This window comes from Amblyomma maculatum, chromosome 10 (genome assembly GCF_055883805.1).
Source record: "Amblyomma maculatum isolate TAMU_Amacu chromosome 10, ASM5588380v1, whole genome shotgun sequence".
In the NCBI taxonomy this organism is placed as follows: Eukaryota; Metazoa; Arthropoda; class Arachnida; order Ixodida; family Ixodidae; genus Amblyomma; species Amblyomma maculatum.
In genome coordinates, this window is record NC_139353.1 from 33,275,227 (window position 1) to 33,347,315 (window position 72,089).

Consider the following 72,089-nt stretch of genomic DNA (forward strand, 5'->3'; position numbering starts at 1 on the left):
TTTCGTATTTGCCTTGACCTCCTAGTTATTTTCAAAAGGTGCGAAAGGCGTGGGGAATCGATGGGCTTCCCTCAGTGCATGCAAGAGGCGCCATGCAGTCGCAAAGACAAACGGCGTCCACGGTTACACTTCCGAAAACACACACATATCAACACACACGAAAAATTCAGGCCCAAACATTCCGATCGCTGCCCTTGGTCGGTTGCGCGCGGGTGGCGGATTTAAGGGGACGCCCAGGTGTCTTCCCGAGAAGACATGTCAACAGCGGCTCCCTCTGCAGCGCATTCTCCCAGGCCCGTGTTTCGCCGCGTTTCGGGATTTATGGCCTTCGCGCCCTCTCCACTCAAACCGAGAGACACAGCAGTTGGCGCCGAACCCACAACCACTGCGCTTATGCTGTGCTTTCTAACTGCTCTGTTTTGCCTCCTTCGCGGCATGGTCGAAGCGCGACTTTTCCGAGAATCGGGATGGACAGAACCGGTGGCGTCGTCCACTCCCATGTGTTTCTGGCACCACTTCCGAAAAGCGGCCGCCTGCGCGACCGTCATAAATCAGCCAGCGTCAAGCTGCCCCTTCACCTTGGTCGCCCCCATCGGAATCTCGCCCGCGACAGTGTACCCGCGATGAACACTTCGTTTCTGGGCGAAGCGAGCAAACTTAACTCTCCTAGGGCCATTCCCGGAGTCCTCGTCACGCAATGAATGGATCACTGTGGTCACTGATTACGCCAGGCGGTACGTGCTTACTCACGCTATTTCGACCAGATACGCACGTGACGTGGCTGACTTCCTTCTGCACGACGTCATACTCCACTATGACACTCACCGTCGAATACTTACCGACCGTGGCTGCTTCCTGTCCAGAGTTTTTGATGAAATACTTCCTTCGTGCCCTGTTCATCAAAAATTCACCACCGCCTATGACCCTCAGACGGACTGCATTACGGAAGGTCCTAACCGCACTCTCACCTACATGCTTACCAGGTATGTATTTGACTGTCAACGTTACTGTGACATTAGCTTGCTAGTTGTCACTTTAGCATAGAACCCTTCGCACCATGGTACTGCTGGACACTCTCCATTCTACCTGCTCTTTGGAAGAGACCCCTTACAGCCCTTCGAGACTTCGCTTCCCGAAACTGGCCCCATTACTACTTATGCCGCGATATCATCACCCGAGCCGCCGTCACCCGGCAGATTGTTCGTTACAAGCTCTCTGCCTCCAAAGAAGCTCAAAACGCCTCTATGACGCTCACCACCATGATGATCATTATCCTACCGGAACTTTGATATTGCTCTGGCTCCCGTCCCGCCCTTTGGGATTGTGCGAAAACTTCTGTCGCGCTACACAGGTCATTATCGCGTATTACACCCTGTGACCGACGAGTCATATGAGAATGCACTGCTCTGCCCAAAGTCACCGTCCGCTACACCCACTTCAGAAATAGGTTCATGTAGCCCGTCTCAAGCGACATTATTACCACTCCACATGGCACGCCTAACCCGCACCCGGACTTTGCCATTTGCCGAGGGGGATAGTATTACCGGGGAATGCTTGACCGACGCAGTGGTGTGCTCGCAGACGAACACGATCGAGGAGCGCGTAAAAGATGAAAGGCTGTTCTAGACGACGACGACGCAAACAGTGTGGATGCTCGACGGCCCTTGATCCCTTTGCGCTGAGGTTTGTCCATCGCAGCGGAAGTCTCAACGAATACTTCCCCGTAAAAATATTTTCAAAGATATCCCTTTTACTAAGGATTAAAATTCTTATTGTCACTAGCACATAGGCCATTTTGAGGCCAGCTCTGCTAATAGACGTCGACCGCAGAAGGGAAGGCCCACGGCGACGCGACAGCTTTCAAGCGATGTTCAGCTTGTTAGTGATTATGCAATAGAGTTGAGGAATGCCTATTGATTTCTCAAGAGTCTTCGACTGCAGCCGGTCACTAATGGTGGAAAAAACACGAAAGCTTAAAACAGTTAACTGACTTTTTTGTTATATTTACTAAATTTTGTTCTATATTACCAAGTTGGTAACAATTTTTACAATCATAATTGCACTTTCAACCCTGTTCAGTGTGCACCACCACATGCGAACAAATCTACGCAGCAGCGTTCGTCTTCTTTGTCTTAACATTTTCGCCATTTCCACCGCTTAATTCGACTTTTTACAACCGATATAATATACGCCACAAGAACTGCAAAAGTAGCCCTTACGGAGACAAAGCAGATGGTCGCTAATATATAGCGATTTCTCCAGCAAACACTGTATTCTTCCTAAACAATTCACGGCTGAAAAAGGTAATTCGAAATTTATATAAAAATTGGCATACTAGGATATCGTACAGGATGGACTGAAGCGATAGAGGGTGGTGTTACTATATAGAACCGCCCAGTAGGAATAGGCGGCCCTAATTTGTGGCAAAAAGGCAGACACCAGAAGAATAAAACATGAGAGCTGTAAAAAGCGGCTGCATTTGAAGAAGAGAGAACCTATCCCCCACCTAAATAAATCTTTTGGCCGGCTTCTTGTGCGAGATCACCCGAGTACCCTAACCAATACTGTGCACCAGCAAGAGTAAAATATATCATTATCTGATATTGCCCCCTACATAGCGTAGAGCTGCCGTTTTGTATTTTGTTTTTTTTCTTTTGAATGGAAATTGCGGTTGAGTTATCTAATTGCCCTTTAACCACACAAAAACTTTTGCTGGACGTCAGGCGGAGTAATCAATTTCACCGATTTTATTAGCAAAATCATTTTTGTTCATAGACGCAATTCGAAATATGGTATTTGCAAGTAAAGGCGGTGGTGTCATAGATTTTGAATGCATGCATTTCTTGCTCCAGTAGTTGCGCTGTTTTGCGTGTTAAGCTGTGTCATTCAGATTCACATATGCAGCCAGCGGAGCAGTGACGCCAGTAATTTTTCTTGCAGCCAACCTTTAACAGGCGTGAATATTGAAGTGAGAGCTAAGTAAACGAAAGCTTGGTTTTCATATTAAAAAAAGCAGTAAAAAACAAGTTTGCACAACAAGTTATGTTTCTTTTCATTTTTGTATTGCTTCTTCCTTCTGTTGCTTCTCTTGGCTTTCAGTGTTGTTTCCACGTGGCCGGTATTAAAAGATATAGTGTATGTGTCATAGCTGCGCTGTGTACTACGTCGCCGGAAAAAAAGCTGTCAAAGCATATTTCTTTCATCACTGACGCATTTCTGGTTTCCTCCAGTATACATTTTTGTTACTGTACAAAGAATGCGTTCTTACACTTTCACGTTGCCAAGCTTTTGCTTAGTAACTAGCATGGATGTGCGCCAATAGAAGAGACGACCTGCACGGCTGCGGCTAGTTATTTCCGCATACCCTGAGAGGAAGAACACTCAATAAACAATGAGATCAGCCTGCATGGTAGCTTAGGTGCACTTCGATGGCTTCACGACATATGAGGTATTTGTGGGGTGACGCACATAACCCCTAATGACTGTTTTCCCTTGGGCGCTGCCATATTGCCGCTCGGCTGCCGCTTCAAACAGAGAAAGGAGGAAAGAGCATGCCGCTGTTCTCCTTGCCCATCAATACAGTCTCCCCAAAAAAACCATACTGTGCAAATTCAAGTCGTCCAGAACAAGAGCCTCCACCTGATGCATCTTTCGGAACAGGACTGCTTTGTCCAATTTAGTTTTGAGCGGGAGAGGCCAGTGCAGTGTTATTTCACAGAGGACTAGTCTGCCGTGTTAGAGTAGTGCACTGGACGTAGAGGGTGAAATTTCAGATTCATGCTGAAAAGCTCTGTCGGGTTGAGGACTGAACAGGTGATAGTTTATCCGGTTTCGCCTATTTTCCGGGCTGGTTCATCTGGTTTTAGCACAATATTCGGTTTTGTCTGTGTGGGTAAAGTTCTATAGGAGAGCGGATAACAACTTTTTAGGGTTTATACAGGATGGATCACGTCGATATGAGATTGAAACCGGGAAAAGAATTCTGGTATAAATCTATTTGGTGCGATAGAGGATTTCCAAATAAAGAGTCTACGCATTGTGTGTTTTGACAAAGCAGGAATCATTTCAGTTAGTTTTTCAGAAGTAGGAATAATTTAAACCTTTTGTACAATAAGAAAGGCCTTGTCAAGATCAGGAAAAAGATTATTGGCGCTGTCTTGAGTGGCATCGCTATTGCTGCGTGTGGTTGTCCTGCCTGTACAGGGACCGTTCCTGCTGATGCATTTCGAGTCCGAGTACTCCAAATTAAGCCCTATCCTACATTTCGTAGAGTCACCGGATAGAAACGTAGATCCTGGAGCTCCGTAGCCACACTCTCCTCACTCCTGCATTCCCGCAGGACGTCCAAAGCCAAGACTTGCAAGCGAGCCCAGCGGTCATCTGCGCCGGCTCCCTTTGCCAGCTCGACTCGCCTTCCTTCAGCGGGACCGAATAGCATGATGTGAAAGGTTGGCTGCTTGCTATGAACGGATGAGCCTCTCAATATGTGTGAAATAGAGACGAAGCTAACCTCTGGTACCGCATGCATGAAGGCGACATACGTACTTGAGTTGCCTTCAATTCTCAGAAGTCTTGGTTGCCCGGCAGTCCGGAAGTTGTGCAGCGCTTACGTGACGGGCACAGCAGGTGGGTGAAAGGTTTAATAGCTATATAGAAGGCATTCACCTGTGCAAACGTGTGAACATCACCATGTAAGAGGCTGACAAGATCAAACACATTTTGAAGGGTATTGATGATGATGTCTTGCAGATATTGTTAGCGCGCAACTTATGTACCGTCAGTGGAATGTTCACGCCAAGCCAGAGCGTGACGAACTGCGCAAGCAGACGGTTTTGACGCATTGGCATCAAGCACAAGTCGAGTCGCTTGCAGGACTGTGCAGCCGGCACTTCATTGCTGCAGAAAATTAAAGCTTTCTTTTGTGAAGAGATTCCGCAAGAGCAGCCACCCCATTTAACCCTGACCTTGTGCCAGATTGATTATTCAAATGCAGAGTGCTGAGACGATATCATCTGTCCATCCGCCATCGTCTGTCACTGCTGGTCCTCTGACGGCGACGTCTTTCCAAGACCTGTCGCTGTTCCCATGACTTGTGTCATTTCAATTACCGACGCCGGTTTTTTTTAGTTTACGCAAATATCGTTGCACTACATCGGCCACCTACGTAAACCCTCCCATCAGTACATGCGCAAGTGCCCACCTCCTCGTTTCGACTGTCGAAGATCATGCAATCCCTAGCCCACAAGAGATAAACTGCTAATTTTCTATATGCACTGGCGGACTGGCTGGCCATATTGCCCGTTAATGCCGAAACCGTTTCACAGTGTAAAACCACCTGTCCAAGCTTCTAAGTGGTGGTCTTCAAGGCCGCAGTATTATGCTCCTGTTGAGCCTGCAGTAAGCAGTCACATCTCACCATACCGTTAAACCCTTCCCAAGGTCAATCTTGTATCTATTGGAAACCAGTGGATACCCGGCGGCACCGGAGATAGAACCTGGTAACTCTAGAATGCGAGACGATTACTCTTGCAAAAGCAAAATAGCCTTTCTTTTCTTACAAGTAAAAAAATAATTTCTTTAAATTCGAGAAAGATAGCGTAAATTGCATTGGCGAGCCACCAGTTCTCTGCAGAAGGGCACAGAAGAAACGAAAGGATGGACAAGGTATTCTTACAACACACCGGCGGAATGCAAGGTATACTGTGCTTGAGAATGTAGGTGGCGATAAAAACAGGCAGCAATTAACTATTTCCTTACCACAGCTCCTGCAAGCTTAACTGCGGGTGAGCTATTTTATATTTGAGGCTCCTTACCACAGCTCCCGCAAGCTTAACTGCGGGTGAGCTATTTTATATTTGAGGCTCTTTTACTTGTTGGAAACACCACTTTTCATGAAGCTGTACAAGATAAGCAAAGGCATAGTTACTCGAAAGCTGGAGTAATACTTGCGAGCTACCACATATCACCTTACAGTCAGACTAGTTCACATACAGACGCCTTGGCGGAACGCAATCCTGGTCTTTTAGTCCATAATCTCCGGCTTCCAACAGCAGGAAATTTTAAATGATGGAACCTTAGACGTCACGAAGTGTATGCCTCATGGCGTGCTCTAATAGTTTGTTCAGAGTACGTTTTTTGTTCCATCTAGCGAACACTTGTTTAAAAGAAAACTATTTCGGCTGGCCCGAGCTCGTCTTTATTATCCCTTCAGAGTGACTAATATCATGTTCCTTTGCAAACTCAGGGCGGTGGTTTCGATCGCTCATTAGAAAGCACATACAAAAATCACTGCTAAGCCTAATAACAGCCAGCCCACGCCGTAGTCTGCCACTGTCATTGCTAGAGCGCATCTTACTATCACGAACGCTGCGCGCTAATAGCGAGAACAGTCGGCTCCAGTTTGGAATCGTTTATAAAGACACTATATAATGCATAACGCATTCATAAAGAATTTGGCAGAAATAATTACGATAATTGTCAGTGTTAAAATTGAACCCTTTAGGCTGTACTTTCGAATTTAATTTCTACATTGTTTGGTCCTGTGTTATACACTGCCCCGTTAAGTCGTAGGTGAATAATAAGGTAGGCCACTGAGAATTACGTCGCACTGGTTAGAGTCCAAACATGCCAATTGATGCCAAAACCAATTTCAAGCACTCACTCATCTAGTGATAAAGAAGTCTTCGAATTACGGAGCCTGATGAAGCATGTTACATGATCTACGTACACTAACTACATAGGCGTTACTTGTATGAAAACCTCTTATGTGGTTATGCGAAACTTTTGAGCAGCATGATCGCTGTGACATGGCCGTGCTGGGAGTGATTGCAGTGGGCACATCCATCCACGACACTGCGTACAGACCAACCTTAAATTACTTGGCTTGCTTACATACAGGTGTTTCATTACAATTCGTATTATTACAAAATAAAAGGCTTAGGATACAAAACGTAACAAACAATGACCCTTGAATTTTATTCCACAAGTATTAATTATAAAATTTTACTTCCATTTGTCGTGATAGCACATCAGCGCGGCGGCAGAATCAGGCAAAAGAAGCAAGAGGCTAATCATAGAAATCAAAACAAGGCAAACTTCATGTCTAAAGTGACCTTCACGACTGACTGCACGTAATGTCTCACCATAGTGGCTGCTATATGAACAGAATAGTGTGGTTTGGAGGGCACTTAAGCTCTACCTTTCAAGGTATACGGTGACAGCATGAATGGGCACCATATACCAAATTCCTTTATCGATCCTTGCTCGCGTGCGTACAATTTTCTGCACGCTTCATCAGACATGCTTTATTATGTGCCTTTATTATATAACACCAACTCAATAACGAACAGTCACCAGATAATGTGAATGACAAGTCGAAATAGATATAAAAGTCTACTTTAACCACAGCTTAAAGTCTAGCTCATTCGCAGGAGTGCATCAAACGATTCGAGCCCAAGTGGATAGAAAAGTAATAGCGGAAGGGAGAAAGCATCTAACGGCCTGTTTTACCTATAGTTTTCAGACCAGAAACATTTTTTGAATGTGAGTTTGACAGACACACATTCGAAAAAAAAAGTGATTCATATGCTTTTACAGTGTCATCGAAGGGTGTTCGACGTAAAACATCTCACAATGAAACAAAGCATCGTCGCTGGGAACATATGTTATACTTTCGCGAGGCCACTGTTTTATTTTGCCATCGAGGATAGGTAGCGCGAGCTTCTGATGTTGAAGTACATATACAAACTAAGGCCTTTTCTAGGACCTTAAACATTACTTTCTTTTTCCACAGTTTAGTTTTCGAGCCTGACATATTGCTTTTGGTTCACGCGGACGTTCAGTTATTAAACAGGAACTTCTCATCAGAAAAAGATGCATTACAAATGCGTTATGCCCTTACTCTGGTAGAAAGCATTTCGAAACCCAAACCTCTAATTTACCACTTGTAAGCACCAGTAAATAGCAGCGGAGTGCGATAACCGAGGTTGGTGCTGGTGACGGTGAAAACTTTTTAATGATCAAAGAAGTGTTCGGCGGTCGGAAGAATCTGCTGCATTGTCGGTATACTCCTTTGCACGCGACACAACACGACGAGGTCCGAGACTCGGGCCCGCTTTACTAGAGTCATGTTTTGCCTCCAGTGTGGAGCGCTTGAGGATTGAAGTCTCCCTGCCTCTGGGATAGTGGCATAAGAAGGGGGAAGGTGAAAGTTCTGATCAGTTGCAGCTTGTTACGGATATCGCAGGTCTCTCAACAGTGCGGGCAGCTCCAATTGATATTGGATAAAATTGCTTAGCAAAACAAAATAGAGGTGATTCGTGTCTGCAGGTGCCGCATAGTTCGCGCCTATGCCATATTCAGCCCGTTGGCATAAACTAGGTAGAGGAGGTGGCTGTCACAGTAATGATTTATTATTCATCGTTTATTATTAATGAGCCTTTGAGCCAGGATAGCTATAGGATCAGGAACCTAGCGTGTTAATGCTTGGTCTTCAGCATCAATGGCCTCATTGCCTCGTAGGCCCTAGTGGCAAGGAGCCAAAATAATGCTTGACTGAGTTTAATAGGCAGCACCTCGTCTTCCTCTGCCAGGTAATGTTTTAAGGCCCGGCAAGAGCCTGCGATAATCATTCGGGATTCTGTATTCGCGACAGCGAGATGTATTGCGACTTTTACCACACGCCTTGAATCTGGGGCATGAAAGGAGAGCAGAAGTCGTGTAGCATCCCGCAGACAACGGCATTGTGATGTCCAGATTGTAGACACCCTTACTAGATTCTTATTGCTCATCAAGTGCGCAAGCCCGTGCTTTTCATCTGCCTTCGTGCGAAATTGTGTCTATGTTACGCGGGAGCGGAGCGACCTAGAAAATATGGAGCCACAGCTCTCGCATCTTATCCGTGTCCTCTGGTGTGAATGTAAGCAGTATAGCAGGTGGTGCCTCGGAGTCGTCTGTAAGAGCCGCGTGTATTGATATATTGGTGGTACGCGGTAATTCAGTGGCTTGTAGGCACACAACGCCCTCCTTTTTACTTTACGATTCCTGCGGACAATACATGGTTGTATGTTATGAATTATCAACGATACTCCCCTCATGCGCAGGAGGCTTCAAAGTTGCTCTCATGTACATGGCCACCAGATCTACATACACAGGCAAGTCCTCGACTGATGAAGCCGACTGGAGTGTGCCGCTTGCAGCCGCGCGGAAAGCCGACGAAGCAGACTACGTTAGATGATGGCACTTCACTTGGCACACTGCTACACTCCCGCGGCGAAGGAACTTCGCTAGCCGAGCCGCTGGTTTTATGTGCTGGCTTTACAGGAGGAGTGTCCAGCTGTTCTTTAGCAGGATGTTCCTTTGCAGGGGCAGCAGGACAGAGCTGCGAGAGCAAGCTTAGCCGGTGCGGAGTTCGATGACTTTGGCTGCAGAGACGCTGAGCCCAGGAAGCGATATGCTGGAGGTTGTCCGTCACTGATATTCGGCGAAGACATCGTGCCTTTATCTTTTGGAGCTCGAGACTCAGCTTATTAGTGGCACTGGGTCCCGACGCCACATTATCGTGCGTGTCTTGGCCCTGAGGCAACCTGACAGTACTGCTAAGAACGTTGCTCTGCACAATATGCCCAAAGCTTCGGCACACACCGCTGCGAGATGTGCGGCGTGGACCCAGAATGTGGCCAGCATGGCTGCACGACTGCAGGCCTTCCTGGGATTACAATTAAAACATATGCTCCAAAGACGTTAATGGTATAATGACTGCGCTTGCGGAAAGCCTGTTCGTATGTGTCAACAATATTTCTCGGTATGCTGTTTCCTTATGCTCCAGCCAGGGTACCGCATCTTTCCGCACTCCGCAGTTAGAACAATTTCAAAAGCCTCGAAAGACTCTATAATCCTCCTGTGCTTAATATAAAGCGGAAGCCAAAGCAGCTTCTCCGTAATAGTTTTGTTTTACGGGTAAAACACCGCCCAATTATGTCATTTGACAATGAACTCCCACTTTCTAGAACCGATTGTTACAGCGCATGTACGCATTGAGCGAGTTTGTGGTCTTGCCGCAGTGGTCCCTTGACATTACCGGTACAGCAGGTGTTTACTGCAGCGCTGAGACATAGTTCCCACCACAGGACGTCATTCATACAATATGATCGCAACATTGTGAAAATAGAAAGATGAAAACAATTTCAAGCCGCCGAATTTCCGCAGCAATGCTACGATCGAGGAGTGCTCTGAATGGCGGTGTCACATGAACTAATACTTGATTCAATGGTCGGCAGCATCGAACAGCTCCAATTCATGCTGGGAGGAGAGTTTTCAGGAAAACAATTACTATAAACATTAATATCAAACACAAAATATATTTGTCGTCTATATCAAAAAGATGGCAATTTAATATATTAGTCACGAAGTTCAAATAGACCAAAAAGAAACTTTTGGCCCTTATTGGCCTAAAATTTAATGAATATGTACCACACGCCTGCAGTCATATAACTCCTATATACCTTGATAGAACGAAAATTTCTTTTTCACTTTTATACATAGAGATCTCAGCTGTGCAACAGACTGAATAATTACGATATCATCAAATGTCATTTCCTAAGGACTTAATTGCCAAGAACAAAGGCTTCCAAAAGGAACAGTTTTTAAAACAAATACAACTATGATAATAGTTGTCGTAATGTTCAATATTTACGATTAATGCACACCCAATTATATGAAGGATGCGTGTAGACAGTTTCATTAAAATTCTTATTCATAGAAAAAGGGCACGAAGTGTCAGCCGAAATGGTAGAAATCTTTGTTAACAGAAGAGCAAATAAATCTCACATAGCTACGCATGCCATTCAGCACTGTCCAGGAGGGTTAAAACTGGCTACAATTAAAGCTGAGGTCTACCTTAGTCTTCGGTTTACTTCGGTTTCCCGTGAATCTGTTCGCTTTTTGTTTCTTTCATTTCTTTGATAGGATTTCCTGATGAACTGTTGGTAACTTGTCAAGCCAGCTTCCAAACAAGCTTTTTATCTTTCCTATGTCGAGGTGAAATCATAGAGGTGAAATAGCGAGTTGAAATCGTAGAAGTACAGTCTCCGAACAGGTAACATGTGGGTGCTTCAATTAAAGCAGGAGCGCTCCAGTGTACACGTAGTCTAAATATCTTGCGTTTCTCTCGTTAATATTTTTGTTGTTAAATACTAACAAAAAAAGCCGCACATTCATCGAACAAGTGTAATTATAAAACTGGAGAATAAAAAACAAGACAACCAAGGCTGCTAAAGCAAGGAAATAATTTTCGATGGGTGGAAATTGAAACCCAGTTTTGGTTCATCAAAATAAACACTGTGTCGCAAATTGAGCAATGTTCGAAACGACTTCAGTTCAAAGTATAATTTTTTTCAGTTGTTTATTAATGCTTGTATAAGGTGATGAAATAACATTTAGAAAGAAAATCTGTCCGCATGCCTTTAATAGCCAAGAAACGCTTGACCGTGCGCGACCTATTTGGTCAAATATCATTTGTCCCTTGTGTGAGCGTTTTTGATGTTAAATACAAACAGAAATAGATATTTATGTTTATCAATAAATAATTCTATTGGAAATTGAAATATAAAGAAGCAAAAAAGCAAGACCATGAAAACAGAATTATATTTCGGTATGTGGAAACCGCAACTCTTACTCTCGATTTCGAGAATGGACAGGCAGTTACGAATTTGGCTGTATCTTTGAAAAAATTTCGTTTTAAGGATTCATTTTCGCCAATAGTTCAGAAACAGTTGCGATATTTATTAACATAAAGTCAAAAAAGCTCTTTTTTCTACTAAAAATAAGTTTTCAAAGCGGCTTCCTATTTTCAAATGTTTTTAAACACGCTTCTGCTTAGACGCGCTGTTGTCACAGGTAGCCATACAAAGATGGCTCATTTGGCTCAGGGCAATGCAAGCAATTCAACGGAAATGCATCTGGGCGAGTGCGTCGCGGAAGTCGAGTGCGGTACAGCCGACCGTTGTAGGCGACTGCAAAACTAATGTTAAGTTTAGTCAGATTACTTGTAGGACAACGAGGAACAACTTTGTACGTGTCCGTCGTAGTAGTTCCAGTTGTGGAAAGACCTCAGTCTATGGCTGATGCGCTGTTTACAGCTTGTGGGAGCCTAACATGCAGCAGTTCGGAACATTTTCTTCATCGCCGGAGCAGCAGCAACTCACGCCTCGTGTAAAACTTCAACACACTCTCGCGCTGTGTGGTGGGCATTGTCGAATTGATCAACTTTCTTCTACAGCATACTGTCACATTGCGCAGTAAACGCCGTCGTCTTGGTGGTGTTCAGCCTGTGCTACACCTTCATTTAACCGGGCTAATGATGGAGATGAAAAATTTCAATCCACTTTAGTCGGTTTGCTAGGCGGAAATGGTCCTTTAACCTGGGTAAAAAGGCTCCGTCACCAGACGGTAAAATTTTTGTGAAATAACGGAGATACAGTAACAGTGATAGCGGAGATAGTAGAAATGCTCTCACATTATTGCCACTAAGAAGGTTTAAGTGCACCGCGGGAAGTTATAGAATTGAAAGTGCGCTTACTTCGCGTGTAACAATTAAACCAGAGGTGTGTTAGTGCCAGGATTCTAGTGCATCTGCATGCAGCCCTCTGGCAGGGAATCATATTGCAAACAGGATTTTGCAAACGGTCCAAGCACCACATGCCATTTTCCCAATATTGGTACTCTATTAGCAAGGTATTCGTCCTATATTGGGCCGCACAATGTGAACACAGCTGCAATATAGGGCCAATGAATTTTGCTGCTTGTTGAATAGAATCTTGAAGAAGAAGGCAATTGTTTCGACAAAATATTTAGCACCTATTGAGCTATGTAGTTCTTATTGGAATAAAGGAGGTATCTTTACGCATTCGGATAGGCTCAAATGCAAGTACACAAAATACATTTATGATATACTCGGTACCGTACACATTGCTGTCTGAGGAGGCAGGAAAGAATGCCCCATCGTTCATGCATTTCTTCGGACAGGCTCTTGGCCTTTAGAATAAACATCGTCAAAATGTCAGAGTGCGCCTTTCCTTTCAATAAGTGACAATACACTCGTGTATCGTGGATAGAGAACCTCTGTCCAACAACTTGACTCCAAGCTTGAGCTTGCGTTCACACTATACACTTAGAATAATTACGTGCACAGTTTTAACGCGCCACCCCGCCGGGGTGGCGCAGTGGTTACGGCGCTCGACTACTGTTCCCAAAGATGCGGGATCGAATCCCGGCCTCGGCGGCCGCTTTTCGATGGAGGCGAAAAGCAAGGCGCCCGTGTGTTGTGCGATATCAGTGCACGTTAAAGAACCCCAGGTGGTCGGAATTTCCGGAGTCCTACACTACGGCGTCTCTCATAGCCTGAGTCGCTTTGGGACGTTAAACCCCACAAACCAACCAACCAAGTTTTAACGCGATATGACTCAAGGTCCAATTTTGCCGCGAAAATCAAGGCATGGCTGAGGCAGAGCATAGCTAGAAATTGACATAGCTGGGCACTGACTGGTCGTAGGTGTTCGTGACATCACGCAACCACATGATGTCAAATTGGCAGGAGCTGCAGATGGTGTGACGGGAATTCGGCTTCCAGGAACCTTGGTTCCCGAGTTAGACACACTGTCCCCAGGCCACGTAGACACGTTCATCTGGCTTAGTTAAAGCGGGGATTTAAGTCGGGTTGCCTTTCACAATGTGGTATTTTACGTGTCTATGGTAACGCGCATGTGTGTATGGGGGAATAAAAGACGCAGAAATAGCACGTGGGCTCCGAGTTTATGATCGCTGTGTTTTGGAATACTATGTTCATTTAAACGAAGGCAGTTTACCTTCTTTGCAATAGTTTAGTGGTGGTGCAAATATGCCACTTCCCCGTTGACTTCTTCGATTGTAGTCAGGCAACGCTTCTAAACCAAACCAACCTTCTTCGTATATTTAGGCCGCCAGCAGCAGAGCTTTAATTCTCCGAAACACCAATGTTTTCCGTCTTCATCTGAAGCCGGCTTTTGGCAGGAGCTGCCAACATAGGCAGCACATCTTACATGGGAATCACATTCAACCGGATGCTTGAAACCCGAGTCAGAGACTTTATCCTCAGGTCATCACACCCACCCCGATCCTTGAAACCCGAGCCCTAGACCCTAACTCTAGGCAATCCAGGCGCACATTCACGACTTGATTGAAGCGTGGCTTTAAGTATGTTTTAAATAGCCTTTCACGTAATTTAGAAGATGAACACAACATAGTAATTAGTACGCGTGAGCTGAAACTGGAATTATAACCTTGGTGTTAGAGCATATATATCCCATTTCATCGAAGCACGCTAAATCAGCGAGCATTTTGAGGAGGCCGAAGAATGCGTACTCAAGCGTTAGCAAACGATCACACAAAACAGCCGATACCTTTGAAGTCCTGGTCGCAATGGCACGCGACAGACTGTTCTAGTGTTTGGAGATACTGTAGCACAGAAGAAATGTGAAGAAGATATCAAAAGCATTGCAACAGCGGTTTATGGGTTAACCCATAAATTCATATGGATGGCCGAGGTGCCGGCCTAAATCTGCGGCAAGCACAGCTGTTCAGTTTGTACCACCATGGTTATAAATATCACTAGGTGTCATGACTATGGCATTTTCTTTTCTTCTCATTTCTCGCAGACTGGTTAACGACAAGTGGCCACCCCCAGGCTTTCGCCTGAACATGCGTTCTTTTGCTAACGCATGAACGACGATTGACAATTTACATGCCGTGCGGTATGAACGTAGCAGGCACCCTGACTCATTAAAATATAAAAATGTGCGTTAGGTTGCCACACAAATATGAAACACACCAAACTCTCCGGAGAGCCGTGAAACAAAAATGTTTTTAGCAGCACCTAACATGATAGAGTAGGCTTCATTACTCCGGCTGCGTACACTGAACGTCTGTGGAGTCGACAGGCAAACATATTGTTACGTACTTTGTACGCACGGGGGGTTTATTTACAGGGATCGGTACAAAGAGGACTACGGCGAAGAGTACAAACGTTCCTCTGCCCTTGCTCTTTCTTCTTCTTCACCGATCTACCCGACCGCTCTTCTTCATCTTCCGTCGACGTTCTACGGAGCCGCGTGACAATATTGTCGTAGTCAACTGTGATTGAGACTTTTGCGTTTTGCGTGGAAGAGCAGCACCCACGTCGTCGTCGAAGGCTCTGCATCGTACATTTATCTTCAGCTGGTTCTAAATGTATGCATTGGGAGATCAAAGCGATTCGACCACATTTGATTATCTTATGTGAATATCATCCCAGCAGATAGGCACTTGTCCATTTGGCCCCCAATGCAGCCTCATCTTAAAACCTGGCATCTTTAATACGACTTTAACTTAATACCCTGAAATTTAGATGTACTGTGCTGCGCAAAAGTGGAGAGAGCACGCGATTCGCTGCGATCGCTGATTTTCTATATTTAAATGTATCTCGGCAAAAGTGCTCGGGAAAGCGGGCAAGCATACTAAGGGGGTTACCATATGCAAATCGTGAAAACGGCCGCTGCGTCTTCAAGGAACTCTGCAATTTTTTGCGCAGCACTTTACATGTATGTCAGAAATCACGCCTGGTGCTCCATTCTATACTTCAGGTAATGTTATCTCAACATAGCACCAGCCTTCATTAGAATTATATTTCACATTTATGCGTGGAACACCTACCGAATGGCAGTACTCGTGAAATCAATCGGTGCTAAATATTGCACCAGGAGCAATTTTCACGCCATGTATGATTCTAGAGTTGGAAAAACCTTTATTGATTATAGTTTCCCCGTTTTTCCAAGTGGAGACCTTACACTAGGGTTCCATGAGCAACCGAGATTCTCCAAGGAGAAGCTGTCAATAGTTTTGCAAATTGGTGCTGGTGATGGCATTCTCGGGAAGAAGCCTCAGCGCTCTCAATCCATAGTCCCGTTGGGAACCCATACCTTCTCGCCCCGCTCTATAAGCCGGAGTTCATCATTCGGTTTTATCATAGCCAATGCATCTTACCGAGCGGAGGGAGGACGAGAGATATGGTTGGAACACCGGCCGGAGGAGTTGTGCAGACCCAAAGGCAAATGTACGTCTGTTTTTGGCTGCTGAGTCAATTCTCTGGGTTGCGGGTGGGGAAGAACAAGTGTGAGTCGGAAATCGACGCCTTACCACAGCTTGCGCCTTGTCGAGTATTGGATCATTGTTTATGTGTTATAATATTGTGTGACGGGAATCTAGGAGTGCAGAGCAGCGAGTCGATCTTCGCTTCCGTCGACAGCGTCCGGTAGATTATCGCTTACTCGAACACATGCGGACTCTTGCCGCGAAGGGAGACGTGTCGAAAGTCCAAACGATGTGCACGGTAGGTAATGTATCAGTATATATTGATGACAGTGCGCATGCAGACGGCAAGAATGACGTATTCTTTGCTAAGGCCTGGTACGTAGTGACTGAACGTATAGATATTGTATATCTGGGACTGGTGTGTTGTCCGTAATGTATTCATGGGGTGCATAAAAAACAGCGATATCGCTATGGCAGTCCTCAGCCATCGTGCTGAAGATCACCCCCAAAATGAAACCTGTAATCTTCATTCAGCCATTGGTTTTCGAAAACGCTAGTTAGAGTGTTAATGCCTGACGGTCATTTCGCCAAGTCTACATACAAGGATTTTGGTCTAGCTGTATTGGCACAGGAGTACCTTGACTGAAAGGTGTTAGGCAAAGGGACACGATCTTCCCAGTACTGAGCAAAGCTTGCTTAGAGGAAGTATTCAGAGGCTTGGAATGGGAGCAGTTAGTGATAAGGGTTCATCAAGAATACTTCAGTAATCTGCGATTGACTGATGACATTACTATGCTAAGTAATTCAGGGGATGAACTGCAAAGAATGATTGGTTGGTTTGGTTTGTGGGGTTTAACGTCCCCAAGCAACTCTGGCTATGAGAGACGCCGTAGTGGAGGAATCTGGAAATTTCTACTACCTGGGGTTCTTTAACGTGCACTGACATCACACAGCACACGGGCGCTTTGCTTTTCACCTCCATCGAAAAGCTGCCACATACAAGCGAGCCTCTATTGCCTTAGAATAGACACCTTATTCTAAAGCAATAGAGGCTCGCTTGTATGAATTGGTTCAAGCGTGGCTTGATTTCAAATTTGGATGGCTTTTTAGGTAATGTGGCAGATTAGGACTATATGATATTACAAGGCGCGACCTAAAACTTAAGTTAAAACGTTAACATAATTCCTATTTGGCGAAAGCACGCTAAATCAGCCAATATGTTCTGTACGTCCAAGTGCCTGCTTGCCCAAGAGTTCACAAGCTGTTGTACAACAGAGCCCAGTGTATGAACTTGGGTTCGTAAGGTCACGTGGCATCTTACTCTAACGTTTAGGAATGCTGCAGCACAGATAAAATGTGATGAATGTATCAAAAGCATAGCGTGAGCGGCTTAAAGCTTAACGCAAAATGCTATGTTGATAAATGTTTTGCCTGTCTAAAAGCTGCGACAAACGAAGCTGTTTGATTTGGGCCGCTAAGGGTTTGAATCTCGCTTTATGTCATGAGTATGGCGTGATTTTCGTCCTCATTTCTTTGAGGCTGGTTACAGAAATGCGCTCGGGCTTTCATTGGAAGAAGCCTTGTTTCGTTAATGCATAAACGCGAAAAGACAATTAACGTACGTGTCCTGTAGGAGCTTGTACCCGAAAAGCTAAAAAGATAAAAAAGGTTCTTCAAGTCGTCATAAAAAGACGAAACTCACGAAAGGTTTCCGAAGAGTCGGGAAGCGAATATGTTTTCAGCAGTATGGAACATGATGGAGTAGGTGTGATTATTCTGGCAGAGCAGCCTGAACATCTGTGGAGTCGACAGGCAAATATATTATCGTACTAAACTGTGATTGAGAGATGTTCTTGTTACAAGCGACAGCAGCACTCACGCCGTAGCTGAAGGTTCAGCATTGTAAAAACATATCTCCAAGTAGTCCTAAAACTACGTTTCTGGAAACCGAAATGATTGAGATTAAATTTGATTATCTGATAGCAATTGACTGCCAGAACAGAGGTGTTTATTCATTTTTTATTCCAATGCAGCCGCCATCTGCACATGATAATATGATAATGAATTCGCTTATTATAGTGATTGGCGGCAATTATAAGTGTCTTGGTGTGAGTTTGGGTAGAACGAGACAAAGAGGATGGTTACACAGTATGAAAGAACAGTGAACAAGGGTAGAGGGGGAGCCTCTGTTCGCAAGCCGAGTCAGCGTTTCAACAGTGCACTTCTATTCGTGTGATTTTCTCATTTGATAGGACTTGGGAACAACATAGCCTCTGTATAACCAAACAACTTGCGCAAATAATTAATATGGTAGATAGAACCAGATATCTTCTTTCGATAAATTTAAAGATTATGTTATTTAACCGCCTTTCTGCTCGAACCTCAATTACTGCCATCTAGTTTGGGGAACAGCGCCTTTCTCTGACCTACAATATACTCACTTCCTACAGAAGTATGTCCGGCACATATACAGTCATATAGATCTCCTACTAAAAACATTTTCTGCAAATCTCGTATAAAGAGATCTTTCGCCTATATAATTGCCTTGTCAGAGTGATATTTAAATTTGAGGTGCGGATCTCTGTAATCTTCAGACTCCGGCACTACTGCACCGAGAAACTGTATTATCTATAGGGGTCACCACAAGAATAGGTTGTTCCTATGACTGGACTAATTTCCCGGAAAACCACAGTTGTGTTATATGCTGCCTTCAGTTTTAAATGAATATTTAATTAATGCCATAAATATATACGCACTTTCTTTTCGTGAAGTTCAATATTTGCACTGTTTGATGAGGAATATGTAGCTGTATATTTTCTTTCTGTTGTGTTTCCGTAAACCTTTTTTTCTCACCGCACTGGTTCGTGTAATTCTTGCAACGTGTGCTGCTTTTTGTGCAATATTTTTTTACAACTTTATTCCGCTGCTGAACAGCCAAATTATTAATTATTAACTAATTATTTAAAATAATAGTAACTGGGTTAACGGGAAAATCAAGAACACAAAGGGCAGCTTTTTTCCACAGCCTATTCATGCGTTTACATATACATTGTGTTGTATTTTAATGCACATGTTTTAATGTATTTACAAATATAAGAAAAAGATTTGATTTGATTTAATTCAAAATCTGGAATTCTTAATACCATAACCGCATGTCGCTTTATAATTTGCGGGTACATGTACAGTGGTCTGCAACTACCGGATCAGTTTTGAAAAATTATCCCGCCTCACCAGGAGGTTCATTCGCGATGAAACCGCGCGCAAAGTTTGCGCGTGTTCAGACCTTTTTTATGTAGTAAGTTTGAAATAGTACTTACCTGGTTCGGCTGCTCAATATAAGAAATCAAAACCGTCTGCGACAAAACTGGGAGAGCTAAAGACGCCAACACCGAGCTTCTGGCAAAAGGTAGTCTTGCTACCATCTGGTGCTGGTGGAGATATTGCCGCCACTCTTAACCGAGGCAAGCACGACATGTTTCCATATGGTGCTAGATGGCGCCACCACTGCCTATTGCCGAGACATCGGTGTAGGCATGCTTCCTCAATATCTTTAGACGGGTTTGGTGTCGCATTAGCGTGTCCAAACCAGATAACCACCACTGTCAAACTTACTACAGAGCATATGAGTCAACAATGTACAAAATGTCTGCTCGCTTTGTCTGCAAAGGAGCCTCCGGTTGCGTCTGAAGAATGTTCGAAATGGTTCAGGTAAGGTTGCAGAACACTGTATGTGAGAAATCGCGTGTTTATATACTCGGTCTGACGGTCTATTTCATTCATTTCCACAAGTATTCTAAACTATTCTTGACAGGTAAGCAATGATTTTAGTTTATGGGTAATAAAAAGTTGAATAACGTCGGCAGCTCTGATGACTACTGAATGATGTTGCGCAGTGTCGGTCTATTCTTGAGAGGTAAGCAATGATTTTAGTTTATGAGTATTAAAAAGTTGAATAACGTCGGCAGCCTTGATGGCTACAGAGTGATGTTGCGCAGTGTCGGTTCATTCTTGAGAGGTAAGCAATGACTTTAGTTAATGAGTAATAAAAAGTTGAATAACGTCGGCAGCCCTGATGGCTACTGAATGATGTTGCGCAGTGTCGGTCTATTCTTGAGAGGTAAGCAATGATTTTGGTTTATGGGTAATAAAAAGTTGAATAACGTCGGCAGCCCTGATGGCTACTGAATGATGTTGCGCAGTGTCGGTCTATTCTTGAGAGGTAAGCAATGATTTTAGTTTATGGGTAATAAAAAGTTGAATAACGTCGGCAGCCTTGATGGCTACTGAATGATGTTGCGCAGCGTCGGTCTATTCTTGAGAGGTAAGCAATGATTTTAGTTTATCGGTTTTAAAAAAAATTTGAATAACGTCGGCAGCCCTGATGGCTACTGAATGATGTTGCGCAGTGTCGGTCTATTCTTGAGAGGTAAGCAATGATTTTAGTTTATGGGTAATTAAAAGTTGAATAACGTCGGCACCCCTGATGGCTACTGAATGATGTTGCGTGGTTTCGGTCTATTCTTGAGAGGTAAGCAATGATTTTAGTTTATGGGTAATGAAAACTTGAATAACGTCGGCAGCCCTGTTGGCTACTGAATGGTGTTGCGCGGTCCCGGAGGTTATGGCTGCCACCCCTTTGTGCCTAATGTGAGTGAAAAAATTGACAGGCGCGTGATGGCTGAAGAAACACTCAAATTAAATGAATAATTTCTAGCTTTCAACTGCCAAGAGCGTGAACAGCCTGCTATAAGCAATTAGAAAGGAGTGACTGCTAAGGGAGTGAGTAAAATTAAGGTTGGTTTCGAGGTGTGTCCATGAAGATATATGCGTGGGCAGCTGAGCACAAACACCGTAAGGAACTCAGGGGATACCCAGAATCATAATTTGGGAACCTCTGCTCTAGATGAAGTATCTGACTGCTGAATTTTTGAACCATTTATTATCGTCCAAAATTTATAACTTACGCTCTACCACTCCAGCTCTACAAACACGTAATCGACGGCCTATCCAGTTGCAACATTTCAGTCAGATAATAGAGAAATCATTATTGCGCTTTTCTTTTCCGAAAAACTAGTAAATGTGTTTGCAGGAAATGAAAGATTCAGTATCTGCCACAATATTTCTCATTGGACACATGAATGTCGCCATGGGGATAGAGAGAAAGGCGGGAGTGAAAGCCGAAATACCCAAAGGGGCTACGGAATAACTTCCACCACCTGGTGATCTTTAACGTGGGCCGACATCATACAACACAGAGACCCCTTTGTTGTTCGCCTTCACCGAAACGTAGCTGCCGTGGTCGGGTTCGAAATCGGGTACTCCTGCTCAACAGGCGAGTAACCCTACACTATCTAAACAGTATTATACACCGGATGCGCTGAGTAGTTGGTGGCAAAAGGAAGTACAATTTGATGGTTTCATTAATTAATTCCAGACTTTATTTTTTAAATATTTGTGTTCCCTTATGACACATTCTGCCGTATATTATTGGATAGCTACTTACGAGCAGCAAATTATAGTTACATTAATGCTTAGTCATTGCCAAACGATTCAAAACAGAGCTTACGCTGGATAAGGTAGGATGAACGCGTCAAACCCCACCTATGTTTTGCTCCTATTTGAGGCTTATGCACGGAGAGCCAAAATCTTAAAACAAGAAATAATTGAAATGCTGCAGCGATTGTTGCATTGTGAAAGCATACTACCTGTCGTCATTATAAGTAGACATCCCATGTTCGCGCTGAACACTCCTCAAGTTCTACTTATCGTGAAAATGAATCGGTACTAAATAATGCACCCCGAACAAGTTAGATGACATGTATCATATGAGAGGAGGAGAAAGAAAAAAAATCTTTTTTTTTTTAGCACAGTTTCGTTGTCTGCCTGAGTGGAGCCTTCAGTCTAGAGCTCCATGTGCCATCACGATTCGGCACGGAGCAACTGCCGTTGTCCTTGCAGGTTGGTGCTGGTGAGAGTAGCCTCAGAAATATACAAGGGGTGTCTACCCACGTCCCATAGGTCACCGCTACATTCTAGGCCTGCTCGATTAGCCCACGCTTAGCGCTCGGCTTCATACTGGCAAGGCATATTCAGAAGTGGTGAGAGGAGGAGCGGCTTTGGCGCTGCGTCGGCCGGATGATCTTTTGGTGCCCTATATAAAGGTATAGTGTATTTCGGTGTGTTTGCAGCTGGGCCACTTCATTGTGTTGTGTAGCGGGTGGGGAAGATCGAGTGGGAAGATGAAGTCGACGCCACGCCTCAGCTTTAGCTTGGTGAGTGTTTGTTGGGTGTAGCGGTGGCATTGTTCTTTGTGTAAGGTAAGATCGCGTGATGTGGATATACGAGTGCAAAGCCGCAATGGCGATTTTCGCTTCCTGCGACAGCGTCCGGAAGGTTGTTGCTCATTAGAGCAGCTGCGCAGTCTCGTTGCCAAAGTGGAAGACGCATCTAGGCATGAAAAATGTGTGAGTGAGGGCGGGGGATGTATCTGCAATATTAATGACAACACGCACGTGGCCTGCAAAAATTACATATTCTTTGCGAAGCTGTCATACGCAGCTTGTGAGTCTCCAATTATTGTACATTTCTGACCGGCATGGGTTTTGAGGATCCAGGTTAGAAATAGAGAAAGATGATGGCTGCATGGTATGAAAGAGCATTTAAAAGGAGTGAAAGGGAGCCTGAGTTAACAAGCCGAGCTCGGATTGCGAACTGTGACTCTTGCTCCAACCTTGTTCAGTGCTGTTTCATATGGTATGGTTTTTGTAATGTGAGTCCATGTGGGGTATGAGAGTGAGGGCTATCGTTATGGCGATAGCCGTCTTCAGCGTTCGTGCATGAGCTCATTCCCCTAACGGAGCTCGTAATCGTAATTCAGCAGTTGGTGTTTGCAACGGCTAGTCCCAGCGTGTGTGCCTGACGGGTTGCCGCATCTACATACTGGACAGTTTATTCAGATCTCCATTGGCTTAGGAGTGTCTTGCTTATGGTCGTCCTATGGCCAGCGTGAAATTTGGAGTGCATGGTTTTCGGGACAGGCGCTACCCTGATTTCAGCAGGCAGTTTGGGCAGGATGTCGTGATACCTGTGCTCAAACGAAGTCGTCGGCTTAGGGAAGCAAATTGAGTCGGCGCTGAACGGTAAGGTCACTCTAGTGTCTCAAAGACGCGTCAGTTGGCCGGCCCGCGTATTTGGGTTTGCTCGGTACGGTGGCTCCGCAAGGGACAAAACGACAAAAGAGACGAAGAAAGCGGGCTGTTCCGACTAGCGTCTACCGCCCCCAGGAGCCGAGCAGCCCAGCGATTAGCGGCACATGCTTTGTCAATGGGCGTCATGCTGGACGCGGCACTATAGCTTGAGAGAGCCTATAATACTATACTACTACTACTACTACTACTACTACTACTACTACTACTACTACTACTACTACTACTACTACTAAATAATAATAATAATAATAATAATAATAATAATAATAATAATAATAATAATAATAATAATAATTGTAGTAGTAGTAGTAGTAGTAGTAGTGGTGGTGGTAGTGGTGGTAGTAGTAGTAGTAGTAGTAGTAGTAGTAGTAGTAGTAGTGGTGGTAGTAGTAGTAGTAGTAGTATTATAGGCTTTCTCAAGTTCGGGCCGCGTCCAACATGACGCCGATTGAAAAAGCATGCGCCGTTAATCGCTAGGCTGCTGGGCTCCTGGGGGCGGTAGACGCTAGTCGGAACAGCCCCCTTTCTTCGTCTCTTCTGTCGTTTTGGCCCTTGCGGAGCCATCGTACCGAGCAAACCCAAATACGCGGCCGGCCCTGGAGCAGGCTATGTCGAGGTGGACGGGGATAGAGCTTAATTGGGCTAACTTGACCACTGATCGTAGGATGAAATTCAGGCGATTTTGCTAGCTTCATTTTAATCGTTGATGAGTTGAGGGGATGTCACACGTCTTATTATAAATGCCTGCACAATTCATATGGTTTCCTTTTTTCTTGGGCCCCAGGTCTGTTCGAAATGCTGATTAAGTGTTATACCGGGTCAAATTATATCTAGAGCACACAGTTACATAAAAACATACCCCGAAAGTGTCGTCATTGAAATGTAAAAAGATGGATTTTGATTCCTAAAGCATTGTAAACCTAACGCGACCATGCTGGATAATGGAAGGTGCATTCATTAATGAAGGCTCCCCACTTTTCTTTTTGTAGAGCCAGACTATTTAAATACTCTAGGTAAACATTGCTATCATTATTTTAAGTATGTTTCTGGAATATATATTCAATATTTCGGAAATATACGAAGTTGTTTTTGGTACCAGTCTCTTGATTCACTTTGTATATTAAGAGCATTGAATTATGTCTACACCGATACAGATCATACAAACAAGTTGAAGCAAATAGTTCTTTATTTTATTGAAAGAAAGGCCGCAGCTTGCCATTTAGCCTAACTGCTAACAATCAAGTTTCAAATATATACCGTGCATGATAAATGCACTTCTGATGTGTACAGGAAGACAATCGCCATTCTGTGCATGTCCATTCATGTTATCTTAGTGATCAATCATCGTTTGTGACTAACGCATAAGTAAGTGGAGCATCAAGCATGTAAGGAAATTCAAGTAAGGCGCCGACGTTTAGGCCTGGGCATCGTCGTGTGCAGAATTCTTTTTTTTCTGTTCAGGGCGCCAGCATGCATCGTTTAGTCGTTCTTTTTGCACCGCTGACATGGGCGTCTTCTATACTCACAGGTATGCTATGTTATTTGCACCGCTTACCCCCAACTTCAAACTGGCCGATTATCACACAGCAATCTGAACTCTGTATACATATTCCTCCCAGGTTTAAATGTGTAACCTTTAGAGTGAGGTGAACTTTCAAATATTTATTTTGCTTTGTTAACGCTAGGCTTCGTCTTCAGCCAGGAGATTCTTAATTACTTGCTTAGTCGACGTAACCGTTTGTTGAATTCGTGTGGAATTTTACCAGCTGTATGATAACAGCTGTATGATATGGTGCTTTTCAAGGCTTGAGCTTTTCAGTTCTGGTCAAGTGTCATTTTATTATAATCGGTTTAGACGTCTTCTCCCATATTAATACCTCAAGTATAAGGACCACCCCTCAAGTATTTTCGGTTTTGAATACTTTGCCCTTTGTTTCTTCAATGAATGCTCTTTGCTTAAAATTCTTGTGCTTGAGAAACCAATGATTCAAGCTTATTCAATGGCATTGTCTTGACTGGGCTAAAAAAAAGTAAGCCGGAACTTGACACAGCAATTGCGTCTTTTTACCCTGTATTCCAGCACTTTCAAGTTGCAATGAGAGATTTAACGCATTTCAATTATTTGTGACTTCAAATGAAACAATAAACAAAACCCCGTTGACGAAGGGAAGCACCGCGGCTGGTGAAGGCAATAGTGTTGACCTGTAAATTGGCGGCAGCTGTAACATGTGTCTCGACAGCGGCTGGAGAACAAGTGTTTGTAATACAGGTTAGGATACGTGTGAGTCTGAAGTTGATATCATGTCACAGCTTCAGCCTTTTCAGTCTTCAGCGCATTGGTGGCATTGGTCTTTGCGGGCGGTAGTATTGTGCGATGTGGCTATAAATGTGGAGAGGCACGGCACATATCCTGTGTGTCTGTAAAATATTGTCTGTGTCACGCTTGCATGGTTCTTGTGTGTTCATGTGCATGTGTATGAAATCGAGTGTTGCCGCTATGACGTAACATACTCGTCTCTAGATTCTTGATGAATATCGGCCAATCAGTGTGGCGTGCAAAAAAATATGACCACCTTTCTTACAGTCGTCCTCCAATAGCGTACCGCAGTTCACATATGCATGTGAACTTCCGCGAACCGCAGTTTGCTGATCTACGGGCTGATCACAAAGGTCATAGTGCACATTCATAGGCTAAGGGAAAGAGATACACAGTTGCTTTGAGCTCTTCCGCGCAACTGTTTCTCCGGTGATTTTGTTATCCTCGCCTTTTAAACGCTTAATTCGCAGCATACTTGATTTCAATAAGCCTTAATTGAATAAATGACACTTGTGAGCAAAGCTATGTAAAATACACTTTTCTTTGTCATCGCCTTCTTTTGTTGGTTGATGAGATATTTTTAATTACCTATTCATCAGTTGAAATCTACGCAGTGGGCTAATCTCTCGTGCATCATAATGTAGAGGCGCTTGTCTTTTGTGGTTCCTTATGCATTTTCTTAGTGCACATCTAAGATACAATACATCTGTCCATTAATTTGTTGTTGTTGCTAATACTGCGCTATTACTGTGATACGTATTTACTGCTATTGCGAAAGAATTGATTTTATGTTACCCCTCTAAAATGTTGATTGTTGCGCTTCTATTGCTGGTGCCCGCCTTAAATATGATAGTTATATGCACAAACTCCGAGCTTTGGAAAGAGTTAGTAGCCGACAAACTCTTTATTTCCAGTTTTTGTTTTGTTTTTGCTTTTGGCCTTCATAAACCATGTAAAGAGTAATTGGATAGAAGTTTGTAATTGTTAAAGGTATAAAACACGGCAGCATATATAAACAGGAACAAGGAATTCACTATCGTTTTCCCTATTATTAAGTGTCTGCAATTCTGACCGCTTTAGAGAAGGTGCTAAGCATCTGGTCTGGGTTACTTATCTCGTGCTACTGTCTGTTTTAGAAATACCACCAAGAAATGACACTCGGGAATACCTTCGTATGAGCATGTGCACAAATCCAAATACTACAGAAGAACTGGATCCTTGTCGGGGGTACTTCACGTATTACATCTACAACAAAACATCGGGCCAGTGCGAAGAGCTGCCTGAGAGTATATGCAGGCGTGGGGCTGAGTACAACGTGTTTTTCAGCTTCTTCGACTGTGTACATAGCTGCCATAGAGGTAGGTTAAAGACATCCCTTTGAATTAATATTGTTTACTGCATTTCACGAGCATGTTAAAAGGTGTCACACTCTGCAGGTGCAATATAAGAGCATTGCAAATAAAAAATGAATTATTTTTCATTCAGGGTCTAGAACATACTTTCTACTCGTTGAACTTCATGGTTGTTGATCACCTCCGGCAGACCATTTGTATCTGCGTCGTAACATTTCATCGAATCAAATATGATGTGATTCGCCGGATGTTGAGTGGAGTTGTGTTCCATCGACGTCCTCGCTGCTGTCATAAAAAAAAAAAAAAAGATTAGATGTACTCACTAAAGTCGAATGCAGGCACGTCATAAGCGAAATCATAGCTGCTGTAGCTAGCTAGCCATTTTTAGTTACTGCTTGTTTGCCCGCACAAAAAATACACGCGTGTACGAGAGCAAGCTATGAAGGTGTGCGGGCGTCACAGATTTATGATCAATCCCATGTGACAGAGCCGAGTTGTCAAGCTTTCTAACAGCGATAAGACAGTTGCACTCGGCGTCCTGAAACTTAAACCGAACTTTTTTTATAAAGATTGCAATAGGAAGTTGTCCGGTGAGAGTGTGTATAATGCTTCCTGGAGCAATACGCATTGTTTGAAACATACAACGCGCAAGACAATTTCGAGTCTCCACCAATTTTGCAGCAGCGTTTCAACACAGGTTTTGTAAAATTTTACTCAAAGATGCGCAAAGAGTGCTAATTTGCTTGCTCGTCTGATGACAGCACAAACGAAGACTGGGATAACTGGCGTAATCCCGACTAGTTATCTCAGTTTCGTTATTGAGTTACAAATGAAAGATACAATAAAAATGGCAGTGGCTTAGCTCAGCTATGCCCGGATATACGTAGCGAGAGGTACGTTTCCCTGGCTGAGCTTGTTGAGGTCATGTATGTTTATCATGCGAGATTTTGGTATACACACCTTTTATTCATTTTGCTTGACAGAGACGAAGACTGACCGATGATTGAAGCAGCTTGCAGCCGTCTAAAGTTTGTTTGTCTACTTAAGCGCAACACTTGTTCATTTTTAAGGGAACCTGTATACCCAGAAACAGGGCATCTGGATTGGATCGTGTGTGACGCCTGTATTGTGCGAGAGTTTGCTGGCTAACTTTGACTGCCTGCTCCAGCTTTAACTAAACGCCGCCAATCTTGGTGTTAGAAAAGTGTTCAGATATGTGGACGATTTTCTAGTCCTTCGTAACGTTGACCGCTCAGCGTGTTGTGACAGTCGCAGAGAGCGTGCTTGAAGTTTTGAAGCAGTGTTCCCACTCTTTAAACTTCACCCTTGAAATGTAACTACTATCGAGTATCCAGGTCTGCTGGGCATATGAGCCTCATTTCAAGAATGCCATTTTACCCTTTTCCTCTTGCCACTGGAAAATAATTAAGAGGCAATTCTATAACTTCTTTGCGGTCAGCCCTTTTGATGTCTTGTGAGCATAAAGCAGCTAATAGTTTTCAGGGCCGAGTGAATTAGTTGCGGCCATCAGCGTTCCCACTGACCATTCTTCAGGCAGTGGCGGAATCGCTGATGTGGAGGCTGAGGCACAACCTGAATCAAAGAGCCGGTAGTCCCTCCGAACAAAGCCCCACTTGATGTCGTGCCCTAAGCACACAAAATGGCCCATAACTTGAAGAGGGGGGATGGTAAACAGGGAAGTCGACTTGTTCGTTCAGCCCCCTGCAAGCTGTCACAACTCTGTAAACGCGTGGCTGATGATCAGCGCAGGGTTGCTTATACAACAAAGCACGAATACCAGAATGTGCGTTGTTCCACGGAAGTGGTGTTTAAGTTCCCGCTGTTATACGGCAGAGTTTACGTTGGGCAGACGGGCCAATGTATGAATGAGAGGCTGCGGCAGACTTACCGGTCTCTGAATGCCGACAATTGGGCCAATCTTCCAAAACACTGCCGAGACTGCTATGGTTGCTACCCCTTGCTGAGCAAAGCCACCACTATCGCGAGAGGTAAAACTTAGACTGGAAAGCGAGATCTTGGAAGCGGCGCATATGCGCAGACTTGGGTTCGACATGGGTGTTAGTGGCTCTTTTTGACAAAAAGACAAGGTTTTTGATCAACCCGTTATCTCGCCTACCTTCCATGCGAGATAATTTTTGCTTTTTGACTTTCTCCTTTTGCTTTTTTTCATCCATTTGACGCGCAGACCCCCATTTTGCTGCTACTGGTTTTACAGTAAACTTCAGTTGTTAGCTAGAATAGCAGCTTGGGCATGTTGGTTATGTATCTTGAGGTAACAGCGCGGAATGGTTCGGGATCCATGTAAGAGACTGCGCGTCGGAAACTTGCTCCGTGCAGTTCACACAATGTAAAGTGCTAGCAAAACATAATGAGCAGCTGGTTCGTGAGATAATTGAAGCCGCTGAGATAGCTAGACGGTAGGAACGATGTGTAAGCAAACCGTCCCTGCTGCTAACACAAAAAGAAATCGAGCTGCTGAATGTGCAATCTTTTCCATGAGTGTTCAAAGAGTGTACCACGCTGTGTGCAAGAGAAGGTTATGCGGCACGTGTATTTATTTATCTATTATGTTGTTTTTTGTTTTTTATTATAACTATGCTGAAATGTGCAAGTCACTTGTACGTGATGTGTGGCGTAAGGGTATAAAGAGTTGAGGGTTTTCCAAAATAAACGTTGTTGAAAGTCAGCGCTCGTTGTGTCGTCTTCTAATCTTGTGCTCCCGTCCACGTTCCGCGCTGTTACCCCAAGATTCAATTGTTAGTTACCGCTCGCCCTGTCCACTTTCGTCTCCTTGTTTTGTGTCGTGGTTCCTTTTCTCCCACCACTTTGTCTATACACTATTTCGATTTGGCTGAGTCTCCAAATGCAGCCTCATATATTAGATTACTCACCAGTGTCAAGTCCATTAGGTGCCACAGTCTCCTGCACACACTGCACATGTGTCCAAACAGATTGTTCACAAAGTCTGGTTCGAAAGCCTGGGTCCCAGACTAACATGAGGAAGCTCGACTGGAGTGATCAGTCAGACGACATGCCTTCAGATCCTCTTCTGTTGGTTCCCATTGACTGGACTCTTCCATGAGCCCCATCTCAGCGGCTATTCTCCATCTATTACGCTCGGCATTCTGGCATCACCTTTTGGCAAGCCATTGGTTTTTCTGTTCGGGCGTCTCCGCTGCTCGCTTCGCCTTCTTACTCTCATTATCTCTTTGCTGCTGCTATGCGCTGCTTTATACGCTCTGCCGGCTGCTACGTTTCGATGGAGGAGAAACGGAGGGACGTCGGTGTGCTGTGCGATGTCGGTGCACGTTAAAGGTCCTCAGGTCTTCGAAATTACTCCTTAGCCCTCCACTACGGCTCTTATTTCTCTCTTTTCACATTCTCTCCCACCTTCTTTCCTTCCCTTACAGCGCGGGTCAGGTGTCCACAGAGCAAATGTAACAGATGCTGCGTCTTTCCTTTCCTGCGAACCAATCTATTATTCTCCTTAATATTAATATTTTATTAATTTTGCGCTCTGCATTTTGGCGTCTTCGCTTGGCAGGCGTTCTGCTCTTTGTTCGGGCGTCTAGGCTGCTCTGCATCTTGGCGTCTCCGCTTAGAAAGACGTCCTTCTCTTTGTTCTGGCGTCTCTGCTGCGTCAGCAGTCGAGTCGGCACACGGCCGCGAGCTCTGATGTCATGCGCTGAGCAACTGCTCCTCCTCTCCGGTTTCCGCTCATGCGCACTAGTGGCCGGTCTTCCCACGTGGAAATGCGCTGCTGACAAGCGTAATGTAGCCCTCGCTAGAATATATAGTGTCGCAGGTTTTAGTTTAATGTCCTAGCTGTTGGATTGGAAGATGGAATACTAGCAAAACTATCAAAGCAAACAAAAAAAAACAGGTGTCCAGCGAATATACCATAGATAAGCACTTTAACATAAAGAGCATGCAATAAACGTGGTTGAGCAAACGTGAGATTTCCCAGTAGGCTAACCTGCGTTTTCAGTAACATCCGTCATCGTAACTGATGGATAATTTTTTTAAACCTCTAACTACTTAATTGCAAAATAAATACCGCACAATGTGTTACTAGCGAAAGAAAGATACAAGAAATATGATAGAGCCTGTTGATGTAAAGCTGACTCTATGCGAATATATTAAAAAAAAATGTTTCAAAAATGAATGGTGGAATCAGTTTGATATATATTTAAAAAATTGCAACGCCAGGTTTATTCCACTCTTCAGTGTGTCGCCGGCAAGGTCTTGTTCAGCAAGGTTATCTTTGCACCATTTCAAGCGCTGAATTGCTCTCTTCAGTTGAGTTGACAAAAGAAGCTAGAATAGGTTAACGTGTTTTTTAGGCTGGGATGCACTGCCCTACGTTCAGCGTCCCCTTTGCCTTCGAGTCATTGCTATAAAGTAAATGTTGGACAATTTTGATAGTGCCGGACAAGCAGCCGTATGTTCAATGGTGCAGCGCATTTCCGTTGGTACCCTACAATCCCGTGCTTGTTTAGCAGCCTTGCTGAGCTGCCGGATTTACAGCACATTTACTGACTGAGAGGCTACAAGCACGGTTTCCCAGTTTTGCATGTAATCGAAATAGACGTCCATATTAAATGGGTCTAGTACCGACAGAATACCTCGTTTCAATGCACGCGCACAGCCTGAGATTGGCGCCACCGTCTAGCGGTGCAGGGTTGAAAATATTAGATGGGGTAGGGGGAAATGCCAATGGATCATGCCCGCGGCCTTTAGTGTATAGTCTTGGCCGGTGCACGAAAAATCTGTACTGATTGCGGCTCCCAGAGTGCTGTCGCCTCGCTCCTTTAGTGTCAGCAGGAATGCTCATGCGCCCTCTGGATGCAGGAGAAACCTTGGACCGCTTCGCACCATGTGCTGGTTTCGTCCTCTACGGAACACACTTCTTACTATATGTGCTGTGTACATAGCAGCGCAGGTTGTAGCCAACAGACCGGTAACCCATGGAACATAGTTTAGACTTCTTGTTCTCCATTCCGACGCCAACGTCATCGGCGGCACGCCTACAGCGGGAGCTACAAAACTGCTTGCTTTAAAACGCTTCCAGGATGCCATATTCGATGCTGCCGGAGCTCCCTACGTGTCACGCGCTCTGTTCGATTTTGATGATCCTGCGTTTAAGTGGAAAAAAATTGGGGACACTTCTGCCCCAATTTTAAGGATATGACACGATACTATTAAGCTACTAAGCTACCATGCTGTCCAGCTACAGGCCGTAGACGACGACTGGACATATGAAGCACCGCTTTAACCAAGCCTTATATGAACGTACCATCATGGCCTGGATGTAGCATGCCTGACCTGGTATCCAAGAGAGCTAGAAAGTTGATTTTTATTCCACCTTAAATGAGCAATACGAGTTAGAGCTCTTCCATACTTTCTATTATCATATGTCTCGTTAGGTCCGATCAGCTAGGGATCAGTCATTGCTCGGTCATTTCAGCTGCCAGCTACCACCTGTTAATGACATGTCCGTAATGTTTCACTCAATACACCGACAGCCGACTTTCTGCGTAACAAGCCCTTTAACGCTATTGCGTTAATTGAGCCCTTGACCATTTCTTAACTTGCTTTGGACTTTGGACGGCACGCAAGCTATACTTCGGAAGCCACTCTTATCACCCTACCCGGTCACCTGATACAAGAGTATGGACACATGCGGATTACCACCGAGAGTTGTTGGCATTTATAGGTGCAACAGGCCAGCATCTGAATATATAGATTGCTTATGTCGAAGCGAATATTTTCGCAATAACGAAAGAGCCCTTGTAAAATATTTTGCTCGAGCTTTCGACATGGGAAGGTTTTGGGAGCACTTCGCGGAGCGATACAGTCAGATTGCTTACGGGGGCTCGCAAATAAATTTATTTCCCATAGAGACGCCCTTCTTGAGCGCATATAACAGTGTTCTTCTTGATTCCTTTAAAAAATTAAGTTGCCACAGGGTGTCTCAAGACAACGCGATTGTTTTCCGGTGAATAATGCACTGAACTGCAGTCAACAATAGGCGCGTCACATGCATGTATATTTGTACTTTGCGCCGGGATTGGCCGAAAGTGGTCGAAAGCACTAAATTCTACTGTTCTACCCAAATTTCGAAGTTTATGTAGGGAGATAGGAAAAGAAAATAAGTTGATATTACTGTTTTTGGTTCAATACCTTTTAAGTGATTGGCGAGGTTAGTGTTGCGTGGGTGTATGTGAGGGGCATGGAATGACAAATACTCACATTCTTTGCTTCAATTTTTCTTCTCAGTAATGCCAACCAATGCAGTCATCTGATTCGACAGATGATTTCACATTATATCAAGAAGTAAACAACGTCTACCATAGCAAAAAAGTGAATCTTAATGCTTTGAAAGCATAGGAAAGTTTTGGATTCTTTTGATCTGTACAAACAATGTCAGAAAGAAGCAGCGTATGAAATTCCCGCTGTTGTCCATTTGATTAACCTAACTGTTTGTATAATGAATGATATATTTTGTTTCACGAAATAATACTCATATACAGGTCACAGGCAATCAATTCAGAGCTGCACTTTAAGATTTATTAACGATGAGGCTTCCAGCTAATACCACTCTTCGACCTGCTTCATCCAGGAAACGGCTCCGAGGTCTGCACTGACAGTAAATACAAACCTTCGAATGGAACAACTTGCCCTAACAAAGAACGGCTGTGGTATGATAAGGGGAATTCCACTGACCCAAACGTTGCGTGGTATTACGACATGGATTTAGAAGAATGTATGCAGTACAACACATGCTTGAATCCCTGGAAGTTTCCTTCAGATGCAAATGGCTTCGCTCGTATATACTTCTGTGAAAAGAGGTGCAGGTAAGTCTTAGACAACGCGATACCTTAGGCTCAATGGCGAAAACTATCACGAGACATCTTCCAATACCATCATGCGCTAAACACAATGATGTCAGTGCTATAGAACCGCCACCATTGCGTAGGAAAAATTGTCTCGCACATGATAAGTGAAACAGTATTTATTGTGCCATAGAACAGTGAGAGCCTGCGTATTGGCGCACTTAAAAAGAAAAACAAGGAATGGACTTAGGATAACAACAGCGCAAGAACAATACATACGAATGCATAGGAATAAAATACATGAAGAGATGAAATACAACACAAATTTTCACCATCTCTCCAAATTTTATCACTGCATATCTTATTATTTACCCTATCAAACTGTAGATTGCTAATTATTGAAGATTGTTCTCTTAAATTAAGACATGGAGATATTATTCATAAAATAAGAAAAATTAAAAGTAGAAAAGAATGTTAGAGTGCACCGAGTTTTTCACTGAGGAGGGTGCAATTGTGAAAATAAGCAGATTATCTTGATTTATATATAGGTGAAATATAGGGCTATAAGGGGAACACGTGGGGCACCAGGTTAAAAACAATGATTTATTCATTACATAATTTCCAAGAGCGGTAACGTTTCTCCTTTTTTAGGTAGCAAGTTATTCTCTGAAAATTAAAGATTGTAATACAAGAGTTTAGCCAAGAAAAAAATAGCGAAACTAAACCAAGGTTTCACTAATTTTAATATGGCTTGTTTCCTTTCTTAGAAGGGGCTCAGACCTCGTTAAGCTCAGTGATTTCGAGGTGATGAAGCAATAAGCGTTGGTGCAAGCGATGAGAAGACATATTTACAAGAACATAAAAGTGCGCAGTTTAGGTTACAGTGCCAGTCACACGCCCAATTTCACGAACTCAAATTCAATCTCATAAAGTGAAACAAACTTTCAAGAACTTATGTTTCGAATGAGCGTTTCATGTACAGTATAAGTACTGCAGAATTACGTGATAGGCACGGATCCTTAGTCTAGATTAGTGGCGCAGCCGTTCACATGTTTATAGATTTTATAGACAAAAAAGCGAGGGCAGTCGTGTACGGAAACGCGGCCTCGACCTCGAATAAGCATTTATTCTTTTAGTTCAAGTAGCCACTGGCTCCGCAGGTTGAGCAGAACCTCGAATTCAGGGCTTGGTAGAAAACAAAGAACAAATCAAGAAAACAATGACAACATTGTCTCTGCGCTCTGGTTCTCAGCATATCTGCATGGTGATGTTCCCCCTTCCGCTTCCATCCACATGTAACCCAAAAACTTTATCTGTGACAGTCAAATGAACCACCGATGCTGAGGTTGTAGCTCGTATTTGTCTTAACATCTTATTTTTCCTAGCTATTTACATTAACTGGGTTTGTTGTCAGCCTCCCTGCTAACTCATGCTGGCAGCTGCTCTTGGTCGGCACGCCATTCCGCAGGGGTGCCGGTGCTCCAAATCGGTTACCGACATTGCCGTCAATTCACGTTAGCACTGAAAGCCAGCTTTGGATTCTGGAAAGGCCATTAACAGCAATACGCTACCATTTAAACCGATCTCATTGAGTAACTTACAATCATACAGCACAACAGGCGCGGTCACATCATATACCCTCCTCCATACCCACACCAGTTCACTTACAGAACACACATCAAAGGCAGTTTTAAATTATTTTATTGCGATGCTCGCAATTTGCTTGTTTTAACCTAACCTGCTCTTTTCATGTTGTACCACCTACGTAGCCAGTCCTCCCACACTGTTCCGCTTCATCTGATAATGTCAACGTCTTATTAGCTTCCGAGTCATCCGTTCACTCACGCCAAGCTTCTGGGAAACCGCCCTCGGACAGCATCGACATTAGTTCTCATGGGATTCTTTCTTAATTTTTACGTTGTTTTCATCTAGAAGCCAAAACTGACGTGTTTGTCATTCTAATGAGGGGAGGGGGGCGCACCTTACCGAACAATGACGCCATTCGGAAATCCTCTCTTGTGTACCATAAGCATTCAGGGGAAGTTTTGTGGCGGTTCTTGTGCAGGGAAACTGCGCGGAATCCCAGCCATGTTCGAAAAAGGTGCAGTCTTCCTATTTCCAAATAATGTAACATCATGGATGCACGTGAACAGATGGGAGCGTCGAATGAAAACCGTCTTGGTGGGCAAAGATGTATTTTCCTGATGGATCCTTCTATATAAGGAGCTCCATGGAGCTGTCCGCCGATGCACAGTTTTTGCCACTATTTGTGCGGTGGCTATATTTAGATCAGACAAACGTACGTCCTTAGTACGAGTAACCACTCATGAATTTAACCCCACCGGGTTGGCGCAGTGGTTACGGCGCTCGGCTACTGTGCCCTAGGATGCGGGATCGACCGCTCTTCGATGGAGGCGAAAAGCAAGGAGCCCGTTTGCTGTGCGATGTGAGTGCACGTTGAAGAACCCCAGGTGGTCGAAATTTCCGGCGTCCTTCACTACGGCGTCTCTCATAGCCTGAGTCGCTTTGAGACGTTAAAAACCTCACAAACCAAACCAATCATGAATTTAATCTCACAAAGCGATCTCAAGTGCTCAGAAGATGCACTTCGGGGATGTTATTGTGCTTGTTGGACGGTAGGTAGTTGCCGACATTTACATTCAAAATTCATTTGACGTTCATTTTATTCAAAATGCCTACAATCATCCCTGCCCCACGAGGCGTGCACTCGGCGGCGTGAGCGAAGACAGAAACTCACGCACCACCTCTGTGTGTGGCTGTGGGATTTCTTAAGTACACACATGTTAACGTTTTGTCGATTAATTTAGATTCGGCCTCACAATTCAAAATGTCACTGCCAGTATACAGTATTTTGGGTCAGCGGGAAAATTATATCGCCCTAACACGTCACACCGACAGATATCGTTTTCCCTTTTCGTCTTATAAAACAAACAAGTTGCGGTAGTTGGATAAAAACATTATGACATGCAACTCTGTGATTCTGAGCACACCTAGGACGATATAAAAGTTTTTATGTTCTTAAAGGACTACAAGAAACCTTTAGAGATCTAAATTGCATTCTACAGTGTGAAGCCGGCCGCGATAAATAATTCCCCAGAAAATCGATGAAAGCTACGGATTGCAACCATTATTAATTTAAACAGCGCGAACAAGAAGACACAGGACAAGATAAAAGGAAGCCACAGTACCAGCGCTTGTACTGTGGCTTCTTTTCATCTTGCCATGTGTCTTCTTGTTCACGCTGTTTAAATTAATAATGGATGTTTACCAACTCGCCCAACAAAGTATCTTGCTAGGGATTGCAAATGGGCCGTCAGAGTGAATGTGAGTAATTCATGAGGCCTTTTGTTGGTGTCGCTTTCCTGAAAGATCTAATCACGAAAGCAAATCAGCAGCTTTTTTTTCTCAAAGAACAACCTTACTTTCACGACCCCTCGCATAGGCTGGAGACTGGCCTTGTGGTCAAAACAGGTTTAGGGTCAATGTCACTACCTGCTCCTCAAAACCCTATATGCATATGCTGAGAGGTTAAGCAGGTAGAACCCGCAGCTGAAACACCGTTTTGTATGGCTCGACGCCCCACCTTTTGTAACATGATGAACTGGGGTCGTAACAACATTCCACTGTCTTGTGGCTCGTCATATGGAGATATATTGGGCGATGCGGCTCGTAGAGCACAGAAAAAATTTCAACTTCTCGAGAGGCCTGGGAATTAGGCTAAACGTTGCCTTAAACGGAAGTGCTCCCTTCGTTGTAATGCAAACGAAAGGTCATTGAGGCCTTTTGAATTTTATCTGGCTCTGAAGGCAACTATATTTATTTCCCCCTCGGCTGGTTTCAAACAAATGAAGATTGATGTGCTCCAGAATAATATAGGCTTCGTACTTACTATGCAAATACATCAGTTTTGGCGCGTAGGCTGGATGTTGTTACTCCGCAAAACAACGAAGTTTTCAGTCAAGCTCTACTAGCACCTGTTAGTTTTCATATATTGTTATTTTCAAATTTTTTATATGTATGTACAGTACCGGGTTGTCTTCTTTCCATGTAACAATCTCATGTAATGTTCCTCTTTTTCTCTTTTTGTTCTACTGGAATGAAACCTCCCTTTTTGGATTGCGCTTAACCGTTTGGGTCATTTTCTTAACCTCGTCCTCGTAAATCCACGAAAAAGCACGTATTTCCCATGAGCACGTTCCAACTAGCCCAATCCCTTGCACTTGCTAACATGACGTTGCCCATCATATGAAGTATGAACTTAATGAGACCAAAAGGAACTTCAAGCTTGACAAGCTTTGTATATTGTCGCGCGCATAAAGGAATGCAAACGCACTCTGCTCAAAAAAGTAATCGTACATTGTTCATTTATCCAAGCTGTAGAGGCTGTATTAAGTTATTTTGTATTATTGACATTCAGTTGGTTGGTGATAGAGCATCACATGAGGTGCACCGTCGTGGTTATAATTGCCCTTTTTCACATTCTGGAGCTAAAATGACGGCCTATTTTTGTTACTGTTTTTTACTGACTAGATATCAGGGCGGTAACAACCTACGTATATGTTTATACTTTTCAGAGGATTGAACCATTATAACTTTCAAGTATTGGAAACAAGTAAGTATTGATTCTGCAGTTTTGACGGAATTATTGCATCCAACTCTGGCTTCATCACAACTATATCAGGTATTCATAGAATAGCAGTATCAGCGGCACACTGCAACCGGATGCGCTTTCGTGCATTCCTAGGTTTCTTAATTCGGAAATATTGATTACGGGAATTGGTAATGCGAAAGCACGTATACTCGCTCTGTGCCCTTGTTGATTACTACATTCCAAATATAGTAATGAGACTGCATTTTCATGAGTATGCGATTCGAGGCCGATTCGCTCCCTAGTCTACCATCCATGTGTTCGACTCATGAACGACGACTGACAAAACTTACGATTCGCAATTTTGAACTATGTTTCAAAAACATTCGAACGCACCCGGTGCCCCATATGTGCATATGTGCATGAATTGAGACCGCTAAAGCTCCCTTACACCAGCGACAAGAACTTCATATGAGGATTTTGCATTCACTTCATTTAAGAAAACAGCAAGCTACCAAAGGGAAGATGTGAAATGATAGTAAACCATAATTGCTTCTCTGCGATGTTATTTACCAGAAATTTATTTACCATGGATCACTGCCTTGTCGTGGCGGAGGGGCTTGCGAAACTCGATGAAGTCGTGAGCTCTGCTGTGTAGGGCCACCCAAGATAGACAGGTTACGGCAGAGAGTTCTGACAAAATGTGATTCACTGGAGAAGGTAATGGCAACCCACTCCAGTATTTCCTGCCAAGAAAACCCTATGGCCAGTCACAATACCATTAAGACCGGAAAGCGTGGCGTGATATGGTCCATAGGGTCACGAAGAGTCGGACACGACTGAACGCCTGAACTGAACTGAATCTTTTTAAACCCTCAGACAGGAGTACTCAATTTATTGAGCTCTCGGTTTCAGCATATAATCTACACCGACGCACGTACTTATATGCTAGCATTTCCGGCGTGTGCTTGTGAAAATACTGCGATGTGTCTTGATAAGGAACGGCGTGAAATTTGTAGTGCCATTAATCATCTGTGATTTCCGCAACTGTGAATCCCACCTCGTAACATTTCTTTTGTTTTTAAGCAATACTTCGACCTCTGAAACACCATCATGAGCTTGTCTACACACGGAAAAGGGCAGGAGCATCGTCCGCCAACTAACCCACACAACAAATTTCGGAGAAATCCTGGCAAAGGTTTTAATTTGATTTTTTCACGTACTATATTAGTGCATAATAACCATCAAATATATCCACAGATCCTTCCTCGGTAAGGCTATAATTCTTTGTTGTCTATTTTCGTAAGCACACCACATTGACCTTTATTGTCGTTATCATCATGCGCTGCCCTATGCCCTCTTTAAGGCAAACGCTTCTTACTCATCCCTTTAAATCATCCAGTCTTTCCCGGACGAACCCTCGCAATTACCGCAGACTTCGTAATATCGTTCGCCCACCTAACTTTCTGTCACCCCGCGTTACGTTTGCTTTCCCTTAGAGTCAACTATTGTCACCGTTGTCGGCCACCAGTTATTATTTCAAACCAGCTTTGAATTCTAGAGACAAAATCAACGATTAAGCATCAGGAGAATGACATCTTCGCTCTGCAGTCACTAGAACGTATACCCTTGCTATGGATATCTTTGATGTCCTGCTCTACGCAGGACATCAAAGCACGGTCAGGAAAGGAGGTTCCGGTTGCTCATAGGCAGGCATTCAGGTGATGCAGCAACATCATGCGTCCACGACCAGTCTTCCTACGAGCTAGACAAAGCTGAACTCTCGCTTCTTAACACGAGGCTGAACTTCAACGCTCGCCCCATCTCCGATGCGAAAAGCATTACTTGTGCCGTTGAGCTTTCAGTACGGATGACTGACGCGAGTCTACGCGACAAAGCGCGTTCTCGTGTGATGGGAGCACTTTCGAAGTTGCGAAAACAAAAAACAGCGCACTCTGATGCCCTGAGTAAGAAACCCTAAAAAGATTACAAAAAATGAGTCCACGGTTATCTTTCCAGCCGATATGCGAAACGCCACTGTGGTGTTAGGTCAGACTGAATATATAAAAAAGATGTTGCGCGTTTGCAAGTCGAAAACATCTATACAAAGATAAACCGGGACCCGACCAGAAAAATAGGAGCTAAACTTGAGAAGCTACTGGCAGAGGCGTTCGATTACGTCCCTCCCCATGGTCACTACATCTACAACAGGCTTCTGCGTCACAATGGCAACGCTTTTGCTATCTATGGTGTAACAAAAATGCACAAGGAGGGCGCACCGCTTCGTCCAATTGTGGACTTAACACGATCTCCTTTGAACAAGCTCTCTTGCTGCCTTCACCGGGCGCTGGCCCATATAGCTGGAAAAACCGCTACGCACGTCTGGGATGCAGCCGACTTCGTCGCGAAGCTGAAGAATGTGCCCATTGACGACACCCAAATAATGATTTCGTTCGATATGAAGTCATTGTTTACAGCTGTGCCTGTGGGTGTTCCAGGTTCCAGTGAGGTATTGCAAGAAAGCCCTGAACGAAGACGCGACTTAGCCTGAACGAACCCTGATTGAAGACGACGACCTCGGCCGACTCCTGAAATTCTGTCTCCCAGTTCCTACTTCACCTTCAAAAAGAACTTCTACAGAAAGACTTTCGCAACTGCTATGAATACCTTTTTCTGTAGTATGTGCTAACCTCGCCTTATATTCAATAGAATTCGCACCGCTTTTCTATTTGAACCCCCCCCCCCCCCCCCCCCACCCGGAGTTTTTGTGCGCTCTGTCAATGACTACTTCTGTGTCATCAACCGTACCTTGCGCACCTCAACACGTTCCAGCAAAGCATCCAGTTCACCCTAGAGGAGGTGGCGGACGGCCTCATCCCTTTTCTCGACGTCCTCCTAGAAAGCTTACCGCATTCTCTGCAAACCATCGTCTATCGTTAGCCTACTCACACCGGAAAGTACATAAACTTTCAGTAATCGCATCCCATCGGGCACAAGCGCTCAGTCGCTGCGTCTCTCTCTCTGTTCAACCGCGCTTTTATGATATGATCAAGTCCAAATCGCAGAGTAGCAGAAGTAAAACAGGTCAGGCAAGACCTGAAAAGGAATGGCTATCCCGACCAAATACTACGATCACAGGAACGACGCGCCTCTGCTCCGACAAACCGAACTGTGGCATGCGCAAAGAAGCTCGTGCCGATTCCCATATGTCTGCGGCGTGACTGAGAACCTTGCTCGCCTCAGGTTATGACGTTGGAGTGGCCCACGTCCATTCGTACAACCTTCGGCAAGAATATTGCGTGTCAAGTACCCTATTGACCTCGCATATCTATCCGGTGTGTTCTACAAGGTCACCTGTCGTGATTGTGACGCTTCCTATATGGGAGAAACAGCAAAATTTAAGGCTCACGCAGCACCAATATGACGTCGCTAAAGGCAAAACTAACTCGAACGCTTTAGCTCAACACCATCAGGACACTGGCCATGCCATCAACTGGGACACAGCACGTGTGACTGCAAAAAAATGATAACCAAAACGCCTTCTCACAAAATCATTGTACATTCAACGCCACACACGATTAACCGGACCCGCGGCGATATTCCAGGAATACACCTGCACACCCTTTGAAAAGTAGCCTATATATATTTATATATATATATATATATATATATATATATATATATATATATATATATATATATATATATATATATATATATATATATATATATATATATATATATATATATATATATATATATATATATATATATATAAGATGGGGTAAGGGCGCACAAATGAAAACAAAGGTTTATTTCCGACGTTTCGGCCGGGGCCCGGCCGAAACAATAATAAGTTTAGTTTATTCGGACATGAAACATGTACACAGCACATGCCCACGGGAAGAGGCAAAAGGAAGAAGCTAATGGCATTCTTCCTGACGAGGCCTCACCCCGGGTCACACATCAATGGCAGAAGGATGGACAAGGTCAAGGTAAGGTTCACCAAGAAAACAAAACAAAACATAACCAATGAAGAAAAAAAAATCTCAGATTATATTTGGCATTATAAGAAAGTATATAAGAACCATGGCATCGTAAACAAGGTAAGTACATCAGTAACGCTACAATTCGCGACACAAAATGTAAACAAAATAATATACGACAAGCACTACAAGTCACATAGATTTGGTGCATTCCTAAGAAGTGGAAAAAAGCAACTTCATTTTCTTTTTAAATTGAAAAATAGTTTTACTGCTTATAGCATCATCAATTATTGAAGGATAGGCATTGCATACTATACTAATTTGGGTATCTGTATGTTGGGTGCCGTAGTTAGTCCGGGCGCGAGTGGAAACAAGAGAGGTAACACGGAGACTGTAGCCGGTATTTCTGTTCAGATATGTATTTCTAAATGACGTGATGTCTTGCTTAATTTTATGAAAGATATGCACAGCAACAGAATACTTATGGCACACAGGGAATGGGAGAATATGTAGGGCGTGAAATGAGTGGCCGCCGTTTGAAGGGTTTGTGGAACAAGCGCGTAAAGCTCTTTTTTGCAAAGAAAATAGTCTGTCTGAACAAGTTTTGTTGCAAGTCCCCCAGATTAGATTACAGTACACCAGTTGAGAATGGATTAGGGCAAAATACAACTGTTTTTTTATCTGCAGGGGCAACAGGTGTCTGATGCGATTGATCACACCAATTGACCGAGCTACCTGCAGGCGAACATAATTTACATGGTCTCCCCAGCCTAGGTCACTACGGAAAAATACGCCCAGGAATTTACAGGAGGTTACAGATTCAATCAGGGTATCATTAAACCGGAGTTGAATGGGATAATCTATAGGCTTATTTTTAGGTCGGAATAATATGAATTTAGTTTTCTTAACATTCAATTTCAATTTATTTACAGCAAGCCAAAGCATCAGTTCATGTAGCCAGGAGTTGGTGCGACGCTCTAGTTCGCGAAGATCACAACCAGAAAAAAAAATGTTTGCGTCATCTGCGTATAAAACAATGTTAGAATAAGTTGAAATATTTACTATGTCATTGATATATAATATAAAAATAAGGGGCCCCAGTATGAATCCCTGCGGAACACCGAAGTTTATTATTCCTGATTCAGATACGGCATTGTTCAGTCGTGTGTACTGAGTGCGATTCGACAAGTAGCTTTGCAGTAACCTGTGAGGCGTTCCACGAATACCATATCTCTGCAATTTATGAAGTAGAATGTCGTGCTTGACCGAATCAAAGGCTTTGGAAAAGTCAATAAATACACCGACAGTGAAAAGCTTAAGTTCAATATTATTAATCAAACTATTTTTGATTTCGAGCAGTGCTGCCTGCGTGGATTTTCCAGGCTGGAATCCACACTGCTCCTTACAAATTATAATATTAGAATTCAGGAATTTGTCAGTCAGTCAGTTCAGGCGTTCAGTCGTGTCCGACTCTTCGTGACCCTATGGACCATTTCACGCCACGCTTTCCGGAATTTGTATACCCTCGTAAAGATAACTCGCTCTGCAACTTTCGAAAACAAAGGTAGTACGGAAATAGGACGATAGTTACTGGGGTCGTTTTTATTGCCTCCTTTGAAAATTACTGTAACACGGGTGGATTTCATTTTTTCTGGGAATTCACCTGTAAGAAGCATTAGATTACAGATATGTACGAGAGGAAAGGTAATAAATGTAGCAGCAGCTTTTACGGCTAGTGCAGTAATGCCGTCTGGGCCAGGAGAGCATGTATTGCGCATTGAGTTTATAATTGAGAGAATTTCATCTTTTGATGTCGGAGATAAGAATATTGAACTCTGACATGCCGGAAACAAAAAAGAATCGACAGATGTTACAGCTGAGGGAAGAGTATATGAAGTGGGATTTCCTGCATTTAAAAAATAGTCAAGTTTATTAGCGAGTGAGGCACCGCTATAAAGAACTTCATCGATTTGCATTTCCGAAGGAAGAACATGTCGCTTTCTTCCAATAAGTTTATTGATGCCTTCCCAAAGGGATCTAGCATTATGCATGGATGAAAACTTTCGGCTTGACGGTCGCCCTGTGTAGCCCAGGGCGACCGTCAAGCTGCGCATGACACTCTACCTCTTGAGATCCTTCATTAGGCCCCAAATATATATGTGCGAACATATTTGCATTAAAAAAGGGAGGGGGGGGGGGGGGGGGGGCAGCTATTTAGCTTTGACTCTCCTGTTCATCCCAAGGCCGCTAATTCAGTCCTGTCACGGAGTCAGCGGCATTGCTTCGATGGATACAAAACACGAAAATGCCCGTTTGCGGTTTATTGCAGTCGCATTATTAAAATCCTAGGTCTAAATTATTCCAGTTATCTCCTTTCATCACATATCCCTTCCTGATTTGAAAACGATCAGCTTACAGTTTATATATCTGATAACGTTATATCTACACTTTCCTAACAGCTGTACCAACTAGAGCAACTAGTTACCGCTAGTTACCGCTGTAACATTGACACGGCACGTTTTTGCATATCCGTGATTAAGGCCCTAGGTGCTGTGGTTCGAAATATGATTCTCTATTTTTAATAACACACCAGTATTATTATTCGAAACCAAACAAGAAATTATTCAAATTCAAGCGGGAAGTTCATAAAAGATTTGGAAAGTCCAATATCATATAAAGGTGTCGCCTGTTAGTGTAAACCATTTAAAGAACCAGCAAATAGCAGCATTTAATCACTACCATTCCTGAACAGTTTCTCTCGTATCCATACATCGTTTTTGTACGTTTAAAAATTTTAAAATCATTTTACATTTTGGTTTGAAAGATAAAATGTACATTTTCTTTTTTCATGTCCACAAATAAATACAGGAAAGTTAGGCCAATCTACAGAAAGGATCCTGGCTCCGTTGCTAAAAGCAGCCCAACCTCTCCTTGACTTAATCCGTGGTCACTTCGTTATATTTCTATCAGAAAATTGCGTAGTCGCCCTGAAGTAAATATTCATAACTACGGCTACACTGCCATGCGTCTTCAGTTCTCCAGTTCTGAATTCTTCTGCAGCGAAGACAATAAGAAACCCCGCGCTTTACTGACAGGGGAATGTATTGTATCTTGCACTGGTGATCCACCGGCCAACTGCACTGCCGAGGAAGCTGATCAAGGCAGTACAAGGTACTTTTACAACTCGGAAACAGGACAGTGTGAGGACTACAGAATGTGTCATTGGAAAAAAAATCTAACAGCAATCAACTATTTTGTCAGCAAAGACTGGTGCCAGCTGGAGTGCGGGTAAGTTCTCGTTGCTCAGTTTACCACATAATGCTACAGATATTGACCGTATTCACGTTAGTAAGCATGCTAAAATAGAAGATTGCTCGTTACTTCAGGTATTCTCATGCATTCGCTTGAAGTAAAAACGTCCTTGTTAGGAAATATTCATGTAGCATGAATGCCGCCGTTTCGTGGTGAAGCATGTAGCTGCGATAGTGGAAACCGGATAAAATGACGAAGAGTTGATTAGATATGCTTGCAGCCCTTCTCCGTGCTTCATGCACCACAATGTGGACACCATTGCGACGTAGGTGCGTGCTTTCTACTGCGAATGTGGTTTGATTCGGTGGGCTCAGATTTCGAGTTCGCACTTGAGCCGCCAAAACCCCGCACAGAAGCTACAGAATCTCCTTTTAGAAGAAACATTTACGCGAAAAAAAAGTATTGCTGTCGTGTTTTTGAGCACATAAACAATAGATTGACTTACACAAAGGAAAGTTGTGATAACTAGTAGCATACATTTGTAAACCGCTATTAAAACCTATGCTTTCACGTTTCACTGACAGTTCAGATAAAAGGTATTTGCGATAGGCCGCCTCTAACGTTATCAGAGAGTTCCCTTGTCTTGTGATATCACAGCTGTTTAAGCTGCCTCCGCGTACCATTCGTATTGTGCAATTTTTGTCACGTTCGCTTGCCGCCGTTTAAAAATCGCGGATTTCGAGGCTTCGTTGGATGCGTCGGTTCTGAGCGCACACGCACGCACGCACGCACGCACGCACGCACACACACACACACATGTTTTAGAAGAATTCCTAAATAAATATTGGGCTACGCTTAAATTACACCGTTATACGTAAAACGAGAATAAGAAGGGACGTAACAATGGCGTTGTATAATCATTTCGACATACTCAGCAATTGTTCGCGCTCTGTGTGTCCGTTCTGACTTTTTCCGTTAGTGTGTCGCGCTCACAATATTTCTCTTGGTTTGCTTCTTTTAAACACGCCCGAAAACTGTCTCTACTTTGGGCACCTGTGGCAACAGTGAGATCTTGACCACACCAGCATGCAAGCTGCCGACCTCATGACTGCAGATAGGTGATAAAAAGACAGCAGCAAATGTACCTTCGATCGCTGATCTGAGTAGAGTTGCGTGGGCCCCCGAAAACTTCGGTCATGCCCGGGCGCATAGATTCGTATCGGCCACCGCAGTCGTGGCATTCGCAGTTGGCAAAAAAAAAAAACTCGTGTACCGGCCTTGTTAAATTATAGTGATGACGGTTAACACCATTAATCTTTTGCTGGTGCTCATAAAGTTGTGCGCTATAAGCTAAAGTCACAGCGATATAGTGGCGACCACACGGGACAGCAGACGCTGCGGTGGACAGTGATGCGACACAGCGGGATGAGAGGGCTGTGGCTGTGGAGACAACCAAACGACGACTTGAGAACTGGATAAGGCTGACTAGATAAATGGCGTTGGTGGCGTTACGCCATGGCGGGGCAGACTCCGTCACAGTAGAGAATTGACTTGGCTAGAACTTTTATGGTGCACCTGGTAAAAAAGGGAAGCCTCAGTACCAATCCAATCCAATTCCTAAGGAATAAAAGAACGGTTCATTGTTAACATTTTATCGTCTCCTGAACTATAAGGTGATCTCGGCACAGAATTCTAAGCGGAGTAGTGTTGACGCGTGTTGCATGACTAAACCTAAGAATAATTTACCGTCCTGCTGTGATGCGTAGGCACAATGATACTGCTGTCACACAGGCACGGCTGAACAAGTTTCAACTCTTCTCAAACAGGTGGTATTTCTCCCTCGAGCAGGTAAATGGATTACCCTGCTTTCCCGTGAGCTTCAGTGCAGGGCTGAAAGAAACATTATGCATTAATTTTGCGTTTGCAACTAATGTTATTACGGTAGCACAACCCAAAGAATGGAAAACGTAAACGCGCAAATATTCAAGCATGCTCGCAAGAATTTTGAAAGCACACTGTGGCCAGCAGAACGGACAAACCCGCTATGCTAGTAAAAGTAAAAGCACATTCCATTCATGGGAATGAAGATACATTTATATTTTAAATTCAATTAAAACTGTGGAAAAGAAAGCAGCTAAATGTTTTACATGTTTTTAACTTAAATATTTTATATGCATACACAGAACGAACAGGGCCTGATGGGACCCCGACGGCGTCTCTGAGAAGCTCGTTCTTAGCCGTGTGACACGGTGACAACTCCTTTGGGGCTGAACTCCCTCCATGGTCTTTAATGGAAAAGACGTTTGAGGGAGCTGGGACTTGCCCGTGTGACAGAAGTATAACACAGGTCTTTGTGAGCGGTTGTTGTGTAGTACGAGTTGTAACACCATGCTGTGTGACATCCCGATTTAATCGCAGTTGACGCCTTCGATTCTAATCATACAAATGCCAGCAGTCACATTATTTCTCTTCGCAGCAAAGCTAGAGAAGCTGCATGTTTAACGTGAAAATCCTTAGTAGCACTATTATTCGGAATTTCGTCTGTCGGTGCTGTTGTCCTCACTGAAGGCGCCCACACGACAGGCTTGCTAGAGCCGTTGTTTTGCCAACGAATCGGTGAGTGAGTCGACGGCAAGCAAAAGAGATAACCCTGTGGCATAGCCTATCCCCCTTGTCGCCTCCGGCCTTTGATTCATATAGATTAACTCGGAACAGCTGTTAATCTGCCAAACAAAAAGCTAGTGGGACGACGGCCTGCGAGGCAAACCTGAATGAAGCTTATTGTGCAGAACAGGTGGCAGAAAAGAGTATGGCAGACATAGAAACTTCGACACTGTGCACAAATGTGCACGAAGACTTCATAAGTGGAACGAGTTCATAAAGTTGAGAAAGTTTACAGCAGTTTTGTATCTCTAAGAAAATATATTATTAATAACATTTAATGCTTCAGGATACGTATTTAATGGAAGAGTAATCATGTGAATACAGAGTCACCATGAAAACTAAGGTAAAGAGCTTAAGTATAAGCGCTGAAGTAGAAATGGGGTTAAGGTTGCCTTCAGTGGTGAGAGCCCCTCGGCCCTGTTGCCTCTAGTGCGCCATTTGCGCGTATGACATAACAAACGGAATACGGTGCCATTTAAAATTTATTGTTTGGTAACAAAATTATCACGTGATCGTTTTTCTTATTGTGTCCGGGGCAGTATCGTCGCATTTCACTTCCCAGTTAGCAAGCACCTCCTAGTCAAATTCAAGGCCAGCTGGCCAGTTGGATCGACGACATATGTGTCTACAATTTTATATGTTAGCATGTCACCATACCACGTGACAGCGCAACGGCCACCTTCAAAGTGTAGGAGGAGTGGAGAGGGCGTTCTCAGAGAGGCAGATAGAGGGAGAAAGAAAATAGAATAATAGAAAGGAAGGGTGGTTAACCAGGCGATGCACAGTTGGCTACCTACACATGGGGAGGGGAACAAAGGAAAAAGTACAGACTGCATTCCGCGGCTAGGCACGTGGTGGCGTGCACCATAGGAAGAAGCATGAGAGTCGGGCGACGTGGCAGCACCAAGCGAGCCGTTCATTCACACTCGCAGTCCTAAGTGTGTATACTGAATGGTTATTTATTTCAATAAAAAAAATTGTTTCCATACGTAATGACAGTTCCTACTACGAACGTACGCTAAACTTCTTTTTTTTTTTTTTGTATTCCAGGGATGCATGAGAAGTGGCTGTGAAAAGGAGCAACAATACGCTATAAATTTTGGATAAAAAGCTACACGTTTTACGGATTCCATATGTTAGCTTGTGCAGAAAAATAAATCATTGGACCCCGAGATTTGTTGGAGAGGTGATTTGTTTTCAATGAAAATAGCATACTAGGCCACAACTGAAAATAACATGTTACTTTTTCGCTTCGTTCGCTCGGAAGCCAGATGTTGACGCTACCATTACCCAAGCAGCTTACCTGTTGTACAAGGAGTGCTCCTCTGGCAGGGGCGGATATCTCGACCGAGACAGGATGATCTTCAAGTCTGAGGCAACCAATGAATTGATATATGTACAATTTGCTCGCATGGCACGCATTATTACAAATGATTAAAATACTATGGCTGCAGCAATACTAGGCAAATGCTTGGCAGTCTAATAATACGAAGTGCACTGGGAGGCCTAGCTCATAGGGTTTTCACTTCGGCTTCTCTGGCTTTTGATAGGAAACACGAAAGCTGGTTGCAAGCGAACTGAATTTTTGTGCTGGCTGAAGTCCAGGCATGAAAAAAAGATTGCGTCCGCCTCTGTGTGCCGACGCAACTGTGTCAATTGAGGGTCTGACTCGGCATGGTACTCCGTCATCGCCGGCTAGTGCCGGTGGCGAACCGAGATCCACATGCGACTTGCACAAGTCAAAGAACAATATCGCGATTTATGCCGCCACGATGTGCTCAGCGTAATAGCTCACATCCACATCGTGCTGTGTTGCGCCTGATTTAATAAGGTCGTTCGTACGGCCGAGAACATTTATAGCTTTACCTTGAATACACAAGCAGGTTTTGCATCAGGCGCGTGGCTCCGCGACCCTGTTTTTTTGTGCACCCGCACTGATAGATGTCGAGAATTTTACTGGATTCGAGAATAAACTTTCACGTGAAGTTTAATATGCTTGCGAAGAATTTCCCAAGGAAAGTAACTTCCGTGGGAAGTGGGCAGTTTTCCCGGTTTCTGGAATGATACTGCCGCTGCTCTCAGCCTAGGACATTTTTTCGCTTACACCTATTTTGTTCAGAAAACTTTAAAAGTACTCCTACCACATGTTCTGAGAGAATAGCTAGCACTTCGTAATTTGTTTGATCAGGACCAGGTGCAGTCTGTTTACCAGCTGCCAGTTTTCTACGAATTTTTTGAAGAGCGAAGAAATTATTTTGTGGATTGTTAGTGGAGCCAGTTCTTGCAGGTCTGTTTTTCTGTTAGGTTTTTGTACTTCAGAATGTGTCAGCATAATGTAAGGAGCTACAAACTGTTGAGAACTGTTCCCCAATATATTTGCTTGTTCTTCAATACTTGTTTGTGTACCAGGGGGTGTGAAAAAAGGAAATGTTAAGAGTGAGAAAATGCCATTTAGTGTGCGAACCCTTACCACATGTTTTATGGGATTGAATAGTTGATAAAGGAAAGAAGCCTACGCCATGAATTACTTTCAGAATTTTGACGAATATATTATGCTCCAGCTTTTGCCTCTACGAAACTTATTTCGCCGAAAACCTCACCAGCCTTCTAGATCATTGTTTGCATGCCCGCATTCTCGCTTTGATCCCACCTTGTGATTTGGTTCGGCAACTTCTATGTCCGAGGAACCGCCACACGGCAGGGGCAATGAAAGAGGCAGTGAACGTTACATTTAGCTCATCGATGGCAATGTTCTGTGAGAATATGCTACAATGACTGGCTTCAAATTGTATCAGTGCCCAGTTGGTTCAATGAAGGTTCCAGGTGCGTAATTGTGTAGAAATTACACAAACATGGTGTTTATGACATGTATAATGATACCGGTTAAGTGATCAGTCCCGTAGAGAGTGTCTAAAACATCCCATTTAAAATGAGCGAAAACAAGTGGCGACTAAAATGCAAATTGATGCAGCACATTTTACCTTGATTGGCAGTAGTATTTGTGCCTCCATAGAGTTCTAAGGCACACAGTATTAAGAACATAAAACATTTAAAATCCCACCCCTCGTCTCTCAATAAGAGGAATAACTATATTAAATGTTCAATTTAAAGATATAGCTCTCGTAATTGTTTTAAGAATGCTTCTAAGGTATAAAGTGTGACTTAAGTGTGGTTCAGTGTAATAGAGCTTATTACTCATTTAACATAAAGAATAGTTACGATACTGCCTAAAATTTAATTTTAACTTTGAGTTATTGCGTTGCAATATTGTTCTGAACTATAATGGCAGCGCCTCCAAAAAGATCATAACTTCTTAGAAATGAAGCGACATAATTATTGAGCCGAGGTTTGTCTTTGAACCTTTAGCACTAGAAAACCTGAACGCCTTCGGACAAGCAGCCAGAAAACTCTATTCAGGAGCCCTATTTTCTACTTCCCTTACCATTCCAAGTAGTGCTAGAGGTGACTCTATGACCGTGTGAGGTTAACTCTCTACGTGCCACCACATCGAAACAGTGATTCAGCTTGAACAACAAAGCGTACAAGGTCAGAAATGTGGTGCTACCGAACAAAGCAAGTAGCGTTCTCAGCCTCGGCTCAAAGTAGCCCAAGAAGTAGCGTCCAGAAAAGAATTAGGACTAGCCAGCTCTATCACCCTTGCAAGCCTCCAGAAATCCTGCTTGGCTGATCTCGAAATTTCTATTAGTTTGGATAATGTTTTGGTTGTGCTTCTAGCTGTGTGGAAGTTTGAGAAAATGAATATAAAAGATCGGTTACGTGACTTAAGTCACTGCTGTAGACCAATAGAAAGACGATGGCTAAATAAAATTAACAAGCACTGAACAAGGGCTGAGGGGAAACCTCAGTTCGCATGCCTAAACTTTGCCAAACTTGGCTCGACGTGCGAACTGAGGCTTTGCTCATGGACCTTTTATGTCACTTGAAATTGGAATTCCTCGATAGTTCCACTGAACTAGGAATGCCATTTTTAATAGCTGTTGGGGATAGGGTTAAAACTTCGGTCGGTCAGCCGTTTGCGCCGGATATCGGGTTCTTATCTCTTCGTTTGCCCTCAAGAGGAGAGGTTGTGTCCTCTCCGTTTCCCTTCGCCATTTGCATATCCCCATAAGGTTAGACAAAGGTGCAGAGTGCAGGTACAAGACCTAAGCCTTACAATGTCCTTGGGGGCCGGCTGACCTGTGCGCCCGCGCTGTCTGCTGCGGTTGTGGTGGCATAGCACGAGCTGCATAAATCCGGGGAACAGATATGCTCTGCTCCATGCTCTCTGTGCGTGGTCCGGCCGAAAGTGCTGAAGACCGCAGTGATGCCGTGCCCTGCAGCGCCACAAAGGTGTAGGATGGCTTTCGATTGTGAAACTTGGTGCGTGCTTCACTGCATGTTATAATTTTTGTGACTTTCAAGGTTAGGTTTTGTTTTTATTTTTTGCACAGGATCGCGAGAAAGCAGAATGAATGCCTTCGCTTCGTAGTTTCCACGGATGTGTGGTTCAACTTTTAAGATGTCAGTAGTATGTTCGTGTGAAGCAAATTTTCACAGATAATTAGCCAGACAACTTTGAGTAGAGTGGCAGTATTTTTCGCAGTTTTATCATCAGCGTGGAATCAAGATGTATGTATTAATTGTCATGTTTCTGTAGCCTACCTCAACGGAGTCAGGCAGTAAGTTCGACAAGCATGTGAAGACAATTTGTTTGGCGGGAATTCATTTGTTCTCATGTCCCATTTTTATTCGATAAATATTTGCATGCTGTTTTCATTTAGCCCTTCCAAGCGTTTTTCGGTTAAGTATTTTAGTATTTTAGGTCATAGTCTCAGATAACTCCCCCTACTGTGTTCAAATATCTGCATTGCGTTATAGTCGCTTGGATGTCCACAAGGTTTCTTATTGCGGTCAGTTTCATATTGTGCTATTTGTACAAACTTCAGAGAGGATATCGCCATTTGCCAGTTTTTGCTCCTCTACAGTGTGCAAATATCTGTATTGGATGACAGTCGCTGGGACTGCGCAATAGTTTATTATTGCGGTCAGTCACAATTTTATAGGCCTGGGTGCGTAAATTTATCTTTTTCCCGTTTGTAGCTTAAAAAAATGTTTTTGCGAAAGGCTTTGCAATAATGAATGTGGGGATCGACCGCATGGTTTTCTCTGGGTGTACACTGTGGAGACATGCAAAGTTTATGGCGTCTTTTTTTTTTTTTTTCAAATTTGGCTGCATCATTGGTGCACCCTCGTTTCGAAGGGGAATGATCAGTTGAAGCTTTGGAACAGGCCATAAAAGTGTATGTTTTTCCTCCAGGGGGGCAGCCACTCAGCATGGACCCCAACAAGGTGACAAATTATTGCCCCTACTGGGTTAGTACCGTGCAGTTTCTGGGGAAGCTGAGCCCAGTTCTTTGCCGATAAAAGTACAAAATGGCCCCATAACGGACGTTTGCCGTGCGAGGTGGACTTGCGGAACGAATCACTGTCCTATGGACGCAAATATTTGGGACTTATACCCCTTTCCCAAACATTTGAAAACAGAAGAGCTGAGCATCAGGCTGAGGAAACCTTGTACCCATTGTAAACCAGTGGGTACCCGCCGGCACCGGGAGTCGAACCTGGTACCTCCCGAAAGCAAGGCGGATGTCCTACTACAAAGCCACCGTAACCGATCTTTCACATTCACTTTCTCAAACTTGCACGAACGTAGGGCCACAAAACAATTTCAAAAATAAAAAAAAAACAATTCGTCCTGATCGAGACCAACCACGCAGGCTTTCTAAAGGCTTGCAAAAGTGATAGAACGAGCTAGATGCTAATTCTCTGAAGGCGACTTCTTTGGCTCGACGATCTACTTTGGCGCCCAGACTTAAAAAACGACTCACTTTGTCCAGTAACACCACATTTCCGATCTTGTGCCCCTTATTATTGAAGCTGGATCACTGTTTCGGTGTGGTGGCACGCAGACAGCTGAGCTCGTTCTGTCATCGAGAGTCGCTTCCAGCACTACGTGAAACAGTTAGAGAAGTAGCAAATTGGGCTCCGGATTAGAGTTTTGTAGTAGCTGCTTGTCCGAAGGCGCTCGGATTTTCTAGAGCTAGCGGTTCAAGAACAAACCTCGGCCCATTAATTAAGTCACTTCATTTTTAAGAAGGCAAGATCTTTTAAAGACCCTGATATCATAGTTCAGAATGATATTCTAGCACATTAACTTGATGTTAAAATTAGATTGTAGGTGGTACCGTCGCTTTTCTTTATTTTAAAACAATAATTTGCTCTATGTCACAGAACCACGCAGAAGTCAGACGTTATGACTTAAAAGCCATACTAAAACAATTATCAGAGCGATTTCTTTTAGATCGACATTTTAATACTGATTCCTCTTTTTGAGACGAGGGGCGGGATTTTAAAGCTTTTGCCTTCTTCAATAATTTGTGTATATAAAATATATGCGGGCACATATGCTACTTCGCAAGCAATATAAAATAAGCGGCCTCAATTTACATTTTAGTCACCACATGCTTTCGCTGATGTTAAATGTCATTTGTCAGACACTCGGTACGGGAGTGATCACTTAAGGGGTATAATTACCATGTCAAAAACACCACATGTAATTTCTACAAAATTATGCCACTGGAACTTTCATTTAGCCAACTGGTCACTGATACGATCTGAAGCCAGCCTTTATAGCATATTCTCATAGAATCTTACCATCAATGACGTAAATGAAACGTTCGCTGCCTTTAGCATCGCTCCGGCGCATGTCGCGGTTCCTCAGACCGAAGACTTGCCGAACCAAATCAAACGAAAAAAAAAAAAACGATTTTGAAGCCTGGTGAGTTTTTCGACGAAATAAGCTTCATAAAAGAAAAAGCTTGAGCATAATATATTCGCTGAAGCACTGAAAGAAAATCGTGGTGTAGGCTTGTTTCATTCAATCACAATCACAATTCAATCACAAAGATATGGTCTAAGGGTTTGCGATTTCGTTCTCTCACAACTCCTCATGCACAAACAACTACTGAACAATAAGTAAATATATTTGGGGGAAAAGTTTTCAACAGTTTCTAGCTCCTTACTTTACGGTGACTCCTCTTTAATTCAAAAACCCAACAGAAAAACAGACTTCCAAGAAATGGCTCCACTAACGCTCCACACAATAATTTCATCGCTCTTCAAGAAATTCGTGGAAACCTGGCAGCTGGTAAGCAGACTATACTCGGCCCTGATCCAACAATTCACAAAATGCTAGCTCATCTCTCAGAACATCTGGTAGGAGTACGTTTAAAATTTTCTCAACAAAATACGTGTAAGCGGAAAAATATCCGAGGCTTGGAAGAGAGGAGCGGCAGTACCATTCCTGAAACCGCAAAAACCGGCTACTTCCCATGGAAAACACTCTCCTTGCGAAGTTATTCTAAAGCATTTAAAATGCCAGGTTAAAGTTCATTCTCTAATCCAGTGCACTTGTCCACAGGTATCAGTGTGGGTGCACTCGAAAATGGTGCCACGGAGACACGCGGCTGACGAAAAACCTGCTCGTGTCTTCGCGGTAAAGCAGTGCATGATCGCGGGCCGCACGACCAACCATAAGTATATCAGGCACGACACAGCACAAAGGAAGGTAAACTATTACGCTGAGCACATCATGGCGGATTACATCGCGATAATGCTCTTCGACTTATCCACGGCGGATGGCGATCTCACATCGCCTCCGGCGCTAGTAGGCGGTGACAGAGAACCATGCGCAGTCAAGCCCTCTCGACACAGTAGCGTCGGCTCTCAGAGGGCGAAGTATCTTTCATGCCTGGACTTCGGCAAGCACAAAAGTTCAGCTCCTTGCAAACCAGCTTTCGTGTCCCCTTGCATAAGGCAGGGAAGCTGAAGGGAAAACTCTATGCACCATTCTGCTGTCCTTATCGGTGGAGGCCTCCTTGTGCTCTCCGTATTCACCAACTGTCAACAGTTCGGTATTTTACTTCCAGTGACCAAACAACTTCGGACCAAACGGGTACAGTGAGCAGAAGGAGGATTTACGCTCGTTCTTCGAAGGGCTTCCATTCGAAGGCGGCCAACAGCACGGTTGCTGTCTCCTTCATTTCAAAGTGGTTCCACACGGTGTCTTTTGGGAACAGTAAAGCAGCAACGGCCACATTCTCATTTCGCTCAGGCTTTCTCTCAGAGGATTCTCCGCGTCTGTCACTGCCCGACTATGTCACTTTGAACAAGAATGACAGTTGAAAGTGATAAATTTCGCGGAACTCTGAGTGAAAACATCGCATGAAATGTCGCAGGACGTTTGGATTGAATATGGGAAACTCCTAAAAGCTTCCAAGAGAGATACTGAGTAATTTTCAGAGTGGTTTATAGCAAGCATGGAATGTCACAGCAAACCATCAATTGGAATTAAAAAACAGGAACACTTTGAAGCTTTCAAGATGGACACCGAATGGTTTCCAGAGTGAAAGCGCTTTATACAGGGGGGACGTGGCTTGCGATCGCTTTCTGTTCACACTGTCTTTGTGTTTATCGATTCCCTATCAAAGTGTATTTTGTTGCACTGGATAATCGGTTAGGCCCAAGCGGATAAAAAATCGCTCTTAACTGAGCAAACCTTCAATTACCTGAAATGAGCAACCGCAGGTGGAAGCACCTCCGAACGTTTTGATATTTCTCTTAGCTAATAAAATTCGCCGAAAAACCAATGCCCGGCCATATCACCTGCCAAATACCACCCGCCATGACCACGTCCGGGATGTTTCGCTCAAAACGTCGACGACGGTGGGTTTTCCGCGGCACGGAGCCTTGAACACTATAGCAATAAAGAGTTATGTAGCGTGAGGTAAACCAAGCACAAGAACAGGACGCCGAAGGTGTCGAGGAGTCACAATACTGCTATCGCCCACAACTGTTTGCTTGACGTGCCTATCAGTGCTGCGATTTTGTTCCTTGAAATGAATGAACGAAACCCCACATAAAGTTGCAGTCTACTTGGTATGACACTTGAATTCCTATATCGACTATAACTTCGCTTCCGATAGCCGCCCGTTTTGTAAAGGCTTAGATTTGAGCAGCGTGTCACGATTTACAGCGTATAAATGCCTAAAGTATTTAAATTTCATCATAACTTGAAGTTCAATACAAATGAAGGCTGGAAGCAAGCATTAATCATATGCACTCAGAAGACGCCGGGGATTTATACTACTCACATGAGACATAGAATTTGGTTTTTAATGTGATGTGCTAGGATTGCCCTCGCTTTAGACTAAAGCCCCGCAGATATGTGTAAGGTAATTGTGGATTTTACAAGATGACGCCGTTATACGTGTCACGGGACCATAAAAGGCACCGCAGAGGCATGCTGACGTAACCATGACGTGCCACAATCCTATCCTGGCTTCTGTAAGGCTCTAGATTTTATATAAGCTCCTAGATTCAGGCGGACATTATTATGTTGTTTTTGAAGAATCGAAAACAAATTTTGTTTCAATGAAAAATGGATGCTGAAGTTGTGGATTCTAACCTCCGGACATTCGGTCGTGTGCCGGGCCCACTACCTCTGTAATAGAGTAGCTTACACTCTTAACTAGAGTGAAAGATGAGGGCGCTGCACTTCAGCCACCATGGGCGCGCTAAGAATCATTGGTCGTTGTCCTACTTGGTGCGGGGCAGTTGGTTTTTCTCGGGTGCACGGAGTAGTGTTACTATGATGTCTCTTTTTCATTATCATCATCATCTCGAGGGGGGTGAATAGACCGCAAAAGCCATAGTAGCGAAGGCACAAAGGCAGACATTGCCAATAAAACGTTTATGTTTTACGAAATGCCACTAAAAACTTTCCTAATTGCACAACCATAAATATTTTCAAAACGTCTTTTTTTTTTTGTTTTCAAAGTATGCCTATTAAGTGCAAAATATTGGTATTTGTGCTGCTCAAAACTAAGCCAATAGGGGAAAGAGCCATCGCTTATATTGAATAAATTTCACACTGACATGCCGTTTCTCTCTCTTATTGCAATTTAGTCACGAAAGTGAATGCTAGGACATTGTTTATGGTAGAACAACGTTTATCTTTGCATTAGTTTTGGCCAAAAGTTGTAGTTCTGCACTCGGTAGCTCTCCGGCCCATGAGGCTTTGGGCGCCCTGGGGGGCTGAACAGATCATCATGAAACTCCATGCAAACTCAGATAGATGGCGACAGAGCTTTCCCTCTAGGTGAGAGTAAGAAACTCTGTAGCCTTTAGCGGAGGGTGTAAAAAATCCTAGTATGCACGATATTTAGGTGTGTAGAAGTCGACAACAGCGCTCGAATGTCTCTAGCATCGGCCACCTGCAGCAATTGACCAGCGAAAGGGGGGATATACATTTCTTTTGGTAAAGACAAGGGGAATTGAATAAAGAAAAATTCGTACGTTGGTTATTAGGATGCGAGAATAAATATTTGATATCGAGCACCGGGCCGCTTCTTTTACCTGTATTTCCGATCCCTTGCAACGCAATTCAGGTGATGACATCTGCTCTTGAGCCACGTCAAGCCAATGCTGGCTCTTCTTCAGCCAGCAGGACGTGACAAAAGCTCAAGATGGGATAGTAGCTTCCCTTGAGGGCACCTGGAGGAAATCGAAGTTTGTTTTGTTGAATGCTACTTTTGTACCGTCTCTACTGGCTGAGAAGCTGCTCGTATAAGCACCATGTGCTCGCGGTGCTTATATTTGCCCGCCCTGCCTTGAGAAAGAAGACTACATCCGTAATCATCCTCGAACCGAAAGAGAACCTATTTTCTGCCGCACGCAGCAACCAATTTAGTTCATAAATAAAAAAGTTTAAAATATAACTCGTTGCTTGTTTTGTTTATGCTGTCTTCTAGCTGAAGGTTTCCACATAATTCTAAAGAAATAACTACCACAAGAACTGCTAAAACTATTAATCTCATCTGCCATGTTGATCATGCCCGACAACTATACACATACAAAGGCTGGAGCGCCGTGTTTCTTCGCAATCACAACATAAAAGGCTTGTTCTGTCACCTTCTAACAGCAGTCATTTTTGCGATGCAGCCAAGTCGTACACATCAAACCCATCTCCGTGACGACGCCACGATGCTCCGAGTGATCATTCTTTTTGCTATGTGCACTGTAGCTTCTTCAGCACCAGGTACCATCTTTTCTAATGATTCTTAATAATTTTAAACTGATGTCCGTCTGCAAGCGAACCGCAAAACATACACAGCCTATCTATATGTAGTAAGGCTCCCCGAGCAGAGCAGTAGCTGCGAAGTGTTTACGCTATTGCAGATTCTCAGAGGTGAACTTAAGATTGGCCCCGCTCTTTTTACCGAACAGTTTCTCAAACTTCCTATAGAAAAAACTGGCACCGTCATCAAAGGGAGTTTCCATGGAGCTTATTAATGACCAATTCCGCGACCATGTGCGCTTTTAGCATAATGAGCCGAGATATACCCTCTGCATAAAGACAGGTTTTGGCAAGAAATTATTGCAAAAATATAGGTTGTTTCTACAATAAAAATTTCCGAAAATCATTATAGCAACTAAAAATGGCAAAACTGAACCAAAACATTATATAAGTGTAACATTTGCCTGAGTAAGCCATATCTCTCTCTCCTCTTGGTGAAGTATTCAGCAGCACGTAAACCAATATTTTGCCCATAATAGGCAATGTCTTAAAGATATATAAGGTTGCTCAATCTCTAGGAAGTTTTTAGTGACATATCTAAAAACAGAAAATTTTATTAGTGTCTACATTTCCGTCTTCATTGCTCTGGCGTTTGCGCTCTGTACTCGCGCCTCGAGATGATGAGATCTCTCAGTGAGTCCCGATGATGGCTGAAGAGCAGTGCCCTCGGCAAGAGCAAGAAACCATTCTCTTTACTGCCGAATGCTATAGTGTTCTCTGTATAGCTGTAGGCGAAATAATAAACCAGAAACTCGGAGCCAGCATAATATATATTTATTTCCTGAGACCACTTACGGGCATCATATTTGAAAAATGCAGTTGGTCCTTTGGTAGGAAGCATGATTCTAAATCATGAATTCGATTGTTTAATGCACGGTTGCGGGGTAAATATACCAACAGTAGCTGGTGGCGCATATATTTTGCTGTATTACGGTCCAAACAAACACAGCCTATTCGTGCTTGAGTGGACCCATGAAACTGAACAAAAACAGGGCAGCCGATTCGCATATTAATGAAAGGCGAAGTGGGTACGCTACAGGGGCGTTGCCGGAAATGTTTTTCCAGGTGGCTGATGTCACTGCGCGCCCTCCTTCGTATAAATGTTGTCGAGAGATCAACTACATTTATAGCAACTGCATTTCCATTGGCTATTAAAAGCTGCATATGAATTTTGCAACGCTACGCACTGTTATGACAAGTAAAAAATGTTTTTTTTTTTTATAAAGATTATGTTCCTAGCAAAGATGCAGCATACTTTACTGATAGATGACTTCAGTGCCAAGGCAGGAAAAATCACTCTGGAGGCTAGACAGTAAGTGACTATGACATGGGTTCTAGGAATATCAGAAGGGGGTTACTAGTTGAGTTTGCAAAGCTCAATAACTTCATAATCATGAATAGTTTATTCAACAAACGGAAGAACAGGTAGATGACATAGAAAAACCCTAAAGGGAAGACTAGAACTTCGACATCACGCTGGATGCAGATGCAATCAGAAAGGTGCGATGCGGTGACTATAGAATGGTAAGGTCTGGAATTAGTCTAGATCTGAAGAGAGAAATGATCAGATTAGTAACAAAGAAGTCCATCAGCGAATTAGCACTGAGGGGGAGGGCAGAGAAATTCAGGATATCGCTAGAGAATAGATATTTAGTTTTACCTGAGCATGATGACCTAAACATAGAAGCAATGCACAGTAATTTCAGTGATATCACCACTGAGTGCGCGGTTGATGTAGGCGGTAGGATGTTCAGAGAGGATACCGGTAAACTATATAAGTAGATGAAAGATTTGATTGAGAAAAGCCTGAAAGCTTCAAACCCAACAGAGATGGTAGGAATGGCAGAAATAACAAAGCTAATCAATGAGCTTAAACTGGCCGACATAAGGAAATTTGATATGGGGACAACGCAGCATGCTCTAAAGAACGGAGGCAGCCTTTAAACGATAAAAAGGAAATTGGGGACCGGCATAAATCAGATGTATGAATTAAGGGAAAAGGCGGGCAACGTTATCACGAATATGGACAAGAGAGTCAATGTAGTCGAGTAGTTCTATACTGATCTATATAGTAGTCGAAGTTGTCAGGACAATACTGAGAGAGGCAGTCGTGAAAAGCAGTCAGACTTCAATCTAGTGACGAAGGACGAGGATAACAAGATTTAGAAACTGCGAAATGGGGGAAAGCGGCTGGAAAAAAAACAGGTAACCAAAGATTTGTTGAAGGACGGGGCGGATATCATGCCAGAAAAAATAGCCACCCTGTATACGCAATGCCTGATGTCATTGACATTACAGAGTCATGAAAAAATGATAACATTATCTTAATTCATAGGAAGGTGACCCTAAGACCTTAAAAATTTAGACCAATCAGCTCACTGTCTGTTACATACAGGGTGTTTACTTAAGTAATCGCTAACAGAATGAGGACACTTCAATCAAGCAAAATATCAGGTACGTTTTCGGAAAGAGTACTCTACTATCGATGATATCCCGAATGGATTTCAATCAAGTAAAATATCAGGAAAGTTCTCGCAAATTGCACTCTACTATCGATCTTATTCTTGCCATCAATAAAATGACAAAAATGCTCGGAATATAACTAGCCCTAATACATAGCATTCATTGATTAGGAAAAAATACTCGACTCAGTATAAAGCTCGGCAGTCATAGAGGCATTGCTAACACAGGGTGTAGGCCAGCTGTGTGCGAAAGTACTTGAAGATATCCATAGTGGCTGCACATAAACCATGTTCCCAAGGATGCGGGATCGAATCCCGGCCTCGGCGGCCGCTTTTCGATGGAAGCGAAAAGCAAAGGCGCCCGTGTGCTGTGCGATGTCAGTGCACGTGGTCGAAATTTCTGGAGTTTTCCACTACGGCGTCTCTCATAGCCTGAGTTGGTTTGAAATGTTAAACTTAACATTTCAAACCAAACCTTAGTTCTGCATCTCCCCAGTACTATTCACAGCTTGCTTAGAGGAAGTTAGTTTGTAGGGTTTAACATCCCAAAGCAACTCAGGCTATGAGAGACAGCTTAGAGGAAGTATTGGGAGAATTGGAATGGGAGAAGTTAGGGATAACAATTGATGGAGAATACCTCAGTAATCGGCAATTCGCTGATGACATTGCCTTGCTAAGTAACTAAGAGGATAAACAGCAAAGAATGATTGTTGACTTACACGGGAATAGAAGAAAGGTAGGCTTGAAAATCAATATGCAGAAGACTAAGGTATTATTAAAAAGCCTCGGGAAGAAACAGTAGTGCACATTAGGCAGCGAAGACCTGGAAGTGGTAAGCGAATATATGTTCTTAAGACAGGTAGTAACTGCAGATCCAGACAATGAACGGTAATTAAACAGGAGAATAAAGTTGCAGGATCGCTTTTGGCAAGCATTCGCAGATTATGATTCGCAGCTTACCGGTATCGCTCAGGAGGAAAGAATACAATAGTTACATCTTACCGGCACTCACCTGTGGCGCTGAAACGCGGAGGCTAAGCAAAAGGGTTCTACTTACGTTAAGGACAACACAGAGGACTATGGAACGCAAATGGGAGATGTAACGTTAAGGGATAGGAAGCGCGCAGAGTAGTTGGGAACACAGCGCAGAACGGGACGCAACACAAGAGAACGAAGGTAGACAGGACGGAGCGCTGTGTACCTTCGTTCTCTAGTGTTGCGTCCCGCTCTGCGCTGTGTTTCCAATTACGGATTTGAACCAACTAGCCAAACAGCAAGCGCAGAGTAGGTCAGAAATATAGCTTGAGTTAATGACATTCTAGTAGATATCAAGAAGAAATCGGCACGGACAGGGTACGTAGTGCGTAGAGAGGACAACTGATGGTCGCGTAGTGTAACAAATTGAATTTCAGCGGAATTAAAGCGTAGGAGGGGACGGTGAAAGTTAGGTGGGCGGTTGAAGGTAAGAAGCACCAAAGAGGCAGTTCGCTGCAGCTAACACAGGACCGGGTTAATTGGAGGAATATGGGAGTGACCTCCGCCCTGCAGTGGATATAGACCAGCTGAGGATGATATTCTTTGGTTCAGAATATTTTGGCAGAAATAAGTGATGGTAATGTACTTCTAATTTTAATAAATGAAAAAAATAACACGCTAACCTTCGAAATATATCAGATCTAAACGAGCAAAGAAGTGCACGACACTGATGGCAAAAACCTGAAGGCCTTGAAAAGAAAAAGTTGAGGATAAATATTTTAACTGATCGTTGTAATTCAAGAGCGATGCTTATATATACATTTGTACATATGTGATCGGCAAGAAAATATTAATGACGCTATGTTTCATACAAATGTACTGCACAGAAGCAGTTGTCACCATTCATGCTTCTAACTGCCCCAAAAATATATTCGAACAGTGAACACAGAAACGTAAGGTCCGCAGAAGACTTTGGTTTTGTTTATGTGGTTTAATGTCCCAAAGCAACTCAGGCTATGAGAGACGCCGTAGTGGAGAACTCCGGAAATTTCGACCACCTGCGATTATTTAACGTGCACTGACATCAAACAGCACATGAGCGCCTATCTTTTCGCCTCCATCAAACAGCAGCCTCCGTGGCTGGGATTCAATCCAGCATCTTCTGGCACAGTAGTGGGGAGCCCTAACAACTGCCCCACCAAGCAGGGCCGTTCTGTAGAATATACGTTGGAGATGCCAAGATATCGTGAAATAACAAATGAGAGGATACGCTTTAATAAAGAGCCAAATGTGTCACTCGAAACAACTTTCACTGCACGCAGACTTAGACGCAGACGAAGCCTAGCAACAAGACACTTAAATGTGCATAGGATTTCAAGAAAAAAAGTGGAGCAAGAAAGATCGGAAGCGGGAGTTACTTAAAGGCGCAATTTATAGCTGTTCTTGTGCTATCGGTTCTGTTTGCTAGAATATTGACACGCTGCATTCTTTATCTTCCCTCTGTGCTGATCGCGAGCGTGTACCTCATCGAGGCGAAGAAACCGACGTTCGTCTCCTCGAGGCGAAGAAACTGAAGTTCTTCTGTCGAAGCGGGCCTGCTAGTTTCCTGCCGCACTGTGACTTCTGTTACTCCTGTGTCCCGCGGTGACTTCTGATCGGAGACTTCACACCGTGACATCTGGTGGAGCTGCTGGGTAACGCAACTCATGCTCCGAACACCTCCAACCAGCCGAGACTCCAGCCCTCAAGGATCTCCTACCATCGAGATTACGCCTACCCATCAGAGTAGCCGACGGCTTCGAGGGCTTGATCCTGAATTCGCGCCTCTACAATTTTCTCGTACTGCGAGGCCGCCACCATCTTCTCCAGCACCACCTTCGGAGACAACACAACCACCCGTAATGACGCAAGTAGACACCACTGCCCCCTCCTTCGTGTTGCAGCAGCCGCGGGAGATACCTATCTTCCAAGCCTTTCCCGGCGACGACCCGGAAGACTGGCTAGATAAATTTGAGCGAGTAGCCCAGTACAATCGCTGGGGCGACGACCAGAAACTGCAGCATGTATTTTTTTCGCTCGACGGTGCAGCTCGTACATGGTTTGAAAATCATGAGACTACTATCACAACGTGGAGTTCCTTCAAGGACCAGTTCCTGCAAGCTTTCACCACCGTTTTTCGGAAAGAACGCGCCGAGCTGCTCCTACAGACGAGAGTTCAGCTCCCTAACGAGAGCGTCCTCGTTTACTTCGAGGACATGACGAGGCTATTCCGTCGCGCTGATCCAAACATGTCCGAAGAAAAAAAAAACTTATCTATCTCATGATGGGAATTAAGGAACAGATCTTCGTTGGATTAGTGCGATGTCCCCCCAAGACCATCGGGGAATTTGTATCCGAGGCCACTACCATTGAGAGGGCTCTGGAAATGCGATCTAAGCACTACGAGCGGCCGTCCATCCCTATTGCTGCCGCCATCGCGGACACTGGTAGCACTGACGTGCTCCGTGAGACCATACGGGCCATCGTACGCGAAGAGCTGCAAAAACTATTTTCGACAGCAGCACCCCCTCAAGTATCCAGCCTTTCTCAGATGGTTCGGGAAGAGGTCAACCAGGCACTCAACCTACCCGAGCCACTCCCGACAATGCCACCACAGCAGGCCATGACCTACGCCGCAGTCACTCGTCGTGCCTGTCCACCTCCCAGTCAGCATCCACCTCCCAGTCAGCACCAAGCAGCCCCTGCATACACTCGTCAAGCACCTCCCGCTCCAATTTCTCAGGTGCGTCCACGCAAAAGTGACGTCTGGCGCACTCGCGATAATCGCCCGCTGTGCTTCCACTGTGGCGAAGCTGGTCACCTGTTCCGCGATTGCTGTTACCGACGAATGGGTCTGCCGGGATTTAGCGCCGACGCGCGAAAGCCGCAGCGTGGTGAACGACCCCCTGCCATTGACGCGTACCTTGCTGAATCATCCGGAACGCCCTATGACTACTCGCGGTCGCCTTCACCGCGCCAATACTCCTCGCAGACACGTGGTAATGCCGGCTTGACGCGGGTCCGCTCCCCTAGCCCCCATCGGGAAAACTAGACGCGGCAACCTTTGGAGGGAAGGTTGCTCATCGACGAAATTCTCAAGCTCCTCCACCGCTGCAACCGGATGGTCACTCCATTTCACGACGACACGACGCGCCCCACAATGATCCGCTGCCTCGGCGCTCCAGTTCTCCGAAGACACGAAATCAGCTAGTACCACACCGCAGCCGTGACCGGACCCCGCGACGTTCCGGCAACACCACAGCCGTAACCGCCGACCTGAACATTTCAGTGGACGGAACCGACGTGACAGCGCTTGTGGATACCGGCGCCGATTATTCTGTGATGAGGGGGCCTTTCGCCGCCACTCTGAAAAAGGTGACTACACCCTAGACAGGCCCACAAATTCGTACCGCCGGAGGCCACTTGATAACGCCGACCGGTACCTGCACTTCTAGGGTAACTGTGCAAGAAGAAACGTACTTAGCAACCTTCGTCGTACTTGTCCAGTGTTCCCGCGACGTCATCCTTGGCATGGATTTCTTAGCAGAGAATGGAGCCGTTATCGACCTGCAGACTAAGTCAGTGACCTTATCGACTGAGAACGCAATACACAGTGCTTCAGAGCGACCGACAGCACTGCACATCCTTGATGATCACGTCACTATTCCGCCCCGTTCCAGCGTGATGACGTCTGTGGCTGCGAATACACTGCGAAACTTTGAAGGTGTCGTGGAGAGTAAACAGATCTTACTTTTCGAACGCAGTCTTGCTGTAGCCAGAGGAGTCGTTCGCCTCGAAGACGGCAAAGCAGACGTCCTACTCGCAAATTTTGGCGGTGAGCACCAGCATTTAAGCACTGGGACTGTAGTGGCCCATATTTGCGGTATCACGCATGTTCGAAAAGCCTCTGGACTTGCGACGCTGTCATTGACCGAAATGGAGAGGCCTACCACCGATTTACACTTCGACATTAACCCTGCGCTTTCTCAACTGCAGCATCGCCAAGTGAACCAGCTCCTCCAGCGCTATCGGGCGACCTTCTCCAACTCTTCACGTGTTGGCAGAACCGATCTCGCCAAGCATCGCATTATTACGGATGATACCGTGCCACCTCTCAGACAGTCACCTTACCGAGTGTCTCCGACTGAACGCGCCGCTATCACCCGCCAAGTGAAAGAGATGCTTCGCGACGATGTCATCCAGCCCTCGCTGAGTCCATGGGCTGCACCTGTCGTTCTTGTGAAGAAAAAGGATGGTACGCTGAGGTTTTGTGTGGATTACCGCCGGCTAAACAAAGTTACAAAGAAAGACGTCTATCCCCTGCCACGCATCGACGATGCTCTGGATCGTCTCTGCTCCGCGAAATATTTCTCTTCAGTGGACTTGAAATCCGGATACTGGCAAATAGAGGTAGATGAGAGGGACCGCGAGAAAACGGCGTTTATTACTCCGGATGGGCTCTACGAGTTCAAGGCTATGCCCTTTGGTCTCTGCTCTGCTCCGGCTACTTTCCAACGGCTTATGGACACCGTACTTACAGATCTCAAGTGGCAGACATGTCTCGTTTACCTTGACGACGTTGTGGTCTTCGCTCCAACGTTCGAGGAGCACCTTCGGCGCCTTGAAACTGTTTTGCAAGCCATAACATCCTCTGGAGTTACGTTAAAGAACGATAAATGTCATTTTGCTTATACGGAGCTCAAGTTCTTGGGGCACGTCGTAAGCCACGCTGGTGTCCTGCCGGATCCAGAGAAAACGACAGCTATTGCCAACTTCCCTCCGCCCAAAGACCAGAGAGCTGTTCGACGATTTCTTGGCTTATGTGCCTACTACCGGCGCTACGTCAAAGATTTCGCTCGACTCGCCGAGCCCCTAACACGTCTGACAAAGACAGACACGCCTTTCACTTGGGACGCACCACAGGAACAAGCATTCAAAGAGCTTCAACGCCGCCTACAAACACCTCCCATATTGGCTCACTTCGACGAAAACGCCGACACGGAGCTTCACACCGATGCAAGCAACATAGGCCTGGGCGCTGTTCTAGTTCAAATCCAGGGCGGCCAAGAACATGTAATCGCTTACGCCAGTCGCTGTCTATCTAAAGCGGAATCGAACTATTCCGCAACAGAGAAAGAATGTCTAGCCATTGTGTGGGCGACGTCCAAGTTCCGGCCATACCTTTACGGGAAACCATTCAAGTTTGTAACTGACCACCATGCCCTATGCTGGCTTGCAACCCTAAAGGACCCTTCAACTCGTCTTGTAAGATGGAGTCTACGATTACAGGAATTCGACATAACTGTCACGTACAAATCTGGCCGTCAGCATTCGGACGCAGACTGCCTCTCACGGGCCCCTGTAGATCCCCCCGCAGATGAAATTCCTGATGAGGCCATACTGCTAAATGCCATCAGCACAGAGTGCCTCGCTGAAAGACAATCTGCAGATCCCGAACTTCGTCACATCATGGACTATCTAAACGGTGCATGTACAACCACTCCGAGAGCTTTCAAGCGTGCTCTGTCATCGTTATGTGTGCGCAACGGTGTTCTCATGAAGAAAAACTTTTCCGCCAGCCAAACGCCGTACCTGATTGTTGTACCTATGTGTCTACGTGATGAAATCTTACAAGCTTGCCACGATGAACCAACCTCTGGACATTTGGGAGTCACCCGCACGCTTGCAAGGCTCAAGGAAAAGTACTACTGGCCTCGACTTCACTCAGACGTTTCACATTATGTGAAAACGTGTCGCAACTGTCAGCGTCGTAAGGTGCCGCCGACTAAGCCCACCGGACTCTTGAAGCCAATAGATCTACCGTCGAGACCTTTCCAGCAGATTGGCATGGACATGCCGGAACCATTTCCCCTTTCACACTCCGGTAACCGGTGGGTCATTATTGCCACGGATTACCTTAAACGATACGCGGAAACCTCCGCTCTACCCAAGGGTACTGCCTTAGAGGTTGCAAAGTTTTTCATCAATTGCGTTGTCCTGCGCCATGGCGCACCGGAGATTTTGATTACTGACAGAGGAGCCACATTTACAGCCGAATTGCTGCAGCAGATTTTAATTCACAGTCATACTGAACACAGGAAGGCAACACCTTACCATCCTCAAACGAATGGCTTGACCGAACGCTTGAACAAAACACTCGCTGACATGCTCTCAATGTACGTCGACGTAGAGCACAAAACGTGGGATGAAGTGCTCCCGTACGTTACCTTTGCATACAATACAGCGGTCCAGGAAACAACGAACATGACACCTTTCCGTCTGGTCCATGGCTGCGAAGTGACTACAATGCTTGATGCCATGTTACCACATCTAGACGACGGCAACCAACAACCAGATGTTCACACCTTTCTGCACCTCGCCGAAGAGGCCCGTCAGCTGGCCAGGCTGCGAATTCAGAATCAGCAACGCCGCGATGCCCAACGATACAACCTCCGACACCGTGACGCCCGGTACACAGCTGGAGACAGTGTCTGGGTTTGGTTTCCTGTACGTCGACGAGGCCTCAGCGAGAAACTGCTGTGTCGTTACTTTGGCCCGTACAAAGTGGCAAGCCAAGTTGGGGACCTAAACTATGAAGTTGTTCCTGATGGATTTAAAAAGTCCCGACGCTCCACGCTCCCGGACGTGGTCCACGTGGTCCGCCTGAAACCGTATTACGACCGATAGTGTTGACTCTTTCTGTGCGTGAGCAACTGCCCTTCGTGCAATGGTTTTTTTTTATCTCTACCCACACTCCCAGCATCGGGACGACGCTTCTTGTACCCGGGGGGGGGGGGGGGGGGGGGGGGGGGGGAGGGGGGGCAATGACACGCTGCATTCTTTATCTTCCCTCTGTGCTGATCGCGAGCGTGTGCCTCCTCGAGGCGAAGAAACCGACGTTCGTCTCCTCGAGGCGAAGAAACTGAAGTTCTTCTGTCGAAGCGGGCCTGCTAGTTTCCTGCCGCACTGTGACTTCTGTTACTCCTGTGTCCCGCGGTGACTTCTGATCAGAGACTTCACACCGTGACAATATAACATATTTAATAAATGAAATGGTAGATAGATTTTTGCATAAAAGTTTGCCAGATCAAAATAGAAGCGAGGAACCTAAGACGCTTGAATTAATTGGATGTTCAATTTCTAGTTCCTGTGCTATCGGTTGTGTTTGCAGAAATGACAATAGAGGACTCCCGTTATCAAGCTCGTATAAAGATGTGCACAATAGGGGAGACGAAAGTAGATTCAAAATATTGCGATGCATACCATACATCTTACTTCTACAACAGCGTCACCGACCGATGCGAACAATTCAGTGAGGGTTTGTGTGCTCTTAAGCACGACCCGGCAGCTTTTCCCACGATGTACGACTGCGCGCATACCTGTCGTAAAGGTAAGTTCTAGTTTGAACTCTTCTTTAACGACTGTGTAATATGCATCATAAACATTCTGAGTAGTCCGTCACTTTTCCGAGTGTGCCAATTTATAACTATATTAAAATTCAGATATAAATGTACGCGAAGGTTGTCGTGATTTCTTAGCAGCCGGGAAGGTCGTCGGCTATCGCAGACACGTTCTGCATTAACAACGACCTGATCTAATTAGAAAAAACTAACCCATTATAATAAGAAAAAAAAAACAATAAAAATAAGGTTCAATGCACACATTAAAATTTGAAGGACGCTTAAGCTTCGCCTTAAAGGCCCACTGTCCACCCTCCGGTCGAAAATATTTTCTTCCCCGGTGACTGTGAGACTTCGCCCCTAGAACGCAAGGCCGCAAAATGTTTTTGAAAAGAGTGACTAATAACGCAGTTACAGCCATCGCAATCACCCGATTCTGTCATGGTTCTCTCCTTCCGTTCCCTCGCAAACGTTTTTCACTCTCCTGCCCGAGGTCGTCTAGCCTCCGCAAGACCAATTTCCCTTCCTCCTCCGCATTTGGCGGGAGGTGGGGCGCGGCACTCCGCGTGCGCGAAAGAAAAATAAAAAACGGGGGAGGAAGCGCGCGCCGCTGGATTCAGTCTGGCCGTGGCGAGGGAAAAGCTCGCAGCGAGCGGTAGACACCCATCCTTCTCCCGTCAGTCAGCGAGACGGACCAATGGACGTCGTTCGCGGGAAGTACGTCATTACTGTGGCTCGACGGGCGAGCGCAGGAAACGGGGAAGCTGGCTTCCCGAAAGAGAGCATGAGAGAGCTTTGATTTGTTTTTCGTTGCTTTGCGGCGCGCGTGTCACTGTAGCATTTTGCACAGACTATCTCCGGTACCTGATCGAAACACTGGGCTCCTTTGCTTGAAAGGTCCTTCCCTGGACAGTGGCCCTTTGAGTAGACTGTACTGCCTTAAGGGCTCAACGCCTTATCTGGCCCCTTCGCATCGCCTTCTCATTCTCTTCAACCTCACAACGACATACTTCTCATGACACACCTCTTCTTTTTGCATTTAGTGCATGGTTAAATTTCACTCCTGCCTTGATTTTAACCACCAGTCAGATAACCTGTTTGGTTATTCCTTCCCGCCTAAAGTCTGTGGTCTATTTTTTGCCGCTCTCCTTAAACTCCAATGCTTTAAAGACTATGGATGAATGCATAATGCCAGAAATAATGCGCATATGAAAAATATGGTTCAAGTAAGCGCTCTTTGCTACGAAGTCGTTGCGCACCTGTAAGAATACAAAGGAAGTTAATTTTTTCTAGAGCTTCCATGTTTCGATAGATTGTTTCAAGCGTTTCGAGAGAGACGATCGCCGCGCTTCTGATATCTCATGACATACGTACAAATAAAAATCCAATTGAATATTGTGAGCTACTATGCATAACAAACTTCACAGCTTACATTGAGGGCACTCTAACGCAATGCTTAATGTCAAAATGTTCAATGTGGGCTCAATTGCAGGCTCTAAACAGGGCCTACACATCAGTGAGCGTAGCCTGCACCGCGGCCCAGTATAAACACCAGAAAGAAAAAATAAAACGAGGAAGAGAGTAGTTTGCCGAGAGATGGGCCTATGAAAAAACAAATTACAGCGCTTCAAAATGCATAATATTTTGCGTGTTTCTTGCTCTGCGTATAA

General features: G+C 44.4%; 1 protein-coding gene across 1 annotated transcript; it reads left to right on the plus strand.

Annotated features, from left to right (window-relative positions):
* Positions 1-24,733: 24,733 nt before the first annotated feature.
* On the plus strand, positions 24,734-49,519 carry LOC146176114 (carboxypeptidase inhibitor SmCI-like). Its single transcript, XM_084582448.1, has 6 exons — positions 24,734-24,837; positions 26,763-26,984; positions 33,622-33,856; positions 38,431-38,468; positions 45,526-45,718; positions 49,397-49,519. The coding sequence occupies exons 1-6, from the start codon at positions 24,780-24,782 to the stop codon at positions 49,404-49,406; spliced, it is 756 nt and encodes a 251-aa protein (XP_084438574.1). The 5' UTR covers positions 24,734-24,779; the 3' UTR covers positions 49,407-49,519.
* The last annotated feature ends 22,570 nt before the right edge of the window (positions 49,520-72,089 follow it).

Bases quoted from the DNA above. Each gene is read 5' to 3' on its own strand.
- LOC146176114 (XM_084582448.1), top strand. From the start codon at position 24,780: ATGCATCGTTTAGTCGTTCTTTTTGCACCGCTGACATGGGCGTCTTCT. The intron at 26,985-33,621 runs GTAGGTTAAAGA...TGCTTCATCCAG, and splicing joins TGTACATAGCTGCCATAGAG to GAAACGGCTCCGAGGTCTGC. The intron at 33,857-38,430 runs GTAAGTCTTAGA...TATACTTTTCAG, and splicing joins TTCTGTGAAAAGAGGTGCAG to AGGATTGAACCATTATAACT.